Raw genomic sequence first — 59,248 nt, forward strand, 5'->3', positions numbered from 1 at the left:
CTAGTTGAGGATTCTCTAAAGGTAAACATGCAGGTTGAGTCTGTGATTAAGAAAGCGAATGCAATGTTGTCTCTTATCTCAAGAGGGTTGGAATATAAAAGCAGAGATGTACTACTAAGACTTTATAAAGCTCTGGTTAGGCCCCATTTGGAGTACTGTGTCCAGTTTTGGTCCCCACACCTCAGGAAGGACATACTGGCACTGGAACGTGTCCAGCGGAGATTCACACGGATGATCCCTGGAATGACAGGTCTAGCATATGAGGAACGGCTGAGGATACTGGGATTGTATTCGTTGGAGTTTAGAAGATTAAGGGGAGATCTAATAGAGACGTACAAAATAATACATGGCTTTGAAAAGGTGGATGCTAGGAAATTGTTTCTGTTAGGCGAGGAGACTAGGACCCGTGGACACAGCCTTAGAATTAAAGGGGGTAAATTCAGAACAGAAATGCGGAGACATTTCTTCAGCCAGAGAGTGGTGGGCCTGTGGAATTCATTGCCACGGAGTGCAGTGGAAGCCGGGACGCTAAATGTCTTCAAGGCCGAGATTGATAGGTTCTTGTTGTCTGGAGGAATTAAGGGCTACGGGGAGAATGCTGGCAAGTGGAGCTGAAATGCGCATCAGCCATGATTGAATGGCGGAGTGGACTCGATGGGCCGAATGGCCTTACTTCCACTCCTATGTCTTATGGTCTTATGGTCTTTTACATCTCAACAACTGACACAACACAGTCGGTATTTTCAATGGCACTCCTTACATGTGAATATCCTGCTGGATTCTTTGGATTACATGATGATGACGCAGACTGATCAGAAAGCTGAAATCAGAAATGAGAATAGGCTGACAGTTTTCTTTTTTAACCAATTTTGTCTTTTTAATGAATAGCTAAATGATTCAAAATTGTGCTTAAAATCATTTAGTTCTCTAAGAGAAAAATACAAAAAATTGTTCCGTAGCAATGAAGGAAGAATATATAGACAATAATATCTTTATCAAAGTTACTGCATTATTATGATTTCTGGTTTAGAAGTTATTAATAACTACAGCCCATGCTACAGCTTTTCAGTTTTGAGTTGTCTCTTTCTGTTCCACATGTTCCGAAATACAATTTCAGAAGGCAGTATAAATCCTAATGGGTGATTCAAACATTTCTTCCTACAACCTTGAGGATTAGTAATATCCAATGAATATGATTGGTGAGCCAAGTGAGCTCCAACAGTCACCACAGCAGTGAAGTAGGGTAATGTCTGTTCACTGTTTAGTCCTACCACTGTCAATCCTGTCTGCGTGTCCGTGCTCAATCCAATTAGCCACTGTTTGCTCTGTTCTTGAAACTTTAATGTGCTTGATTTCACTCCAACGAGAACATAATCTGTTTTAGCCTGATGTGCATAAATAGTATCATATATCAACATCGACATGATACCAGAAATATAAAGTAGTAGGCAGACTGACCAATCGCAGGAGCCCTTCACAGGAGAGTGTTCCCCAGTTGATTGCAAGACCTGGAATGAATTGAGGCCAATACATTAGTCTTTTCGTTAGTGAGTAAGTGACCACTAGTCCTGGTGATGCAGTTCCAAGCACAATGCTGTAATCACTTAAGCACAGGAGAACAGCAAGTGCAAACTCAGCTGACTGCCTAAAAAGACGAGGGCCTGTAAATGATTGACATCTGGAGCAGCTTTAAGCCGAGTTCCAGTTCTTTATCCCACATTACTGATTGTACATCCAGCTCCTTACATCAGAGATGCCCCTGTTCCAAAAAGTGCAAACATGGGCAGATCTGGAAGACATGTTTCTGTTACTAAACTGATACTCCAGTACATGGTAAATATGACAACCAGGTTCCAAAGGCTTTGTACATTTCATTAGTTTCACATGAGGCTGCAGGGTTAGGGCTGTCGATCCGACCAGGCCAGGTGCTGATAGGCTGCTGCTATCTCTGGTGTCCAACCAAGTTTCATTCTGGGACCAACAGATTGTATTCCAAATGCAGCAGTTTATTTACAGCAAACATACAGACGTTCAAATTAGGAGCAGAAGAAGACCATTCGGTCCCTCAAAACTGTACCAATATTTAATAAGATCACTGCTAATCTGATTTAATTTTAACTCTACATTTCTTCATGCCCTTGATTTCCTTGTCAATCAACAGTGCATCTAATTCAATCTTAAAACGATTCAAGGAACTTATCTGCACTGTTCTCTAGGGAAGAGACTTCCACAGAACATCAACTTTTTGACAGAATTACTATGTTAATTGGGAGAACCCTGATTTTTACTTTCTCCCATGAGCTAAGACTCACTAGTGGTTTATTTTCTGCTGTTTCTCAGGATGGTTGTTGGCAGGAAACTACCCAAGTTATTATGCAGCATAGTACGCAGGACTTCAGATGTGGTCTTAATAATGTCTAATATAACTGCAATAAAGCATCTTAACTTCATATCTATTCCCTTCATATTAAATTATAAAGTTCCATTTACCTTCCAAATTACTTGCTGTACCTGCAAACTAACATTTTGTGACTCAAATAGCAGGCTTGTCCCTCTACATCACAGAGTTTTGAAATCCCTATGATACGCTAATTTTCTATTTTTCCAACCAACCTGGACAAGTCTGTATTTTCCCTCAATGTGCTCTATTTGCCAATAATTTTCCTGCATATACAACCTATCAACATCACAATTTAATTTTAATTTTGCTTTTTTTTTCACATGGGAATTCATTTGACTTTTGGCTGAGAAGGTGCATTCTTAACATGTGTGTCTCTATACATTTTTATGCACACATATGAACATCTGCCTGAGTTCTTCCCTTCAGCCACTGGTTGTCTGAATAGAGCATGGAAGAAGAGAATGGTTGCCTAAAAGTAAAGGTGAGAAGCGAAGAAAATAAAAATCCAAGAAAGTTAGGATCGTATTAAAATGGGAAAAATCACATCTAAATTCTCAGGGTATGTTTCGACTCTGATGATCTGGGAGCAGAAACTGTACTACCAATGGAAGAATGAAGAAGATTTCTAGATACAGGTTACGCGCTACTAACGAAGAAACAATAAATGGCCTTGGTGTTGTAGCCTCCTAAAATCAGGAGTGAAATATTTTGTGATAGATGGTTATGAAACTTTTAACATTCTATTATAAATTATGGATGAAATTTACAAAGAAGAGGATCAGTTAACTGTTATGAAAAATTGGCAACTTTTGATAAATTTGAAAATATTTGGTGTTCCATCCAGGAATTATATTTAGAAAATGGAAAAATATAATTTGAGGTTTCATGAATCAGGCAAAGTGCTTAAATTATTAGATTTTGCTAAAGTATCTCATATGGTCAGATGACTTGTTGTAATTGAAGCTGGTCCTAGGAAAGGGTGACTGCATTTGGGGAGTCATTGCCTACAGTCTTACTGGGACAAAGGGAATATTCCATAGTACCACAAAGAATGGAGAAGGATAGCAGGTAAATAATTAGCTGAGCTGAAACGCAATGAATTTATGAAAGTAAAGGGGGAATTTTGCCAGTGAAATTTGAATGTCACTATTGAACTGGACTAGCCAATATGAATGCTGTGGCTACAAGAGCAGGTAGGAGACGAGAGCGTCTATGGTGAGTAACTTATCTCCAAACTCCCCAAATTTCACCATCTATAAGGTGTAAGACAGAAGTGTAATGGAACACTCTTCACTTGCCTGAATGTGTGCAGCTCAAATGATAATCAATAAACTTGATACCTTCCAGAAAAAGGAGCCCACTTGACTGGCATTACAACCTTAAACACTCACCCCCTCCACCACTAGTAAACAGTTCCAGCACAAGTGACCAAGACTTCTTCAACAGCACTTCCCAAAAATGTGATCTTTATTGCCTAGAACAAAGGGAGCATATCTATGGGACACCAGCATCTGCGTGTTCCCATTCAAGTCACACACTGTCCTAACTTGAAAGTATCGCCATTCCTTCTCCATCACTGGATTAAAATCCTGGAGACCCTTTTCTAACAGCCTTGTGGTATATCCAACCAACTTCACATCTATGGACTGCAGTAGAAGATGTCTCACCACCAGTGTGTCAAGGACAATTAAGAGTGGCCAATAAATGTTGACCGAGCCAATGGTACTAACAACCCCAGAATGAATAATAGTGGGTGGTGAGTTCTAATGCATTTGAAAACTTTATCCTTTCATTGTACCTTGGTACATGTCACAGTAATAAATCAAATGAAATCAAATCAAGCTGCTTATTGCCTTGGCAGCTTGTCAGATGTCAGAAGTAGCAAAATGACAAACAGGTTACATAGAGCTGAGAGTGTGTTGCTGGGAAAGCACAGCAGGTCAGGCAACATCCGAGGAGCAGGAGAAGTGACGTTTCAGGCATAAACCCTTTATCAGGACATTCCTGATGAAGGGATTATGCCCAAAATGTCGATTCTCCTGCTCCTCGGATGCTGCCTGACCTGCTTGCTGTCCTAACAACACATTCTGAACTCTGATCTCCAGTATCTGCAGTCTTCACTTTCTCCCAGGTAACATTATAGTTACTTCCTTTTACAAAAGAAAATCTTACAATTATGCATAGTGTTAAAAGCAGATAGAATTTCTAATACCTTTTTAATGTATAGAATCCTGGAATCAAAATATAAATGAAATATGAAAATAAAATAGAAGTTGAACATAAAGGCTAAATGTACTCAGTTTTTGTTTTTCTTTTGGAGGATTCTGGGTAATTCAAGATGGAGGACGGGAAAAATTTCTGGCTATTACAACTGCTCCTTCTTTGAGGCCTTTTAAGTACCGGAGGTGATTTCCTCGAATTCCAGGAGCAGCAATTACTGTTTTATATGCTGTTGCATTGTTTTGGAACTTTGGGAAAAAAAAAGTCAAAACAACAGCAGTTTTAAAAAGGGAGAGGTGCAGACAAAGGAAGCACATGGTGAGGTCAGTGCAGGCGGGGGCGGAAGAGAGAGAGAGAGAGAGAGAGAGAGAGAGAAAGAAAAAGAAATTGACACCACAGCGATCCTGCACAGTTACTGCCTTTGCTGTTGAATTCATGTATTGCTAGACATCAGAGTGTGTCTGGGAAAATTAACAACCAGTGAAATTCACAACTGATATTGGAGGAACTGTTTATGCGAAGTTCACAGCACAGAGTCAGATAAGTGAATAGTTTTACGTGTGGCCGACAGAAAGTCTGCAGTAGTGATTAGAGTGGATTCTTTCTTGATTAAATGTTTTTTTGAGATATGCCATTTGACTAAACTTAAAATATAAACCATAAGTATTAATTTGACCTGGAGCAGTGTTTTGTAGAGGAATAAGACAGTGTTATTTTCTGGGTCTGTAGATTGTGAAGGAGCAAAAGTGGTCTTCACTAGAGTGATATGTATTTCTTATCAGATGTGGGAGTTTAAGGAGAGTTTACGGGTTACTGTGGATTATACTTGCAATAAATACTGTTGCTTGCAAATACTATCAGATCGAATGGATCGGTTGGAGAGACAGTTAGAGGCAATGAGGAATTTGCAACAGCAATGCTATGTGATGGATGGCAGTTATAGGAAGGGGGTAAAGTCACAGATACAGGGAAATAGTGAGGAAAGAGATCAATCTGAGACTGGTACAGTTGAGAACAGAAGTGATTCAAACAGTCAGAGCAGACAGGAACAAGGTAGGACTAATAAATTAAACTGCATTTATTTCAATGCAAGGGGCCTAACAGGGAAGGCAGATGAACTCAGGGCATGGTTAGGAACATGGGACTGGGATATCATAGCAATTACAGAAACATGGCTCAGGGACAGACAGGACTAGAAGCTTAATGTTCCAGGATACAAATGCTACAGGAAGGTTAGAAAAGGAGGCAAGAGAAGAGGGGGAGTGGCATTTTTGATAAGGGATAGCATTATAGCTGTACTGAGGGAGGATATTCCCGGAAATACATCCAGGGAAGTTATTTGGGTGGAACTGAGAAATAAGAAATAGATGATCACCTTATTGGGATTGTATTATAGACCCCTAATTGTCAGAGGGAAATTTGTAAGGAGATCTCAGTTATCTGTAAAAATAATAGGGTGGTTATGGTAGGGGATTTTAACTTTTGAAACATAGACTGAGATTGCCATAGTGTTAAGTGTGTACAAGAAAATTTTCTGATTCAGTATGTAGATGTACATACTAGAGAAGGTGCAAAACTTGACCTACTCTTGGGAAATAAGGCAGGGCAGGTGACTGAGGTGTCAGTGGGGGAGCACTTTGGGGCCAGCAACCATAATTCTGTTAGATTTAAAATAGTGATGGAAAAAGATAGACCAGATCTAAAAGTTGAAGTTCAAAATTGGAGAAAGGCCAATTTTGACGGTATTAGGCAAGAACCATCAAAAGCTGATTGGGGGCAAATGTTCGCAGGTAAAGGGACGGCTGGAAAATGGGAAGCCTTCAGAAATAAGATAACGAGAATCCAGAGACAGTCTATTCCTGTCAGAGTGAAAAGGAAGGCTGGTAGGTATAGGGAATGCTGGATGACTAAAGCAATTGAGAGTTTGGTTAAGAAAAAGAAGGAAGCATATGTAAGGTATAGACAGGAGGGATTGAGTGAATCCTTAGAAGAGAATAAAGACAGTAGGAGTATACTTAAGAGGGAAGTCAGGAGGGCAAAAATGGAACATGAGATAGCTTTGGCAAATAGAACTAAGGAAAATCCAAAGGGTTTTTATAAATACATTAAGGACAAAAGGATAACTAGGGAGACAATGGGGCCCCTCAAAGATCAGCAAGGCGGCTTTTGTGTGGAGCCGCGGAAAATGGGGGAGATACTAAACAAGTATTTTGCATCAATATTTACTGCGGAAAATATAGAATATAGAATGTATGGAATAGATGGTGACATCTTGAAAAATGTCCATATTACAGAGAAGGAAGTGCTGGATGTCTTGAAATGCATAAAATTGGATAAATCCCTAGGACCTGATCAGGTGTACCCTAGAACTCTGTGGCAAGTTAGGGAAGTGATTGCTGGGCGTCTTGCTTGGATATTTGTATCATCAATAGTCACAGGTGAGGTGCTAGAACACGAACATGATGCCACTGTTTAAGAAAACGGGGAAGGACAAGCCAGGGAACTTTAGACCAGTGAGCCTGATGTCAGTATTGGGCAAGTTATTGGAGGGAATCCTGAGGGACAGGATGTACATGTATTTGGAAAGGCAAGAACAGATTAGGGATAGTCAATATGGCTTTGTGCATGGGAAATAATGTCTCACAAACTTGATTAAGTTTTTTGGAGCAGTAACAAAGAAGATTGATGAGGGCAGAGCGGTAGATGTGATCTACATAGGCTTCAGTAAGGCATTCGATCTGGTTCCCCATGGCAGACTGGTTAGCAAAGTTAGATCTCATGGAATACAAAGAGAACTAGCCATTTGGATACAGAACTGATACAGAGGATGGTGGTGGAGGGTTGTTTTTCAGACTGGAGTCCTGTGACCAGTGGAATGCCACAAGGATCAGTGCTGTGTGCACTATTTTTTGTCATTTATATAAATGATTTGGATATGACCATAAGAGGTATAGTTAGTAAGTTTGCAGATGACAGCAAAATAGGAGGTGCAGTGGACAGCGAAGAGGTTACCTCAGATTACGTTAGGATATAGAAATCATCACATAATATTAAAGCAGTATTGTTAATCTTCAAGCATTCCTAGTCAGGCTAATAAAGGGTATTATTTTAGGTTTTGTAATAGTTATGTAAAGAGTGAGAGATAGACAAATGTAGGAGTCATAACCTTACTGTATTTACTGTCCATGTTCCATGGCTTTACAGAAGTTATTACATGTGAACAAACCATTTCTGAGCCATCTTGAGGTGAATCAGCTCTCCATATTCATAAAATATTCATTTTAAGGGGAATTCACAGCCGTGTGAAGATTATTTGTGCGAAATGTAATAGTTGGCAGCCAAGTAATACTTATTTTCACTCATATTGTTACAGGACATTGAATATTCCACACCTGGCTTTGTCGAACTGCTGAAGTTTGAATGTGTTTAATATGTTTATCGCATTTATTTTTCCTTAAAGACTGATTCACAGAACCTGTTTAATTTGACTGACTCCAGAGATGAAGAGAGTATTCCAACAGAACTTTTAGAAATAATTGGTCAGTTTTGGAATAATCCAAGACTTTAAGCCTGCTTTGAGAGACTCTCCAGACTCAATGATTCTGCCTCCTAGTAAGTGACACTTACCCTCTTCAGTCAAGACACATCACAAGAAAATATACTCATATTGGTATCTCAATAAAGAACTATACAATTATGAGACACTCATTTGAAATCAGAACCTTTGAACATTTTGTTTGAAATTAACATATCTTCTATCTTCAGATTGCCAGTTTAAAGTAAATAACTTCAAACAAATAAATAATATAAATGCAGATTATTATTGCAGAACGAATCTGGTTTTACTTATTTTCATAAATTAACAGAATATCTTTATATGGTATTTGTGGCAGCATGGTGGCTCAGTGGTTAGCACTGTAGCCTCACAGTGCTAGGGACCCACGTTCAATTCCAACCTCGAGTGACTGTCCATGTGGAGTTTGCACATTCCCCCCATGTCTCCATGGGCTTTCTCTGGGTGCTCCGGTTTCCTCCCACAGTCCAAAGATATGCAGGTCAGGTGAATTGGCCATGCTCAATTGCTCATAGTGTTAGGTGCGTTAGTCAGGGGTAAATATTGGGTACGGGAATGGATGTGGGTGGTTTACTCTTCAGAGCATCAGTGTGGACTTGGGCTGAAGGGCCTATTTCCATACTGTAGGGAACCTAATCTAATCTATATAGTGCGTATATACTGTAGCCCAGTAATTTAAGGATATTTTTTTAACAGTTGCATAGCTTAGTGAGAAATATGTTAATTAAGAATAAACAGCATTCTTACTATTAGTCCATCTTTGTATCACAACACCTATCTTAATTCTTTGGAGAGATCCACTACATCCATGCTTGATCAGAACAAGGTGTCCTATGATCAAGAGTAAAGCCAAAAAGAATCATTGTGACTCAGTTTGCATTTAAAGATTTACAGTTCAAGTAATTCATCAATGTGATAAAGTGAATTACTTGGGCGATCCATTGCTAGATTGATCCAAGTTTTATATAACAGTATCTAGTTTAATTAGATGTATTCCAGGTTCCATGGATTTATGAAGTTGTTATCTATGTACAAATAATTTCTGAGCCATTTTGAGATGAAGCAACTTGCAATGTTGACAGACAGAAAGTATTCGTTTTCTGTGGAAACCACAGATGTGGATTGACTCAGCACTGAGTAGCTTGCAATCTGTTACCCACAAATGTTTTCTACCATAAGATGTCAGACTGATTGATGCAGATGTTGGAAGTGTCTTGAATAAAGGAAGAGCAGGGATTCTTCATTATTGTCAGTTTGATCTTAAAATAATTGTAGCTTTGCACTAACTATCACAATAGCTAGTCAATCACATCACAGCAATTGCTATTGACCTGAAACTCAGTTGTGCCTGAAATTTAGATTAGCCAAATAATGAAGAGGAGAAGGGATGGATTTCAAGTTGTTAACTGACTAACTCCCTGGAGATTTGCTTGAGAAAGGGGGTAAAGTAAGTCAACACTTCATTTATCAACCTTCTTTCACATGGCTTGGCTTAACTGAACAGAAAAACAGAACTGCTGCCATTAGCCACTGAAAATTCTGTAACCCATGCTGCAGGCAGCAAAGTAATGTGAGGATGCATAGGGATGAATGTCTGACATAGTGGAAAACTGAATTGTTAGAACAGACTATTACTGCAACACTGCATCTTGCCAATGCTTAAAAAAAACTTAACTGTGACAGAGGCCTTGAAAAATTCCATCTGGGAATTTTATATTTTAAAGATGTAGCAATATTTCATCCTCAACTTGAGCATATTGGTGCAGATGGTGACGTAATTGTGGATACTTTCCAGATTAACACTCTGGCATAAATCTGAGAGGATCAAATTGGTTGCCCCTTGAAAAGCAACACAAAGTAAAACACAAAGTAATCAATACTGATTACTTTCCCATTGTACAGTTTAGGTTAAAATGACTCCTTGATTCTAAGACCGAAGATTGTGAATGAAAATTCCTCTTAGGATCCTGGGCACGTGTGGAGTGAATTTCAATGGGGGGTTCTGATCCAATATATTGTTTGTCCAGCGTATGGACTAAATATCATCTGGGAGTGATGGCAGATGGTTGGATGAATCACAGAGAAAATTCTTCTCCACTTATTAGGCTAACATTTCAGTGTAATATTGAGAGAAATGTCAGACGTGTCAACTTTTTGATGAAGTGTGAAACTTATCCCTTCTCTGGTGGATAAAAAAAGATCTTATCACGTTCTTTGAAGAAAAGCAACTACTTTTTTTTGGTTTCCTATTCTACATTTCTCCTTCAACCGACGCCAAAATGCAACCGGTCATCTATGTCAATTGCTTTCCTTACCTGCCTCTTTGCTTGCACCTTATATAAACTGTCACAGATTCAAAATTCTCCCAAACACATTCTGGCCATCTCAAACTTCTTTTCCTGTCGCCTATCCCAACTCGACATGTGCAGGTTAAAAAATCCCCAAAAATCCTTTCAGAATTTCTTGACCTTATCCACAAAGTCTGCCACAATTCAGCTTCATTTGTGGGCATGCAGTCTTTGTTCTTCTATTATTCCTCCACCTGTGCAACAATATCGAAACTCGAGAACTGTCTGCCTAAATGTCTCTACCTCGTGACATTGCTCCCCTCCTTTCCAAAGCCTTATTCGAACATTGTCAGCATCTTTGATCACCTCAGTATAACTTGTCAACCCTCATTCGTCACTGGAGGCACCTTTTCTGTGATGAGCTTTTGATGTTGGTGAGATATTAGTTAACTATAATATTAGTGAATTTAAACATATTTGCCAGTTTGGAACAGTGGAAGGATGGGGGGGAGTTTTATAGTTTAAAATAGTGAGAAGAGGCCCAATCACTTGGTCCAATAACCAGGTTGTAGAACATCAGGGTGACATCAGTATTTTGCCTCTGATGTTCTACAATCAGAGTACAGTCAAGTAAACAGCTCAGTATTTTGCTTGTTTATCTGCCAAAAACATGTGTAATTTACTCGCAAATCACCCAAACATAAGCTTGATGCATAGCAGGGCAGCTTGGCTGAGTGGAAGATTCATCCTATGACATGTGAGGAGTTGTGAACACTTCACATGCCCTAAATAATCACATGTGCAAGAAATGACACCAACTGCGGCCTGGTGGCTCAGTGGTTAGCACTGCTGCCTCACAGTGCCAGGGACCTGGGTTTGAATCCAGCCTCAAGTGACAGTCTGTGTAGAGTTTGCACACTCTGCCTGTGTCTGCGTGGGTTTCCTCCGGGTGCTCCAGTTTGCTCCCACAATCCAAAGATGTGCAGGTTAGGTGAATTAGCCATGCTAAATTACCCATAGTGTAGGTTAGGTAAATGTACAGTAATGGGTTTGGGTAGGATACTCTTAGGAGGGTCGGTGTAGTCCTGGTGGGGTGATGGGCCTGTTTCCACACTGTAGGGATTCTATAAAACTGCAAAAAACCGAGTTCTGGGTTTCAAGGATCAAGTTATGTATGGAAATGTTGCAGTCTATCTGAGAAGCTGAGAATTATATTAGCAGTGTACTTAAGGAGGTGGTCACACAAAGGTTAGGAGAATACAGGCTGAGAGGGATGGTGGTTACCAAACATTCTCGGAATATCATGCAAGAGTCCCCTGAGTCTATCTCACTTACTAACTAGTTTTCCAACAAACAAGGGACAATCAAGCCTATCTCTCTCTGTAGGCATGATTCCAGGATAATATACTGCCTCCTTGGTGCCAAGGTCAAAGATGTTATTGAATGGCTGCAGGGCATTCTTATGTGAGAGAGTAAGCAGTCAGAGGTTCAACATAAGTTGAACGAGGGATGGCAAGCTAAAAGCAGAGCTTAGAGAGCTAGGAAAGAGAGTGAAAAGTAGGAGCCCCTAAAATAAGGATTGCTCCCACACCCATGAGCTTTGGAGTATAAGGAAAGAAAATTTGAGTGACCGCACATCAAAAACTCCAAGACTGTATCAATTCTGGAATGTGTACAAGATGGTTTTCCAGAACAGTGTGGAACGAACTGGGAGCAGGCTATTTTATATCTATTTTCAACCAGTGAGCACATAACAGATTCAGCTCATCACTTGTTCCAAACTACCTCCATGCTGGAAATCAGGCATCACCATCTCAGGACATGCTCCATTGACACCAGCCACAAGTCGCCCATGTACAAGGACCTTGGCATCCAATATATGCCAGCCTCTAAGAGCCCTCATGGCATATCTCAGTTCCATTTGTACCAAGCTTCTGCCCTTTAATGCTGTACCTTGGGCTGTACTGGCACCTAGCGTTGTAATGCTGCAGTGAGGACACTATGCACTCAGGAACACGCATGCAGCTCATTGACCAGACTAGGCTGCATTGCTGGAATCTTTGCTCACTTTCATAGCATTCACATTGCCTTACCTTACCTCTGTGTGCTGTGCCTCTCAGCCAGAGATACCAGGCTCATATTACAGCTGTCTTATTGTGTCATGTATCCCAGAGCCAAAGCCTGGATAAAACCAGGAAGCTCATCATGGTGGTCAGTAAACCTCAATCAAGTCAAGGGAATAGCCTTCACTCTGGGTGTCTTGGCATAGTAAGTCAAGAGCAGTCCTTAATACCAGTCCAAGTATGCCTTAAGCATACAAAACAAATTCCATGTAGAAGTTATCATTCATTTATTCTTTGAATCCTGTTCCTCAAAGCATAAAATAATTTGAAGGATGATCACAGTCAGGAAAATCTCCTCAACAGGAGTGGCAAGCTGTATAATGGACATACATACATCACCCATCTTGACTGTTTCTGCCCTAGTGTGGGCTGTTTTAGTGTGGGAAAAACAAAGATATTATGGAAGAAAAACTGGATGACAAAGTTATTATTGTTGGTGCAGGTGGTGAGGTCCCAGATGAGTGAACAGATAGCACAGAATATGCACTGGTGGGGTTAAGAGTGGGGAAGATGTTGCAGGTAGAAGTGAGTGTGGTAGTGCATGCTCCTTGGGAGGAGGAGAGTACAGTAGCAGAGATAGAGACAATCTGAGCTATCTGGGGCATTTAAGCTAACAGATTAGAAACGACCATTCACAGTTATTGCGACTGATCCAGGTGGCAACCTCAGAGCAGGTTGCCATGGACTGGTATCATGGCCTTCTCTGCTGATCCCAGGAAAGAGGAAGCCCCGAATACACCATCCCATCCACTTGGATCTCCAGATCTATGCCTGAAAAGCGGGGTGCCAATTTTCCCTACACTGCCATGTTTGGGGCAAATGCCAGGAACAGTGCAGGAGAGTTCTGTCCAACCATATTTGTTCAAGTGCATAAGAGCCTCTTAAAGATGGTGCAGCTCAAGGGAAGGCAGTGAATTCTGGGATATCTGCTAAATGTCAAACTGTTCCATACTCGGCATGTGGTAAGCTGAGGTGGAATTTGGATGTGTGAGTGGAGTAAGTAATTAATGAGGTGAGTTTGGTAAATTATGGTGAGAAAGATGCGTGATGAGAAATCTACCAAAAACTCCGTGTTACTTGGATTTAGTCAAAGAAAGTAAGATTCAGCCCAGTATCACTGGTCAGACTGTGCTTCCTAAAACCTGCTAATGGACTCTAATTCCACATGATGGCGCTGTTCAGCTCTGTAGAAAAAAACAAGTATGCCTTAAGCATACAAAACAAATTCCATGTAGAAGTTATCATACATTTATTCTTTGAACCCTGTTCCTCAAAGCATAAAATAATTTGAAGATTTGATTTATAGTCATGAATTGGATTGTTTCCTACACCTCATAGAGCAGTTGATATGTGAGACAGAATGCAAATGAAAATCAGTTCAAATTTCTTTTTGCAGAAAACAAGGAGCATTTTATTGCTCTGCATTAGAAGCCATAAGCCAAGTTTATTTTCATTCATTCATAGGCATAGATGCTTCTAGCTAGACCAGCATTTATTACCCATCTCGAATTGCCCTAGAGAAGAATTTTTTCTGGTTGAGTACCTTGCCTTTAAGAGAGGTTACCTTTGAGGGTTCCATGTGTGTGCAATGTTGCCAGTGTCTGCTTCATAAATTGTTGTGTGTTTTACTTGTCTTCATGAACTATTGCAGTCCTTACAGAGAATTTAGGATGCCATGTTTCTGGACATACTGGATTTCCAGTATTTTGACTCAGTGATGGTGAAGAAGCAGTGATATAATTCCAAGAGAGATGGTGTGTGGTTTGGAGATGAAATAGAGGTGGTGTTTCCACGTATCTGCTTCTATGGCTTCTAATGTATCTGCGGCTCTTGTCCTTGTTCAAGGTCCATGGATTTACACAATGAGATTGAAGGAAGTTTGGTGAATTGTTGCAGTGTACCTTTCAGAGAGGATACACTGCTGCCATTGTGCGTCATACGTCTCTTTCATGCCCACCCCAGTGCTGGGCAGGAGCAATGCACTCCTGAGTCTGCAGCCCTGTTTTCTGGCTGTTTATGATTATTATCATTGGAATGATTCAACATTGAAAAAGGCCATACACCCCATTGTACTGGCTACCCAACTAGCTCCACTCCCCTGTACAGCCCTGTAATTTTGTGCCTTTGAATTATTTATCCAATTCCTTTGTTGAAGCTGTTGAATTTGGTTCCACCAACATTAGCAGATGGCACGAGCTTATTGTGCAAATTATATTTTCCTCATGCCATTTCTGACTGATTTTTCAATGGCTTTAAATCTGTGTCCTCTGGTTACCAATACTTCTGTCACTTCCTTATTCTTCTTATTGTCTAACAAATGCAACCCCCCCCAAAGCCAGACGCACAACCTCCGCATCTGGTGAGTTGAAGTTGAGTTCTCCATTTAGAGTGGATACTCCCCAGTAATGTGCTGCATGTTTACATCTCTCCACAAGTTCATAAGGGATTTTATTGAGGCCTCAGTGGTGGAGGATCCTGGTTTGTCCTAAATCTATTTAGCAAGCATCACTCTCTTTGTGATGGATTGAAGCCTATCATTCAACAGACGGCGTTTGTTAGTGACTTCCCCTGTTTCCCATTCCTTGAGTCAGAGGACGGTTGCTAGGAGATCTTTCTCACAGTTGTTGCTCCATATGTGACGTCAAAGTATATGACGGGCAGTGGGTGGATTGAACAGGTCATCATGGAATGGTAAGTGAGGTCCAGCCCAAATGGTTTCTCCCAGGGCAAAGGTCTTCATAAATTGGTGCAGATATGTTTTGGTGGAGTGATTGTTGCAAGGACAGGAAGGCAAAGGCAAGGTGTTGAGCTGAAGCTTCCAGTAATGATGGAATTGTTGCATTCACCTTGTGTCAACAAGACAAATGTAAATGGTGCCCTATGCCAAACAGTATTTGGCTATAGAGTATGATCGGGTAAATGCTGAGGTCAGAATCTTGTCACAGAAGTGGCCCTCACAGATCAAACAAGATTGGAAAAACCCAGGCTGTGTCTAGTTTTGATTTTTGCTGCTAATTTCTATGGATGCTCCTGGAAGAAGAATATCCTAGTTAGAGACATTCCCAGATACCTAGGGTCAGGATCTGGCTTTAGTCTCTGACCGTGCAGATATATAATTCTTTTTTTTCGCACTGGTTTGTGGAAGTGGTATGAACTAGGAAATGACTTTACAGGGATTCACCATGTGAAACACCACAATGGCTTCCATTGGGGAACAATCTCCTGTCCAACATCTAGTTCCTCGATCAGGGAGTCTGCTCTCCTTTGCCAAGGGCAGCAGCCTGTCTGAACCATCTGATTTGTCCCAGCAGAAATAGGCCAGCTGTTTAAATGGCCCTCAGTTGGCAGTGGGGCAGGAATGCCGGACATGAAATTTCTTGCTGAGGACTTACTTCAGGAGGAGGTAAGAAGACAGCAAGTTTATGATTGTCACCACTGAGCCTAATTAAATGCCCTTCCTGCCTCTTAAATACACATCCAGCAGAAGCAGAAGATTCTGCCCAATACGTCTGTCCCTGACTCCACGACTAAAAGCTATTCAGTACCAATGAATGTAAATTGGAATATGATAAGTACTTTTGCTCCTGGAATTTGTTGCTAGTTATCAGCTCCACTGCACTGCACGGTTTCAATCATTCAATTGTCTGATAAGTGCTTAAACACTAAACGTCTTGAGAACGCAGAAGAGCAATTCTTGGCAGACATGTCTTCCCAAGCAGTTGCAAAAGTAAACTTGCTAATTTATTTATTAGTAGTTAACAATGAGCTTCTAATCACTGACAATTAATGTCTGTTTTTTTACCATAACATTCTCATCAGCAAAAGTTGAAAACACATTTCCTGTACATACTTACTTCCAAATTTTGACAAATGTTGACAAGTTCAAATTTCTGCAACAGAATCAGTAATATGCAAAGGAACTAATAAAAGGAAATCCCAGCTGAGAGTTACCATGTGAAACTTGAATGGCTGTTGTTCCCAGGAACGCACAGAAAGTGTTAATGAAGACATATCTGGTGTGAAGGCCCCTTCCTTTTATCCAGCCAATTTACATCTGGCAGCTAAAGTTTCAGCCTCAGTAACTATTTTCATCGAGTGTGTCTATAGTGATTGCTGGCAGTATTACTCCAAGGATAAGTCAAAGCTAGGTTAAAAGGGCAGCATTTTTAGAATAGCATCAATGTAAAATCGTATTTATGTACCATCTTTAATGTAGCAAAACACGCCAAAGTGCTTCCCAGAAGCATTATCAATCATAATTTGACACCCAGCCACATGAGAAGATACAGAGATACAGACCGAAAGCTTAATCAAAGAGGTAGCTTTAAGAGGTGTTAAAGGGGGAGATTAGTCAGAGAGATTTAGGAAGTAAACTTCAGAGATTCAAAAATAGTCAGCTAAAAGCATATTGTAACATGTAATTTTTCAAACATTGCAACAATCACTACACTTTAAAGCATCACCATCATCACTGAAACCCCTACTATCAACATCCCAGGGGTTACTATTGACCAGAAACTGAACTGGATTAGCCATATAAATACTATGATTATAAGAGCATGTCAGAGGGTGGGAATTCTTCAGTGAGTAATCATTTCCTCACTCCCAAATGCCTGTCAAACACAGACAAGCATGTGTCTAGAACGTGATTTAATACACTCCATTTGCATGAATGAGTGCAGCATCAACAACACTCAAGAAGCTCAACACCATCCAGGACAAAGCAAAGTGTTGATTGACACCTCAAGCAGCACATTTAACATTCACTCCCTTATCAAAGTGGTAGCAGGACATACCATCGACAAGATACACTGCAGCGATCTACCAAGGCTCCAGTGATAGCAACTTCCAAACCCATGACTTCTACCACCTAGAAGGATAAAGGCAGCAGATACTTATGAACACTGCCACCTGCAAGTTCCCTTTGGGTTACACACCATCCTGACTTGGAACCATATTGCTGTTCCTTTCACTGTTGCCAGGTCAAAAGCCAGGAGCTTTCTTCCTAGCAATTTTGTGGGCATACCAATGCCTTAATAAGGATTGCTGTAATTCAATGAAACAGCCTAGCACCACTATCTCTAGGGCAGTTAGGGATGGGTAATAAATATTAGCCTAGCCAGTGTTGACCACAACAATGAATGGATTAAAATAAGCTACTTAATTTACCCTAAAACTCATTGAGATATCATGAAATCATAGAAAGTGTCATATTAATGGAGACATACTTCCCACATTATTTCTCTTTTAGCTTGAGGTTAATATGAAGATAAAGTTGATCGTTGGCAATAGTAATGGGCATGTGTTCATGTGACATCCCTTCTATCTTGTTATTTTGTTAGGGCTATAAAATTGTTTAAACTATGCCCTATCATACAAATTGTAGCAATCCATGCATAGCCATAAATATTATTGCAAAATCTAGACAGATGGTTGCCATAGCATTATGCCAACACTTTGTCACATGGCAAAGAACAGGTATACACCGTAGTCCAGCCTGCTTCCAACCCTTAGATTTATCGAATGATTGTGCTTGGGCTGAATGTGAAAAGCAGTTTTTTGCTGATATGTTTTACACAGTCAATAGAAACTTTCAGGCTTATGTTGGTTCAAAGGGTGGGCAACAGAAGCTGAGACTATTTTCAGATTCTAGGCATCACTAACTTGTGATTTTCACAGAGGAATACTTCATTTCTCACAGACTTTCAACTATGTTACCGTGGAAGATTATATATAAATTCAAACATCATTATACATTAAACCCTATGTTCTGTCTTGGTGATAGTCTCCGTTTTTACCTTGCACTGATATTGTAATCTGTTGAGTTTTTACAAAGAAAAGGGATATAGACTGACATGCAAATTATATCTTATTACTTTCAGAGGATGGTCTTAGTCTCATGATAATCTTCAATTCCCTCTCATTTTACTTGTTTTCTCTCACCTTGCTCTCACAGCAAACACATATCTGATCTCAGTGCCTTCATGCAAGAGGGTTGAGGCTTTCAAATTGACTCACTGGTTAAATACAGTGGCACCTTTATCTTCCTCACATCTGCTTATAAGATGAAGCCTGAGTTCAACTTTGATAGTCCCAAATGGAGTTGGAAAGCAGCTTTACTACACAATCAACAAAAAAATGGAATTGGAAATATATTGCAAGTTAGCAGTGAGTTAAAATATATCAAATGAATATATTAATTCTGTTATTTCAAATGTTGAGGCAGGTAGTCTTCGATGTTAAGAGCATTTTTATATTTAATAAATCAATCTTTTGCATTAACCTTCAGAGTGGAGGACATTATAAGGGGACACTAATTTAAAACTGAATTGCAAAGAAATTCCTTCTCCCAGAGGGTAATCAATGTCTGGAATTCCCTACTGCGAAGAGTGGTGCAGTAATCTGTAAGTATTTAAAGTGGAGGGAAGAAGACTTCTGAAATATTAGCAAGTTGATGTTATGGCTGAGCTGGTGTGAATGTGCAGTTAGGACTGATGTAGATCAATCATGATCCTTTTAAATGTGAGACAAGTTTGAGGGGCTGATCGGTCTACTCTTGCTCTTAGTTCTTATGTTATAATAACCAGCTCTGATTTGCATTCAGCAAGTATTGATATTACCTGAAGCAATTGTCTTATTTCTTTAATACATTATTCTTTATTTACATTTTCTCCAAACAATCAATGTTGAAGGACAAAGGTCAGAGAAATAAAAAATGGATTCGCTGCTTAAAGGGGTGTGTATTCTATTTTGTGCTGCTTTGAGTGGATCCAATGGAGTGTTAGTTGACAATAAGGAAGTTGTGAATATTGGCTTAACATTGTTTGGACACTGTCTGAATTGTTTCCCTTGGACGCCTTCCCATTTTTAAGGATGTACAGGATGTGAGCTCCCTTGTCATGTAATATGGTCATTAAAGGGTACAAGAATAATGGTCAGACATTCTGCTAAATATTTGATAATATTTTATCTTTCTTATGTAATACAAAATGTGGTTATGTTTACCTTCATTCACTAATTTGGTGCCTGTGAAGCAAACTACAAAACAGGGAAATAAGGAGTTGTATTCATCTTTACTTTTACATACAATTAGTATAATATGTAGCATGAGCAAAAAGCAGAATAATCAATAATATTTATCATATATTTGTATATTTAGTAATAACAGCAACCAAATGGCTCACACAAGGAAAGAGTACAGATATACAATACAAAAAAGGAGAATGGATCTGAAGGAAAGAGATTCCACACAAGTTACAAATAGTCATAATATGCACTAAACATACATTTAAAAGCTAGAGTACTTCCAAAGATGAATATTTTATTAGTGATTGTGTTACATTTTAAACAGTCACCTGTCCTGAGAATTATATGAGTGACTGAATATTTGAAATATAAAGTGACTCTTTTCATTTGAGTCACTGTGAAATATTTATGTTGGATATTATCTACTGCTGAGTAAAGCTTACATGAATTAAAATTACAAAAATATGTGCTTAGATTACAACTGTTGACAGAAGCACATTCTGCAAAATATACAATTCTGTTTCTGCTGTATTCATTGTGCTGTGTGTTTTAAAACTCTCTTCTTACGTCATGTCAAAATAGGAGAAATAGTACAAACAAGGATCAATTCAAGTATAGAAAATGTACAGTGGAAGCAAAAAATGGTTATAAAAGTTAGGTAAGGCATAGTGACATAAATGAAACTAGAGTTACAGATAGAGGTAAACAAAGCAGTAGAGATTAGTTAGAGAAAGTAAATTCATTTAGAGATGAAAAGAAAAAGTTCCTCTATTGGAAAATGAAGGAATGGCAAAGACATTGGTTTTCACAGAAGACTAGAGAGGTGCAAGAGAAAGAGATAAAGACAAGACAACTGAACTGATCTGGAAAACTGGTGAAACTGAAAGTGGAAAATAAACTCTGGTTCTTGCTTGCAAGCATCCTAAAATGTTGAGAGATCATCAGGGAGGAAATATCATAGCTTTTATGATATTGAATTTTTCAATTATCTATGATATATGAATGTTTCAATTATGTTTTAGATATTGAAAGAATTACATCTTTTTTATTTTTGTGTCTTTAAAAATGGTGAGCTGCAAGGAGAAAAATCTGTTTGAAAAACAAGGATTTATCAGGATGGCTACACAATTTAACAGCAAGGAATTTGATACCCATTGTGAATTTTGTTTTTTTTTGTGGCTAAGGGCTCTTGCAATGTTTAGAAGTGAAGCTGTTTGATTTACAGCTAACTGAGCAATTGGGAATTGGAAACAACTTACAGAGACATAGACACACAGAGAGAGAAAGACACAAAAGGGTTATGCTCCCCGGCAGAAGCTGCCTGTTTTCTGCAGTAAAAAGCTTAATTTAAACTTGAAGCAAACCAATTATCTTTTAAGCAATAACTGCTGTGAGCTGCAAGTTTTGATTTGATAAATCAGAGACATTTTTTAAGTGAATCAATGGTCTATACTTTATTACAAGCCAGTGGAAGCTTCCAGAGAAACTGAAACTGAGCACCAAGTTCGAGGCTGTTCGATTTGGATCATCCAAATATCAAAACTGGGAGCATAGACCACTGAACTAACCTTCCAGTTTTTTCCACCACAGTTAATAATCTATTTTCCATGTGTGTGTATAAAGAAGGAGTTTATAAGTCTATGAGAGTTTTATTCACAATGTTATGTGTCAATGGCTTATATCCATTTACTTGTGTCAAAGACTTCATGATGAATATGATATCTTGAAGAAGAACAGAGGATACTGCAGATACAGAATTTGAAAAGGTGTTTCGATAGGGTGCCAGATATAGAACTAAGGTATGTGGCAACAAAATAGGATAGAAAAGGACAGAAAGCATAACAGTGGTCAATGGATATATTTTGGACTGGAAAATTGGTATGCCTTGAGTTTAGTCTTACCACTTTTTAATATATATGTAAATAATTTACAGGACACATGATAAACAATAAAAATATTGTTGCTGACAAAAATTAGGTATGTGAGATAAATGTGGAGATTGCGCTAAGAAGAATCAAATTAATAGATAGATACTAAATTAATTCTGGAATGGAGTGTAAATGAGGTAATCTACACAACGTATTTAAACATTGAAAGGAGCAGAAGAACAGAGATATTGATACACAAGTCTTTAAAAATGGGAAGACAAGATGATACAACTATTTTTAAACAGTAGAACATGGGATCTTTGTGTTTTTATAAATAGGAATAAAGTGTAGAAAAGCCAGCGAGTAATGTTAAATCTATGCTTAAAAAAATCTACTTTGGTGTATTTGTGCTCAGTTTTGAATGCCCTGCCAACGACTGGTGGACCTTCTCAATTCAATGTCTTCCTCTACAGCAAATGTACAGAAATTGCCATGCCAGAATGATACTGTTGAGCCACACCAGGCAACGTTTAACACAGAGCTGACCACGCTAGCACAAACCCATCATCTTCAGAGATTGAATACTGATTTATGCAATGAGCTTGGATAGTGGACATCAGGATTGGGATATTACAAAAACATTTCCTAAGCCTTACTGTGACGGTTGATCTGCTCCAAACATAGTTAAAACAAATTATTGTTTCTATTTGGCTAACCTTGATTAACAGCAGTCACAGATTGTGATTCTTTGTGGTGTAGTTTGCTTTTAGCAATGAGCTAATTTCCTCCTCTTGTAATCTAGTGTACTGAATATAAAAGTAACTTGAACACCCAGTAAATGGATATAAGAAAAATAGTCAAATGTTACTGTGGTAACCTTCCAGCTTCCTGCCTATGCATAAAATGAGAGGTACACATCATTGGAAATAAAACATCATGTCCTTCATAGGAAGGGCAGCTGCTCAACATGGCTGGTTTTATACACAGGCTGCTAGTTGAAAATTTACTCTAATTTGTTCAGAAAATAATTGAAATTGAGAAAGCAGCCTGTGAGCAGGGAAGACCCTGGTTAAAATCCAAACGTGGTTATAAATAGGCAGAATGACGTAGCTTCAGTTGCATAAATGATGTGAAGGCACAGTCCTAACTGGGGAGAAAGAGTGATAAATGAATCAGAAATGACGAAAGCCACTTTTTCCAGGAAGCCCTGTAGAGCCTTGTACAGTCTGTTAATTGTTTGCATACAGCCTCTCATACTACCAGTTTTGGACCAACGCAATCTGAATGTAAAACAATGCTAGGAGTGTGTGATACACGTGTACTTGCTAACTCTTGTTATTTATCTCCACAAATTAGATAGCTTGTCACTAGAACATAAAGCAGCTAAACATATTTACCAAAACGTACCTCATCCCTCATTGAAAGGAAGTTGCAAGACTGAGTGAGAACCACTAAAAAAATCACCTGTAAAGTTATTACTTCAAGGTCACTTATGTTGGCTACAGATGCAGTGGGCGTGACTTGCATGTCAGACAAATGACTTCCCAAAGTCTGTGAATAACAGGAAAAGGGACATTAGGGAGTCTGAGGGAATGTTTCAAGAATAACTTGAAGCAAACTTCTAAAACATGAAATTCATTCATAAAACTGGAATACTTATTCAGAGGTTATGCGATATGCTATGAAGTATGATGCTACACATTTCAAAGCAAACAGTATTAAGAGCAGTTGAAAGTCATCATTACAGAACCTTAAGTCAGCAACTGTTGACAAATGTAACATACATGGGCAACCAGTGCACTCCTGATATTGGTTTTCAGATCTATAATGCTTTCCAAACTTTTTACACCATTGCAATTTTCATTTAAAGTGAGTTCTGTATAACAATATTATATATTGCGTTAAATAATATTATGAACTTGGCCTTAGTTATTTATTGTTTTCTGTGTAAGTACATCCTGTTTTGAAACATGGTAAGAAAATTGTTAAATTACGGGACTAGCAATTGAAAGGGCTGGTCCAATTGTCAAGAGGCAGCTGGACAATTTAAATTCAATTAGTCAAAATTAATCTTTTAATCGAGGTTGCCCAAATGGAAACAATGATTTGTTTTAATAATATTTCGAGCAGATCATCCATCACAGTAAGACTTAGGAAATGGAATTGGACCAGCCATAAAAACATTGTGGCTACAAGAGCATGTCAGATGCTAGGAAGTCTGTGGTGAGTAATTCACCACGTCTCCCCAGTGCCTGTCTACCAGCTGTGAGGCATAGGTCAAGAGTGTGATAGATTACCTTGCACTTGCCTGGATGAATGCAGCTCTAATAATACTCAAGAAAAACAACAACAACTAGGACAAAGCAGCTTGCTTGATTGGCACCCCATTTACCAATTTCAGCATTCACTCCCTCCACCACTAGTGCACAGTGGCAGTGGTGTAAACCATCCATAAGGGTAACTCACCAAGGGGAACTTGCAGTCCATGGTGTTCCTATGCATCTGTACCATAGCCATTCTGATGGTACACAGTGTGGATTTGAATGGTGCTATCAGAGATGGTGGAGAAGCTTTGGAAAGACAGAAGGTGAGTTACGTTCTACAGGATTCTTAGCCTTTGATTCCGTCTTGTAGCCACAGTATTTATATAGTTAGTCCAGTTTCAATTCAGGCCCATGCTAAACACCAGGATGCTGATTTTATGGAGTTATCATTCTTCTGTCAGGTGAGCTGCTTCTGGAGGTAAGGTTAATGCTGGCCTTTATCTCACAGTATATTGAAGAGGTCCATGGAATAATTTATGTCAATCATCAACCCTCAAGTTTGAAGTGCATGTTAATTACACAACACAAAACATAGGCCTACTATAAGAGCGGCAGGTTTTGACCTGCATATAATTTAGGACTCTCCCAAGTTTGAACTGAATGTGCAAGAAAGGTAAGATAAATCAAGAGGTAGTGGTGAAATTTTGTTTGCAATATATTGTGTTATTCGGAAGTCAAGGAAGAAAACCAAATAGACAAACTCAGTAATTGTCTTTATTCTATCATACAGGTTTGCAAATACTGCTGGACCTGCAAAGGAGATGTTTTAGAACAAACAGAATTAGGGGAAACATTTCCCAATGTTTGAAAGGATTGAATATTGAGAAACTATTTCCAACTGCTGAGCCATCTGGAATAAAGACGTACAGGTAAAATGTTAAATGTAAGAGATTCAGAGAGTATGAGAAACCTTAAAGAATTTCAAAAGATTAGATGCTTTTCAAAAAGCTCAATGGGAATCAAGTTATTTTCAGTGAATTTAAGATGTGACAGCTGAATTGAGGGTATTTTTTTACCTTGACAGAAAATTACAGAAAACACCCTGACAGAAGTGATTTTATTTCATTCCATAATACTAACAGCATGGGTTCAATTTCCACACTTGTTGAGGTTATCATGAAGGACTCTTCTTCTCAACCTTTCCCCTCACCTGATGCATGGTGACCCTCAGGTTAAACCACCCCCAACTGTTTCTCTCCAATGAGATAGCAGCGTTATGGTCTGGTAGGACTGTGTTTATTTTACCATGGCGAGTTTGTACAAATGAAAAGCACTGTTACAAAGAGAACTGTAAGTTTAACATAGGCTGTTAAAGTTCAGATCCTGAGCTGAAATGGAAGCGTGTTATTGTGTTGTAACAATGATGAGCATGGTCCAGCTCAGCTGCACTTTTTTCTTTCAGAGGTAGTATGATGCAAATCTGTAAGTGACCTGTCGGTCTCTAAATGTGTGCAGAGTGCCCTTTGTGCCCTAAGGTTTATGGGAAATCACAACTCAGCATTTGTGATAATACTGAAAACTCTCTGGATAATAGGAACTATTGGCCCTTTCCAACATAATATCCTCTTTACTTTTGTCCCATATTTTGAAAAGATAAACATTATTTATATAAAGACTGTAGAAAAATCTTTTCATTTTACTTTAATTTTGATTGTGGACTGAATTGGGAAAAGGGCTGCTTTACAAAAAAGGATGAGGATTGTTGAACTTTTGAGAAGCAAGTTATTGAAAGACATTGCCTTTGGTGTTTAAACTTATGCTTTATTCAAGCAGTGAGGGAAGATATTTGTAAATAACCAAGCTCTGTTGAAAAGTGAGATTCCGCTGGCTGTTTGTGAAGTCATGACCAGTTGTGGATGTCAAAGACCATCAGGCTGATAATAACTGTCTGCTTGGTTCCTAGGTAGCCAAATAGTTTGTGAACAATACTGGCAGAAGACTTTGGACAGCTAAAAGTGTTGATGGTGTGTACCTTTCTCCAGTAAAATACCTAAAACCTGAAGAAAGACAGTTTATTTTCTCTCACCACTGTTGTCAGCTCTTTCTTTAACCAATAAGTCAGAGACATTAAAGTTCAAGAAGCAGTAGCACCATGTCTCCTGTGAAGTAGTGAGAGAATTTGAAGAGAAAGATTAGATAATTGAAGGGCTCAGGAAATAAGAAGAAAACTCCATAAACTTTGGGAACTGGTACTACTGAAACATTTCCCCGATTTCATGCTTCCTCCACCCATAACACCAATGTTTTTTTAAACTGTCTGTATGTGTGTAGGGCTCAGGGAGGGGTGATGGTTTAGAAGGGGATGTAGTTTTAATTTTTATAGTTATATGTTGACAGTTCATAGTTTACCCGAGTTAAGAATGTAATTGTTCGCTATTTTTCAACTAAAAATTCATACACTGCGTGCATCACTAGCTGGGTGATCATTTATTGCCCATCTCTAATTGAAAAGGTGGTAGTGAGCTGTCTTCTTGAATCGTTGATATCCATCTAATGTAGTTTTATCCACATGCTGTTAGGAACAGAGCTCCAGGATTTTGACCTAGTGATACTGAAGAAACAATTATATATTTCCAAGTCAGGATGGTGTGTGTATTGGAGGGGAAATTGCAGGGATGGTCTTTGCATTTCTTTGATGCCCTTGTCTTTCTCAATGGTGGCAGTCATGTGTTTGGAAGGTGCTGTCTAAAAAATCTTGGTAAATTTCTGCAGTGAATATTTTAGGTGGTGCAGATTGTTGCTACTAAGCATCGGTGATGGAGGAAGTGAATATTTATGAATGCCAATCAATCCGGTTGCTTTGTTTTGGGTCGTGTCAAGCTTTTTGAGTGTAGTTGGAGCTGCACCCATTCTATCAAACGTCCATGTAGATGATGGACTGGCTTTGGGAGTCAGGAGGTGAGTTAATCACTGCAGAATTCCTATCCTCTGACCTGCTCCTATAATTACATATGGCTAGTTTAGTTCAGTTTCTGTTTAGTGCTAACTCCAGAACATTGATACTTGGGAATTCAATTATGATAATACCATGGAACACCAAAGGGCAATGACTAGGTTCAGAGATGGCCAGTGCTTGGCACTTGTGTGAATCTCACCTATCACTTTTAAGCCCAATCTGAATATTGTCCTAGTCTGCCTGCATTTGAACATGGAACTGCTTCAGTGTCTGACTTAATTTATTTGCAGCTGTTCCCATTGTCTGTCTACCAATATACATCTTCCCAAGTCATGTAACTAGTTTATTTGTCTTGAGTTATGATGCAGCACAGAATCTGTTCAGTTTTGAAAGCAGTTAAAAACATTTCCCACCACAGTCACAGCTTTCCATCACTTCTCCTGTCTGATACAAACATTTACTTCCAACTTTGTTAACCTTAGACGATTCATTTTTTGTTTAGAGTCAGCCATGATCTTACACTGTCCAGCAACATTTTCTACTGACTTGTCAGTAACATCGAGAGATTTATCTTTCCCAGGTCTTTGAATAATTTGTGAAATTCAATTCTGAATTTATTGTTTAGTTCTTGTCATTGATTTTGTCCACTTTGTAAATTAATTTCAGATCCATATATGGTATTTTGCATAATAAAACAAATTCTTAATTCTGATAATATATTGCGTCTCAAAGATTTCTCTGTCTTTGTATTTCAGCAGTTCACTCCCTTTTTATCTTCAATTTGATCCTTTCTGTAGCATGGAATTGAATTGATGAAGCTTGCAAAGTTATTTGATTGAGACTCAATGGTATTTTCAGAGTTTGCCAATTGTACTGCTTTATTCAACATTAGGTCTTGGCTAGACTTGAGGGCGTCTGAAAGACTTTCCTCTAAAATTCTGATACAACAACAGAATAACCTCGATTAACTGAACAAAATGGGTAGGGAGTATTTTGTTCGGATAACTGATTGTTTGGATAAGGTAGAGATAGAGGACAGAGAAAGGTCAAGAAAAGACAGGTACACGTTGTACACAGATCAGGATAATTAATGTCAGGAAGCAAAACCAAAAGCAGACACCAGGCAGGATTCACACACGAGGACTCCTTAAATCGTGCGAGGACCAAAAGGTGATCAGAGAGTATTGCGCAGTCGCAGTGCTGTGTGTAATGACGCTGACGGCCTGCTTCCTGCCATCAGGCAATTGGAGGGCTCACAGATGGAGTGAGGGAGTGAGGATGTGCCCGCACGAGTGGGCGTGAGTGGCGGCTTCAGTTATAGCAACTGTTGCCTTGTGACTAAAGTGCCATATTCCTGACAACTGCTACCCACCAACAACAGCAACTGAAGTGAACATCATTAGTATTATTATATATCTGTCATTCCTCTCAGCCCCAACCTGCCCTTACCGCCTGCTTCATACTACTCCATGAAAAGTCGCAAACCGTTGATAACCTTTGTTAACGGGGACTGGAGGAGGTGTCAATATCACCAGTGTCAGTAACACCTCTTTGATGTAACGTTTTCATGGGATCTTGAGATCATGTTCAGATAATCTGAAATTCGGATAATTGATTTTTGGATAACTGAGGTTGTCTGTATATCCCTGATCAAGGTTGAAAGATGTAGGAGCAGCATTAAACTATTCAGCTTATTGAATCTGCTCCACCATTCATAGTTAATCCTCAACTCCACTTGCCTGCCTTATCCCCATGATACCTTCATGAATGAAAAAATAAGTCATCCTTTAATGGTCTGTAACTACAGCTGTCTGCCAAAGAAGCAAAGGAGCCAATGCCTTCACCAGGCTTTTGCTTACTTCAATTAAATTTGTCTCACTCAATTGAATTCACTTCCTAACATCACTATAGATGCTCTTCCATCCCAGGAACTGCAGCAATTCAAAAGGGCAGCTCCTTATCACACTTCTCCAGGGCAATTAGGGATGGGCAATTAATATTGTGATCAAATAAAAGAAACAAATAACTAATTCCTCTTGTGATGACAAGGCGAGGAGTTGGGTTAAAGCATGATGACAGGCAGAAGGGAGTTTACAGAAGATTGTAAATTCCACATGAGGAACATTTGAGAAATCTGCAAATAATATCAGAGTTCTGCTGCATAAATTTACAGAAATCCTATGAACCACAGGAATAATGTATAATAAAACTATTTCCTTTCAATCACCCAGTTCAGAATTTCCAAAGACTCAACATCAACACTTGCAATTTCCGCAAAGGGAGATTGTAATCCTTGCTCCAATGGCCTGGATGAATCAGTCACTGACAATTTATTACTTTTCTCTGCATTTTATGCTATCAGGAATGATCACAAGGCTATTAGCTAAGAGAGAAGCTTTCAAAGATCATAAACTACATGAGTTACACTTAGTCTATAACTGTCACCTAAACCCTCAGATCAATTCACTGCTCTAAATTCACTCCACAGTTAATGTTTGTCATTTCTATTTACAACATTAACTATTTAAAGTTTATCAGGAAGATCATTGTCTTTGTACGAGCAAGTTGTTTTTAATGTTTTAACTGTACTTCTTTCTTTCTGTTCACATTAAATTATGAAATTTTGAACCTGGAATCCAAGATACTGCCATGCGATCATTGTGACAAATATAAAGTGCACAGAAAAATAGGAGATAACTGTCCTTAATTAAACTGGCAAAAAGAGATAGCAAATGGAGCAGAGAATATTTTATTATACCCTTCCTTAACTGTTATATGAAAATTGATTATTTTGCATTGGTAAGTGGGTTAGTTAGTTAGAGGTACATTTGGTCAGATTGCATGTTAGGTCAGGTCAGAGGTAATTGGGCAGTGGGGCGTAGTCAGGTCTTGTTGGAGTGATAGTCAGATCATGGGGGTTAGTCAAGACTGATTAGGGAGGAAGTCGGGTGGTGGAATAGACAGATCTCTGTAGAAGAGTAATTGTGTTTTCAGGGTTTAATATAATCAGGAAAGTAATCAGGTCAGGGGCATTGGTTGGGTGTCAGGTGGGCATTTAGGGAGGGTCTTCAGGTCAGGTTGGTAGTTTGGTCATGGTATCAGCATGGTGAAGGGGTATCCAGGACGTCAGGAGAGTGCCAGAGATGGTTAACCTAGAAGGGAAGAGTGATTGGGGCAGGTCAAGTCAAAGTCTTGGTTAGGGGTGGGGTTGAAAGAGGTACTTGAGGAGATCAGGGAGTTTACCTGGGGAGTCAGGAATGTAGTCTGTGGGGGAGGTGAGATTGGGTTCCGTGGAAGTGACTGTAACTACCCAGGAATTAGGTTAGATTTAAAACTGTCTAAACTGTCAGACAGTTATTCTGGGTAAATATCTGGAATAGCACCAGAGAACTATTGGAAATCTACAACTGTAGCTCAGAGTTAGAGAATGTAGCAAAATGCCCCAGGGAATGGGAATTTGCCCATTGGTAGTTCAAATTGACCAGAAAAATGCCAATGGAGATCAGCATGTCAGGATCATCTGTCTCAGGTCTCTGACCAGAGTTACTGGGCCAATATTGGTATTATTCTGATCTCTGAAGGGTTTTTTTGTTTTGCAAGATTACACTCAAGATACAAGCCTGCAGCAAGCTTGAATCTGAGACAAATGTCAAATAATGTTGGAATAAATAAACCTTCTTTACCGCTGCTCAGTGTGACAGGATGTCTCCTTTGTGTCTGTTTGTCTTTTTCACCAGGCTCCAACACATTTGTAGATGTCACAAGTTACTCTAAGACTCAATTCCTGGGTTTCAACCTGCATCAAGAGATGGTAGAGATTTATTTACATATGACTTGTGCCACAAATACCCAGAATATTAAGTATGCATTTGATATAATGATCAAAGAAATCAGAAAGACTGGTCTAGCCTGATTGCTTTTATTTCTGCTTGCCATTAAGTTTCCTTTAATTAATATTAATAATCATAAAATGGAGAAATTGCAAAAACTTAACACTATGTACTTATAACTTTAGAGTGAATTATTGAAAGTTTATATATATTGCGTATTATAATATGGGCTTTTAAAACAAATTATAAATAATTTTAGACTCATGAGACCATAAGACATAGGAGCAGAAATTAGGCCATCCAGCCCATTGAGTCTGCTCCACCATTTTTAATCATGGCTGAGAAGTTTCTCAATGCCATTCTCTCACTTTCTCCCCATAACCCTTGATACTCAAGAACCTATCTGTCTCAGTTTTAAATATACTCAATTACCTTCGGTGGCAATGAATTCCATGGATTTACCATTCTCTAGCTAAAGAAGTTTCTCCTTATCTCCATTCCAAAAAGTTTTCCCTTTACTCTAAGGCTATGCCTGCGGATCCTAGTCTCTCCTAACAATGGAAACATCTTCCCAACATCTACTCTGTCCAGCCCATTCAGTATCCTGAATACTTCAACTAGATCCACCCTCATCCTTCTAAGCTTCATTGAGTAGAAACCCAAAGTCCTCAAACGTTCCTCATATGTTAAGCTTTTCTTTCCTGGGACCATTCTCGTGAACCTCCTCTGAACACACTCCAGGGCCAGTACATCCTTCCTGAGACATGGGGCCAAAAACAGTGCACAATACTCCAAATGTGGTCTGACCAGCGCCTTACTGAGCCTCAGAAGTACATCCCTACATTTATATTCAAGTCTTCCCCTCTCAAAATAAACAATATCACTGCATTTGTCTTTCTTATTATTGACTCAACCTGCAAGTTTACCTTGAGAGAATCCTGGACTAGAACGCCCCAGTCTCTTTACACTTCAGACTTCAATTTTCTCGACATTTAGAAAATAGTCCTACCAAAATGCATGACCTCACACTTATCCACGTTGTACTCCATCTGCCATTTATTTGCCCACTCTCCTAATCTGTCCAAATCCTTCTGCAGCCTCCCTGCCTCCTCAAAACTACTTGTCCCACTACCTATCTTTGTATCATCTGCAAACTTAGCCAGAATGCCCTCAGTTTCTTCATCTAGACAGTTAATGTATAAAGTAAAAGGTTGTGGTCTCAACACTGAGCCTTACAGATCACCACTTGCCACCAGCTACCATCCTGAGAAGGACCCTTTTATCCTCATTCTCTGCCAGACAGCTTCTATTCATGCTAGCACCATGCTTTTGACACCATGGGCCCTTACCTTACTCAGTAGCTTCCTGTGCGGCACCTTGTCAAAGGCCTTCTTGAAGTCCAAGTAGATAACATACAAGGCAGGCAATTTGGAAGCTTTTTCTTTCATGATTGACTGTCACTTTTGTAGATAAGATTGATCTGCGCTTATAAGTTATCACTTGCCATGAGGGACCTCAGACCATATCCTGCATTTTGACTACATCCCCTTCTACCTGTAGTGATTAGGTGGACCTCATAGAATATAACTTCCATGATTGGGGCTGTTAACTTGGTCTAATCAGGGAGTCCTAGCTGACAGATGTAACAAGAGGTGTCAGGGGTTCTGTTCACTCTAGGAGCCAGTTCTGAGCTAGCTGGGTCAGTGCCATGAACTATGTACGTGTAAAAATAAAGGATGACTTGGTGACAGAATACCAGCTTACGTGGAGTTATTTCATCCCCAGGTCTTGTTTGGATGCATTTGCTCTAAGTAGGACTGACCTATTTTCTACTACTAACACCTCCTATTATCATCCATTCTTCATCTCACTCATTTCTCTACTATCATAAGCAGTTCCTTTGAAGTTTACTCTGGGCAGCTCCACCTACTCCTCCTCACACTTTGTTAAAAGTATAAAAACTATCAATTTTTCAACCTTCTTCGGTTCCAAAGATGTCATATTGAACTTGAAATGTAACTCTGTCTCTCTCACCACAGACCTGCTGAGTTTACCCAGCATTTTCAGTTTGGATTTATTTCAATCTTTATATATTTAATTGTTTCTCAATTTGACAATTACAGGAGATCTTTTTTCTCTAATATGTGAAACTTATCATACAGGCTTAAGTCCAAATGGATTCTTTACATCTGACCATGTTGACTGTTTTTGATAAAATGTTAACTATCCTTCAGGTTGTTTCAGTTTATCGCATATTGGTTTCATCAGCCAACCTGTGGTCAGTGATTGCAATTTTAAGTCAGTGGTTTCCTTTTTAAAATCATGTCAATCCATCAGCCTCCCAGGTTTGAAAATCATATGGTGAAATTTGAAAATCAATAGCCCATACTTACCACTATTGTAAAAACACAGAGCTGCTTGACTGAATCCACAATGGACATCTATTCATGCAAAGGGTACACCAACAAGGTTAAAAAGAAAACATTTCCATGAAAACCAAACAACAACATCTACAGACTTCAGAACTGACCTGTTGACAGAATGGGACAAACTTTAAACAGTTGGCAAATTTCAAACCAGAAATTCCAGGTTTAAATCTCTTCTCACTATCTTCAATTGAATAGACTTAATTCATTTGCTTCATTATTTTCTGAGTGGCAGCCAGTGAACAATTGGGAACTGCAGTGATTAGTGCGTGGAACCCAGCTATTCATATTAATGCTTTAGATGAAGGAACTAAAAGTAATAACTTTTAGCAAGGTGTCATCTGCAAACTTGGAGGGATGGTGAACTGTGAGGAGAATGCAGAGAAGCTGCAATGCAATTTGAACAAGTTGAGTGAGTGACAAATGCATGGCAGATGAAGTATAATGTGGATAAATCTGAGGTCATCCACTTTGGTAGCAAAAATTGGAAGGTGGATCGTTATCTGAATGGTGATAGATTGGGAAAAGCGGAGATACAACAGAGGACATGGTAGGCCATTTAGCACCGAGATAACGAGAAATTTCCATACCCAGAAAGTGGTGAGCCTGTGGAATTTTTTTCCACAGAAAGCAGTAAAGGCTAAAACATAGTATGTTTTCAAGAAGTAGATAGATACCATTCTTAGGGCTAAAGGGATCAAAGGGTATGGGACAAAAGCAGGAATTGAGACAGAATGATCAACCATGATCATATTGAATGGTGGAGCAGGCTTGAAGGGTTTAACAGCTTATTCCTGTTTCTATTTCCTATGTTTCTATGTAGATATTCATTTATAGGAGCAAAGATACATATTTCCAAAACCAAAACAGACAAAGGTATTTAAACATAAATGTTTTATTTTATGCAATAACAGTTACTAAATTCACAGATGAAGACATTTTATTTGCAAGGAGACAATGAGGTCTGCAGATGCAGGACATTAGAGTTGAGAGTGTGTTGCTGAAAAAGCATAGCAGGTCAGGCAGCATCCGAGGAATCCTGATGAAGGGCTCCGGCCCGAAAAGTCAATTTTCCTGCTCCTCGGATGCTGCCTGACTTGCTGTGCTTTTCCAGTAATACACTCTCAACTCTATTTTATTTGCAGTATATAGTAAGTCACTGATCCAAATAAATTGCTGTTCGACCTGTTTAAAATTGTGTCATTCTATTGCATTTCTCATTGCTACACCCATCTTTAGTTTATGCCAATGCCATTGATACCTTAAGTATCATCTTAACTTTATAAGTCATTTTCAATGAAAAATAGATTAACATTGAAACTTGTTATTAACCAGCTGGTGACAAAAAAAATCATGTAGCAAACACTTTTTTAATCTAAATATCAGTTGAATAAAATGCTTTAAACATAAATGTAAATAAGATAATTTTAAACTCTTCCTTCACTTTTGCCTGGCAAAGTTTCAGTCATTAAAGAAAGATGCACTTTTAAGAGGTATATGCTTTCCTCATATACCTAATCTACTACCTTCCATGAAGAAGATCAGGTAGGCTGTATAACTGATAGCTGATTCGATACTGCACAGTTAATAACCCCCTTAGAGATTGAATGTTCTGACTGTAGTTATGATTTGCTGCAGAGATGGAAAAAAGTATCATTCGTCACTTCTGTCACTCCAACATCATGCATGAACACACAATAATGCTTTTGTGAGGCAGTGACAAGTTATAACACAAATTGGATTATCAGGTAATGACATACTTGTCAATAAAGGAATTATCTCTTTAATCAGATAATGAGCTCTACTTTTCTAAAAGCCATTTACATTGCAGAGTATCAAAGGAAAGAAATTCTCCGATTGAGTGTAAAATCTAATTTATACCTAGCCAGTGCCAACTTGTCATAACAAGAAGAAAATTCAGTTTTTCCCCTTCCTTAAAGGAACTGATTTAATATGATCTCCGTTGTAGGTCGATTTATCTTCAGCTCACAGGATTCTTATTACTGTTGTGATACAACTGCATTACCAACCATTTCATGAAGCCTGTGGGTTTTATGTTTCAGAAATTGATTAAATTATGGTGAATGTTAAGATTGTGATAACAGACATGAAACACATTCTATTCATAGATTTTTACCGTTTGGAAGCACTGCTGGCCATCCTAAACTCTGGTGGAGCAACCACAGCACACAATATAATTGTAGAAATTATAGCTGAGACAAAGGACACTTTATGCAGTTATTCTCCTGGAAATATTCATTTAAACATACTCCCCACCCATTCAACATCAATTCTTTGTTTTCAAACCATTTACCCAATTCTTAGTTAGATATTAAACAAAAAACACAGCACTAAGACAGGCCATTCAACCCTCCTTGCTGGTGTTTATGCTCCATTCCAATTTATTTATAGAACATAACGTTACTTGGGATCATTTACTCTGTTACAGGATCTACTTTAAAAGCTAACAGTGACATAGCATTGCATGTTTTGAAAAGCTGCTAGGTGAAAGATTCTTTTAACTTTCATCCGTTTCCCTCTAATGCAATTATACTTTATGTTGATGATTGGGACACAGGTTATATTAAAGTTTTGCTATTTAAATTTTGAAAACCTATATTAAACCTCACTTTCATTTTCTCTACTCAGTTGAAAAATGCCATAATTTTAGCTTTATTTTCATGTTATAAGCTATAATTTCTGGCACATTCTGGCACAAGGATTTGTGGCTTTAACTCTTGTTTTCTTTCTATTATAAGGTGCCTGGAATAGTATGTAATATTCCAGCTGCAGTCTAACCAATGTTTTGCACAGACCTAATGTCACATCTCATGTTCAATTTAAATGGACCATTCAAAAGAAAAGATAAAAGCAAACTGTTTACAATTTATCTTCTCTTTGAAAGAAGGTACAGATGTTTTTCATAAATCAAATTCTAGGAGGATAGTTAGTGACCAGGGTGGGGAAAATGGAAGGCAATGGATTCACCTCTATCAACAGAGGAGCTTCAGCGAAAGGTGAAATCATAAGTCTTCCATGTGCATACAGGTCTCAGGCAAGCAACAATCAAGAATAGTAAAACATCTGAGTGGATTTTCCCATTTGAAGTCAAAGTGTTTTATTGAATGAGTTCCAAGCACCTGGTCTGCCATGGCTGACCGTGACTTTTCACAAGGTGATAGTCTGCTGTCTTCACTAAGAGCATGAACAGGAAAGGAAGTTGGCATACTACTTGGCTGGTAGAGGCCTGGACGTCTATATGAACAAGATGGGTCATATGGCCCTCTTCTATCATTTCTATGGATCCAGGGCTTGTAGGGAAGGGGGCATTAGTTTAATCTGCTGATGACCAAAGGAATCTATGACAGCAGACCCAGCCAACATGGGTTGAGATGGTAGCCCAGATCAGTGCTGTGTCTTGTGTAAAACACAGTGCACAACAGTGCAGAATGGCTAATGATCTATGCTCCGCTGGAATATGTGCCACCATTTATCCTCACATTCACAGGCCACTACTGACTCTAACACTGCCAATGCATATACTTTCCACCAAGCCTCATGGATTACACACTCACCATTGCATGCAGTATGTTCACTGAATGGGTCTCACCCACTTCATCCTCCTACACTCCTAACTCTTCATTCCATCCTGTTCCCACTTTGTCGTCACACTCCTGATCCCTTTAGACCTAAGAACTATATCTAAACTCTCCTTGAAAGCATTAGATGATTTGGCTTCAACCGCTTTCTGTGTCAGCAAAATTCATAAGTTCACCACTCTCTTGGTGAAGAAATTTCTCCTAATCTCAATTCTTAATGCTCTATTCATTTAGGGTGTAGGTTTGCTCGCTGAGCTGTGGGTTTGATATCCAGATGTTTCATTATCTGGCTAGGTAACATCATCAGTGGCGACCTCCAAGTGAAGTGAAGCTGTTGTCTCCTGCTTTCTATTTATATGTTAAATATCTGGATATCAAACCCACAGCTCAGCAAGCAAACCTACACCCTAAACCTCAACTTGAGCTACAAACCTTCACAAACCTTGCTCTATTCATTATCCTTAAATTGTGACTCCTGAGTTGGGACTCCCTGGTCATCAGGAACATCCTGATTCTGATTTGGAATCTTTCATTCTTGCTGTTTTTTTTCTCAAATTTCACACAATTGCTCACACCACACCAGGGTGGGGAAAATTCTGCCAGAAGGGACACAGGTTTATGTCACAAATCCATTAATAGTTGTGTGTCAATCTTCTACGATAGTTCTAGCATAATGAAGAACTAAAGAATAACACTGTTAGTGCTGCTGTGAGCAAGAAATGAGTAATAAAAAACATGTTGGATGCATTTTTAAAAATGGCAGAATAGAGAAGGTTTTTCACTGAAAATCTTTATTTATTAATGACAAAATATCACAGGTAGGGAAATATGCTAGTTGTGGGTGGTTGGAGGTGGGCGAGCATGTAACCAAACCTCCATTCAAATACTTTTGACAAACCCAATTTCAAAATAAACCCAAAAAAAGGCAGGTGCTGACATTTTAATGCTGAGCTTCTGTGGAAAGAATGGGTAAACGTATACTATTTCTTTTTGATAGTTTAGTGGTGAGCAGCAACAGAGATCATCAAAATACATAATTTTGCAGCAATAACTTGTAGCCAATTTCACTATGATATTAATTAGTAGGAGCTATTTTTGTTTAAATGCTACATTTGTTTGAGGTGGATGATAAATTTCATTTTTGAGTCACAAAACCCAAAGTCTTGACCAGCCGGAAGATAAAAATAAGACACATTTTAGTGTTCAACTAAAAATAGATTTGACAAATCTGCTTGCTTGCTCTGCAAGCTTAAAATATACAAGTGATGCTTTCAGATATATTTAGCACCAAAGCAGCACAAAAATGTAAACTGTGCGAATGAAATTTCTTACCATGACTGTTCACCAACCACTCCATTAGTTTTAACACCATACAGAGTGATACCACTTTATCATAAGTACATTTTGTACTAAGATAATATTTAATACATAAATTTATGTAATTTTTGATATTGCCAGTAATATTACTCAATTATACGACAAAAATATACTCCAGTAAAAGTTATAGATATAACTTTTACTGGAGTATATTTTTGTCGTATAATTGTTGTATCACTTGAAAAATGAGATATCATTAACCAAAGACAATACCATTCTGATAAAATGTGTGATAACGCGAATTTAGTTATTAGCTCTATGCCACCCTCTCACAAACCCATTTCCCAGAATTCCATCTATATGCTTCACAAACCAATGGTTTGTAAGTTAGAGGAAAGAAATGGAAAATGTTGCCTGATATGATAGAAATTATCTCTTTGTCTATAATTGCACGGAGTGATTGACTATGCAGAAAACATTTAAAAGGAATTTCTCAATCATACCGATTTCGATAGGAGAATTACGACTTTCTACCCACTGAGAGATTACATCTCGTCTATGGCTATATGAAGGATGGAGTTTGAAGTCAGCGTCTCCACTCAAAAGAGGAATAAGAAAGATTTATTGACAGGCAAAAAAAAAAGAGGGTGTGCTATGTAAAAAGGATGCAAAAGAGGGTAAAAAGAATACACTAGGTTCAGGCTTTGGAAGGGATAAGGAATTTACAGAAACAGAGAATGTGTGAGACTAAGTTCAGTACAGAAGAAGAGTTGAAAGTTCTATAGAGAGGGAAATATAAAGGTAGATAGGTTGCCAAAACAGAAGAATAAACAGGATGAATTAGAGGAAAGAATTAGACCTCTGGGAATAAGTAGCGAGAAGTAGGAGAGGGACATAAATTTATTTCTTTTTTTACATGAGCATTTCCCTGATATATTAATGAGTTTCAGTTTTTTTGAAAGAAAGAAAGCATCATATCAATGAATTGTGACAATAATGTGATCTTTAACATGGCTTCTTGCTTGAGGCAATGGACTTTTGCGTCTTGAAGATGTTCGTTATTCATTTTTGCTGACATCCTGTTTCTGGCTTTCTTTTTTTTAACAGTATTCACAGCTGAGTTTATGCCAAGCAGGTACCTCATTAATGTAATCTACTCCTGGGCTTTGGGGATGTAATACTGCTAAACAAGTGCCCCAGGAGCCTCTGACAGCAGCCTGTTTATTAATCCTCATGATCTTAGCAAGCATTTTGTCACTGCTGAGGAAGTACAGATTAGCAAATGTCATTGCTCTAGAGAACTGTGTATTCAAACAACAGCTCCTTAATATAATATTCATTGTTAAGGATCTGAAGATCAGTCACACACTAAGCACACACTGCAGCAGTCTATTTATTTTCAAGGAGTTTAACTCCACAAGTATCAATACTTAAAACAATAGTCTATAATTCTATCACATTGCTGCCTATACTAGATAGAAGAGGAGGCCATTTGACCATCCAAGCCTCCTCTGCCATTCAATATGATCATGACCATTGCCACCAAATTATTTTTAAAATGAAGTAAGTTTTTATCTTCACCACAGAGACAGAAAAATCCTCAACATTTGTCCTGTTCGTTCATCATCACATTGGTATTAATGGGAAGGAAGTTAAAGGTGAAAAGTCTAGAAAACAGCCAATTTAATGGCAGGGCTGCAAAGAAGAAATTTGCCCCCAACAATTCTACAAGAAGGATTCTGGGTAATCCAAGAAGGAGGATGGGAAAATTGTGGCTGTAGGAGCTGCTCCTTTTTTAGGGTATTTTCAGAGTTGGGGCTGATTTCCTCAAATTCTAGGAACAAAGTAATTACTGTTTAATGAGCTGTTGCATTATTTTGGAAAAGGCACCTGAAGAGATATCTGAATACAAAGGGTTTATGGGTCAAGTGCTGGAAAATGGGACTAGATTTATTTATGATATCTGGTCGGCATGGACGAATTGGGCAGAACGGTCTGTTTCCATGCTACTACATCTCTATAAATTGTCTTTTACAAGGTGGTGAATAGAACAAACAACTTTGACGACTACTGAGGAAAGAGCTAGGATTTAAAAAAGACAACTGCCACACATGACTGACACAATAGGATGGGAACTATTATTAGCAGGTCTTTTTGCATGATAAAAGAATGTGTACCATTCCTACAGAGGATAATGATAAGATCAACTTCGTTTGAAACAGGAATGATTTGTCCTTTTGTACAAATTCAAAGATGTCATACATTTGACAACAAGAATTCAGGTAAGGTTTGTGAAGGTTTGTAGCTCAGGTTGAGGTTTAGGGTGGAGGTTTGCTCGCTGAGCTGTAGGTTTGATATCCAGACATTTCATTACCTGGCTAGGTAACATCATCAGTGGCGACCTCAAAGTGAAGCGAAGCTGTTGTCTCCTGCTTTCCATTTATATATTTGTCCTGGATGAGGTTCATGGTATCTAGATCTATGTGTTTGTTTATGACGTTGTGGTTGGAGTGCCAGAATCGAGGAATCCTCTGGCATGTCTTTGCTTAGCCTGTCCCAGGATAGATGAAATGATGGGTTTTTTCACCCGTGTGTAGGGCTACGAGGGAGAGAGGGTCGTGTCTTTTTGCGGCTAGCTGGTGTTGATGTATCCTGGTGGCTAACATTCTTCCTGTTTGTCCTACGTAGTGTTTGTGGCAGTCCTTGCATGGAATTTTGTAGATGACTTTGGTTTTGTCTATGGGTTGTACTGGGTCTTTTAAGTTTGTTAGTTTTTGTTTGAGAGTTTTGGTGGGTTTGTGTGCTACTAGGATTCCGAGTGGTCTTAGTAGTCTGGCTGTCATTTCTGAAACTTCTTTGATGTATGGTAAGGTGGTTAGGGTTTCTGGCTGTGTTTGGTCTGCTTGTCATGGTTTGTTCTTGAGGAATCTGCGCACTGTATTTTTTGAGTATCTGTTCTTCTTGAATACGTTGTATAGGTGGTTCTCCTCTGTTTTCCGAAGTTCATCTGTGCTGCAGTGTGTGATGGCTCGTTGGAATAGTGTTCTGATACAGCTTCGTTTGTGTGTGTTGGGATGGTTGCTGGTGTAGTTAAGCATTTGGTCCAGTGTTTGTCGGTTTTCTGTATACATAGGTTTGTAGGTCTCCGTTGTCCGTTCTTTCGACTGTGACATACAGGAATGCAGGTTTGTTTTCGGTTTCTTTCTCCTTAGTGAACATTATGCCTGTGAGGGTGTTGTTGATGATGTTAAATGTCTCTTCTATCTTGTTTCGTTTTGTGATGACAAAGATGTTTGGTTGGTAGGGCTGTTTGTTCTAGTCTTTGCATTACCGCTTCTGCTATGAATCCTGAGATCCCATGGGTGTGCTGTTGGTTTGTTTGTAGATTATGTTGTTGAAGGTGAAGTGGGTGGTGAGGCACAGGTCCACTAGCTTCATGACGTTTTCATTGGTAATGTGATTGATGGTGATTGGTGTGTGTGTGATGGTCTCTTCTAAAAGTGTGGTAAGTGTTTCCTTTGCCAGGTCGATGTTGATGGAGGTGAACAGTGCTGTTACGTCGAATGAGATCATTGTTTTGTCTTCCTCTATTTTGGTGTATTTAATGATTCTTAGGAATTCCTGGGTGGAGTGGATGGAGTGCTGTGACTCTTCTCCTAAGTATTTGAGTCTTGCATGTAGTTCTTTGGCCAGTCTGTAAGTTGGTGTTCCGGGTAGTGAGACTATGGGTCTGAGGGGGGCTCCTGTTTTATGGATTTTTGGTAGTCCATAGAATCATGGGGTGTTGGTCCCATCTGGTTGCATTTTCTGGAATTCCGTCTTATTTAATTGTCCGTAATTGTGTAATTTTCTTAGGAGATATGTAATTTTGTTTCCTAGTTGTGGGGTCGGGTCTAGCACCACCCCAGTGTTGGTGTCATGTGAGTAGTGTTGGTGTCATGTGAGTAGTGCATTGGCTTTCTCTATGTAGTCCCTTCTGTTCAGGATGACTGTGAGCTGACCTTTGTCTGCAGGTAATATAACGATGTTTTTGTCTTTTTTGAGGTTTTCTAGGGCTTTCTTTTCTTGTGTGTTCAGTTTGTTTCCTTCCCTCTTTTGGCTCAGAGTAGGTGCAACTGTCTGTCTGATCGTTTGTTGTGTTTCTTCCATGAGTTTGTTGTCCTTCAATGTGGTTTCTAATGCCACTAGGAAATCCTTCTTGTCATCACAAAACGAAACAAGATAGAAGAGACATTTAACATCATCAACAACACCCTCACAGGCATAAAGTTCACCAAGAAGGAAGAAACCGACAACAAACTCGCATTCCTGGACGTCACAGTCTAAAGAAAGGACAACGGAGAACTACAAACCTGCATATACAGAAAACCGACAAACACTGACCAAATACTTAACTACACCAGCAACCATCCCAACACACACAAACGAAGCTGTATCAGAACACTATTCCAACGAGCTACCACACACTGCAGCACAGATGAACTTCGGAAAATAGAGGCGAACCACCTATACAACGTATTCAAGAAGAACGGATACTCAAAAAATACAGTCCGCAGATTCCTCAAGGACAAACCATGACAAGCAGACCAAACACAGCCAGAACACCTAACCACCTTACCATACATCAAAGAAGTTTCAGAAATGACAGCCAGACTACTAAGAACACTCGGAATCCTAATAGCACACAAACTCACCAACACTCTCAAACAAAAACTAACAAACTTAAAAGACCCAATACAACCCATGGACAAAACCAAAGTCATCTACAAAATTCCATGCAAGGACTGCCACAAACACTACGTAGGACAAACAGGAAGAAAGTTAGCCACCAGAATACACGAACACCAGCTAGCCACAAAAAGACACGACCCTCTCTCCCTCGTAGCCCTACACACGGATGAAAACAACCACCATTTTGACTGGGACAACACATCTATCCTGGGACAGGCTAAGCAAAGACATGCCAGAGAATTCCTAGAGGCCTGGCACTCCAACCACAACACCATAAACAAACACATAGATCTAGATACCATCTATCAACCCCTCAGAAAACGAACAGGAAATGATATCACCACAAACCCCAGGAACCCCATCCAGGACAAACATATAAATAGAAAGCAGGAGACAACAGCTTCGCTTCACTTGGAGGTTACCACTGATGATGTTACCTAGCCAGGTAATGAAATGTCTGGATATCAAACCTACAGCTCAGCGAGCAAACCTACACCCTAAAGAATTCAGGTGATATGTGTACATTATCCCATGCGTTTGTCCAGAGCCAGTCTAGTTTATTCATTGTGAAAGAGCGCTTGGTACATATGTCTTTATCGAGAGGTCACTGTGGCTCATATCCTGTTTCAGAATTTATCACCTTAAGTAGCTGAATTGAGCAGATATCCTGATTTTTCTTTCTTAAATATTGGAAGTCATCAAGCTGCTATAAAAGAATTTTGCTCAGTACTAACAATGACCACCTTTCAATCCAATATACTAAAAATGTAGGGCATTTACAACTTTATCCAACTTAAGCTGTCCCAGAATGTTTTCAGATCTTACCACAGACGCCCACAAGACAATGAAGCAGCCTTTAACTTCCACCCATAACAAGAAGCATTACTTCTCTCAATCTAATCTGCATTCAAACCAACAGAAATGTTTTGTAAAAAGATTGAAGCAATGCCCTACTGCTTTATTGAGTTAGATGTAGGAGACAAAGAATACACCCAACAGCTGAAAGCAGTCACTCTTCAGAACTTGCTCTCATATGCTTCATTAACAGCTAACCTCGCTCTCAAAGGAATGCCAAATAGAGAATTACTGACAGAGCTCTCTAAAACGCACTAGCTGAAATATTCGAGAACAAACAAGGTAAACAAGCCAAAAACATAACATGCATCATATTGACATTTGAGTATTTTTGTCACTGACCATTTTTACTGTTATTGCTCGACAACACATCCAATAACAGTAATGACAAGAGATGGACTTCAGACACTAACTATCCTACACGGAGTAAGGTGCTCTCCAAATCTGAAGAACCAGTGAGAATAGGGTGTCAGACATTGTTAAATAGGGGGTTTACATCTAAATAGAATTCACTAACAACTTTTGCTGCTTCTCCTTCTATCCTATTCTCTAACTCATCACCATCAATGAAACATATAAGTAATTCATTTACCCTGGTATAACTGAGGCATACACATGGGATGAAGGCAGAAGCATTCTGAAAAAAGCTTTATTTAAACAAAAGAAAACTTTAAATTTTAAAAAGCCTACTAGTTAATCAAATTGAGTCACTAAACAAGACCCAGCAAACATATTATATATATGGCCAATTGTACTGTTCAGCAAATCTTAATACCCACATTGCTGTTTAAATTTCATTTGTTCCTGATTGAGCAATGTTGATTTCGTTTTTACTTGAAGGCCGGCAGTTGATTTAACAGCAAGGGTGGGGGGTTGTGGAGGTGGGGTTGGGGGTGCGGGAGCAGAAAAGGAAATGTTCTACAAGTTTCAATGATTGTTGGGTCTGCAGAAGGCTGTAGGAGCACAAGCACTCAGTGACGAATAACAACTTCAGAATTTCTGCACTAATCTGAGTACTTAGCTTGGGATTGTGATGTTGCAACCGCTTTAAAATCTATTTATCTCAGCCTTTAATATATTCAATGATAGCTTATCCATACCCTTCCAAAGTGGAGAATTCCATAGGTTAATATCTATTTGAGTAAAGAAATCTTTCCTCATCTCGGTCTAAATTATCAACTCTTTATTCTGAGATATGTGCTCCCATATGTTGGATTCATGAGTCAATGTCTACTCTGTCAATCTCCTTCAGAATTTTGACTATTAAATGAAATCTCCTCTCATTCTGATAAATTCCAGAGAATATAGACCAGATTTACTTAGTTGCTCATCATGGGATAGCCCTTTCATTCCAGGAACTAATCTAGCAGTCCTTTGTTGCACTGCCTACAATGTAAGTATTTCCTACCTGGAGGTCAAATCTGCACATATTATTCTAGCTGTGGTCTAACCAAGTCTCACCAAGAATATACGAAACTATACGTACACTGCTTAAGAGTAGAAGTAGAGTATTTGAATCCTTGATCCTGTTCTACCATTAGATAAGATCCTGATTGAGGCCTCAAATTCACTTTCCTGCTTTCCACCCATTAACTCATTTGTAAATCAAGTATCTATTTCACTCAGCACTGAATATATTCAATGACCCTGCCCCCACTGCTCTCTGAGGAAGCGAATTCCACAAGGTAATAACCCTCGAATGTTTTTCTATTTAATCTGCATCCCCTAGGTCTAGTCTAACCTATAGTGGAAACATCCTCTCAACTTCTATTCTGTTAAATCCCCTCAATTTTTATATGTTTAAAAAAGACCACTTCTCATTCCTGTAAAATTGCAGTGAGTGTAGGCCTAACCTTTTCAGCCTTTCCTCATAAGAAAACTTCTTTGTACAAAGAGTTAAGTTAGTGGAATTTACCTGATGTAATTTTATCCTTTTTTGTAAGTAAAGAGACCAACACTATACAGAGTGCTCAAGATATGGCCCTGTACAACTTTAGCAAAAAAACTTCCCTACTTTTATGTTGAATTCTCCTTGTATTAAACACCAACATTGCATTTGAATTCTTAATCACTTGCTGTACTTCAATGCTAATGTTTTGTGGCACATGCTTCAGGATCTCCAAGTGCTTCTCTAGCACCAAGTTTTGCAAATTCTGGTTGTGTAAGTACTTTTCTTTTCTACCCACTGAAGTGCATAAGTTCACATTTTCTCAAATTACACACAATCTGCCAAATTGTGTCCACTCACTTACCCTACCTATAATCCATCAGTAAGCTCTTTATGTCTTCTTGACAATTTACTTTCCCAGCTCTTTCTGAGTCATCTGCAAATTTAACCACCAAAGATTTCGTCACTTCATCGTGGGTCGTAAATGTTGAGGCCACAGCACTGTTCCCTGTGGCACTCCACCAGTCACATCTTACCAACCTAAACATGAACCTACTAGCCCGCCTCTCTGCTTTCTGTTAGTTCATTAACCTTGTATCCATGCTAATATGTTTCACTCTATACATGAACGCTCAGTATATGAATTAATCTTTCATGTGGCATCTTATCTAATGTCTTTTGGAAATCCAAGCATACCAGATCTACCGATTCCCCTCTTTCCACAACGCTTGTATCTTTACCAGAGTACACTTATAAATCAGTCAAATGTGACTTCCTTTTCACAAAACCCTGTTAACTCTGCTGGATCACATTATGATTTTCTAAATGTCCTGCTATACCCTCCTTAAATGCCGAAATCTTTTAATTTTGGGAGAGGCTTCTAACTAAACTAGGGCCACTAGATCCTTGGTACTTTGAGAAAGCCCTGACATCAGCACATCCACAGAGCTAAATTGGAGGGGTCCTGCACATTTCAGAACCATCCAGTCTCAGGACGATAAGGAAACAAACTGTGACATTGTCAGGTTCACAGTGATAACAAATAACCCAGAGCTACTGAGAACGTGAAATGGGACACCAGCAGAGCATGAGCTCTGATTATTTATAAGGATGTGAGATGTAGGAGTTAAGATAGTCAGTAACAAGTGAAAACACTAATAAAATGAAAGAATTAAAACTATAAATTGCTATTCTGATTGTGTTTTGGGGAAAGGCATTGGTGCATTTTTACAAATTGAATGTCTAGCATATGATTGTAAGTAAAGTCTGTAATAGCTATACCCAAGACATGAACTGGTTTTTAGATTGCCACAACAAACCCCTCCAGTCCCTGATAGTTCTCGTCTCTTCCTTAATGATGGACAGTGTTCACACCCAACCTCTTTTCAGGTAGTGCTCAACACCCACACCACAACAGCTCCATGTTCCAGGTTTACTTTGAGCACTGCCATTAGTGATCCTCTTAGTATATTCCAAAGCTGATGTATAGTTCATTAGTTTGATCATGGACAGCACAGCATGTAAATTATGCATCAATTAATGCCACTGGAGACAATTCTCATCTTTTAAATAGGGAAGAATTAGTAATCATCCCAATAGGGCGATAACATCCCATAGCCAGAGGACATGAGAGTGAAGCCAATTTGGGTCCAGCATTGGAGATATATGTGTGATTTTGGTTTGGGCTAATTCTCTCTCTCTCTCTCTTTCTCTCTCCTTGTCTGAAGAACCTACTGTGTACCTACCCTAGATACATCAGTCATTATTGAGAACCTGGCATTGGAGCAAAAAAGTCAAGATAGGTTGTCAAGCAGTCAATTTCAGGTTTCCCTTTGTGAAGGTATCAAGCAATAGGCCCATTGTCTAGTGTATCAAATTAGAGTCTATTTCAGAGCTTCCCAAATGTTTTCCCTCTGCAGCCCGCATTTTGAAGGTTAAAAATTGTTACATTATATGTGAGGGCAGTGCAAAGGGGGGGGGGGCGGGGGGTGCAGTTGCGAGGGCAAGGGAGCAGATATCCACAGTAGCCATTATTGCCTTGGAACTCACAATACCAAAATTTCAGCTTGGAACAGTACTTGAGGTTCTGCCCTATTTTAAGAAGCTCTGATCTAATTTATACCAACATTGCACTCTTACCAAGTAGACAAGTAATGTCCTTGGCTAACCTTCAGATGGTCAGGAAAAGAACAGACACAATATGACCCACAATCTATCTATCTGTCAGTATACAGAGAAGATGAACAGATGTGGAAAACTAATTTTGTCTTTCATTTTGGAAGCCTCAGTTTTTCAGTTTTATTACAAACTGGCAACTCAGATAAATCTTTCCTGTGGATATGCTTTGGATGCAGAGCCCGAAAGTGGTAAAGGAAACATGTCTTTATCCATTTTGTCTGATTATAAGAAGGTAGATTGCTAGCAACTAATTACAAGCTGCCTAAAAATAGATTAGCATTTTACTATAATTTTCTTATGACAGTCCCACTTAGGTCATATGCAGCTGTGTTCTGTAAAGATGTTTGTATTTATGCACAAAATCAACATAAAAAGCAATGATCCAACACCTAATTTATTCAGACACACTTCAATGAATAAATATTCTGATGTTATTTGGATTTTTCTAATTGTTCAGCATGACTTACAGATTCAATATTCATTAATCACAATTTTAGGCTTATTAAAGTGAATGGCTGAACAGTAAGGGAGTGCATGCCAAATATCTGACTTGCTTTCCCATGCGTGGTGGCCCAGCACAACAACTTTAAAGTTCTACTCCTGTTTTCAAATCCTTCCCTTGTCTTACAAAACTGAATTACTGACTTTCGTTCAATCCCACAATCCACCCTCCCACACTCTCTTTCTCAAAGCCAGGCCTCTTACATTCTTCTGTTACCATGTTCTATTGCTGGCTTCCAGAGGTCTGGCTGGCTTTGTTGCAGATGTCGAATTGTCTCCCTTAATCGTTCTGTCTCTCCATCTCCCTTTCTATCTTCAAGTTCCTTCTTTAAAGTCCACCAACTTAATTAAGCTTATCATTATCAATTCTACAGCTCATCTTTGGCTCAGCATCAATTTCTTTCCTTGATCTTTAGTAAGGTCCTACAAGAGTTTTTTTTAATGCTAAGTATGCCATAGGAATACAATTTACTGATGGTAATGGTGTTACTGTACAGTGGGACTCTCATATAGAGGCTGCCATAATTCCATAGAATTGTTAGTTTAAAGGACAATTCATAAAATAGGGTAAAAGCCAGAAAGGTTCAGACCACCCTGCAGCATGAAGGACATGTTAAATTCTTTCTAAACAATCTGCTCAGTGATGTTATTAAGTATGTCTGAAGCAGGTGGGACTTGAATCTGGCCCTCCTGGTGCAGAGTAGGGACACTACCATTATGTCTCAAGAACTCTCTGGACCCATGTGAACGTCTGTGATTTTGATTAAGTTAACAGTTTTTTTTCTAACAAGGCATTGGTCCAAATTATTTTTATGTCACAGCTAGTGTTCAATGCAGTTTGGCTCTCTCCAACAGTTTAATACATAACAAGGGCTTGTTTGAAGGAAATCAATGAAACTGTCGCCAAGTTGAAATACAGTTCAGTGTTAATTGGCAAAGCTGACAATTACATGACTTGTAACAAGGTATAAACTGAAAACAGAAATGAATGTATAATTTCATTCACAGTTGCCATGATATAACTATAGGAGGAAGTGGGCCAGATCTTCTGATCCATAGTGATGCTACACACATCAATTCTGACAGCAGAGACCATTGTGGCCTACTGTTTTTTGCATTTGGGACTTTGGATTTTGACTGGAATAATGAAGTCTTGGTGCAGCCATCCAGGGAAAATACTGGCAAAGTGAAGCAGCAGAGAAGCTATACCCCAACAAACACCTCCCCTTTTACAGCATCAACTGCCTTATTCAGGTAAGATTTCAAAGATCCCATGCCTTCCACTCAGTTACTTAACTGGTACCACATCCACCATCTTCAACATTCATTCCTTTCATCACTTACGCACAGTTGCAGCAGTGTGTACCAACTATAAGAAGTAATGTGGTAATTCATCTGACAGCATCTTCCGAAGCTGTGACCTTCACCATGTAGAAGGACAAGGGCGACAGCATCTGCAAGTTCCCCTCCAAGCCACACACCATCCTGACTTGGAACTTTTATTTTTATTTATTCATGGGCTGTAGGCTTTGCTGGCTGGGCCAGCGCTTACTGCCCAATCCTAGTTGCCCTTGTGGATGTGGTCATGAGCTGCATTCTGGAACTATTGCAATCTATTTGGTGTAGGTGTACATACAGTGCTGTTAGGGAGGGAGTTTCAGCATCTTGACACCAAACAGTGGTTATACTTCTAAGTCAGGATGGTGAGTGGCTTGTAAGGTAACTTGCAGGTAATGGTGTTTCCATGATAACTTGTAGCATTCAGAGTAATAGAGAATCCTTATCATAACACAGATTTGAGAAGGGAATAGTTCTTTGACCATGCTTTTCACATATAAATGCTTGAGGGCTGATATGTAAAAAAAATTCAGTCTGTTCAGAGAATTGCCTGCTCAATCACAGCAGGCCACCCCTGCAAATTATGTTCCAAACTACAGACACATTTTGGGCATTTCCCTTTAAAGAATATACAAAGATAGGGGCTAAAATGCCAATTTCAATTAAACTGGAGTATGCTAGTGGGTCTATTCTCTGACAGACTGAATATTTTTGTGCACATCAGCCTTTAAGCATTTATATGTGTTTTATTCTCCATGTGATTAGCAATGAATAACACATTTTTTTAAGTCAAGAAAGCATGGTTAAATTGGCTCAGTTTTAAACATAAGTTAATTTGGGTCTGGGAGAAAGGTATTTACAGGGAAAGCATTTATTTTAAATTAACCTTGTTGCAGCCAGCTGGCAGGGTGGTTGAATAAAAGGAAGGGAGCCAATTTATCCCTCTTTATCCAGGAGCATAAGAGTGCAGAGGTGTAACAAATTGGAGAAGCTTGTCTGGAATCTTGACAACATGTTAAAACTCCATTTTGTTCAGCCTCACTTCTATCACTGCAAGGGCATCACACTCTTGACTGTTAACTTGTGAAATAAATCACTGAAAAAGGTCAAATCAAAGTTGAGCTATGATGGTTTCAGTCACAGCTTCGAATGCACTGTGATGACACAGCCAAGGACATCCAAATTAAGCTAAAACCTGTGCCTTTCCTAAGTATCCAACATTCTATATTTGCATCCTACTTTTACTTTCAAATATTTCTTATTTACATAACTTATTCAGCTGTGGAAATGGGAATGTTTTTCCTGTCCTACTTTATAAACAGGACTAACACAGTTGATGCTTTCAAATGGCATATTTTAATAATTTGTCACGAGACTAATTTAAATTTCAATCGGCGTTGAGAAATTGGAAGGACATAAATAAATATTTAAACTATGAAGTCAGGGATATTTTTGCATTCAATGCTAATCAGGCTGTGGTATTTAAACAAATATTAGCTTCACAATTGTAATAGTGAGACTGATGCACTGTACATTGGAAACCACCATATAGAGTCATAGAGTCACAGAGACATACAGAATGGAAACAGACCCTTCGGCCCAACTCGTTAATCCCAACCAGATATCCTAGATTAATCTAGTCCTATTTTCCAGTATTTAGCTCATATCCCTCTAAACACTTCCTATTCATATACTCTCCAGATGCCTTTTAAATGTTGTAATTGTACTAGCCCCCACACTTCCTCTGGCAGCTCATTCCATACACGCACCACTGTGTGTGTGAACTTTAGAAATGGTCACAAGTTTAAGTCTCCTTTGCTTCACCTCAGATAATTTCTAATTTCAGGTGTGGGAGCTGCTGAGCAATAGGAATGTGGGGGAGCAGAGATGGTGATAATCTTGTCTTTCAGAGGTCTGACAATAGAGAATCCAATGACTCTGGTGTCTGCAGTACTTAATCTGCTGCCACAAAAATGAAACACAAAGAAAATAGTAGAATATAAATGCCACCAATCCCCTCCCCCTCACCACCCCCCACATTGGGGTAAATTAAAAGGTATGATTTTAAAATAAACTACTGTTTAAGTGTAATGTATAAGGTGGAACACTGACATAGAGACCTGGAGCATCCCATGGGCTCAATGGGTTTAACTTTCATGGATATTAAAGGAATCAATGGATATAAGGATAGAGTGGAAAAGTGAAGTTGAAGTAAAAGATTAACCATGATTTTACTACGTGACAGGGTTTACTCATTTCTTTTCTCACATGTTTGGATGTTAATCGCTACACTTGTAGAATCTGAGCTTATGACGGACTGTAATGATGACCATGCAATCAGCCTCCACATCCTTGAATCAGGCAAAGATAGATCATTCACAGCCCTGGGTTTTGATTACTATTTGTTGATTCTGGCTGGCAACTGTGAGGGATCTGGTGTAGACAGGATTCAACTTTGCTAAAATGGTTTTCCCCCATACAGAATCCCATTCCCAGAATCACTCACAAAGAATGATCAATTGGAGAGGTATCACATGGGAACTGACACATGTGTTACCCTAGTGAAAGTTTTGAGCAAAGGAGATGAAAAATTGGAGGAAACAAGCACAGTAAATGAAGTTGTAACGATTTATAATTTCATAGAATAGAATACTGTTGTTGATCAACCTCGCTGCAAAGCTTCACTTCACTGCTGATAAGCTCCCCGTTGAAGTGGAGCTAACTTACAGAGCAAGCAGAAGTTATTCAACCTCCGCTGCCTACAAGCCAAAACCAAAGTCATCCCAACCAGTGTTATCGGGCCGCAGTACACAGATGATGCTTGTGTGTGTACAATTTCAGAGGATGTTTCAGACCATCATCATCACTATTATAAAGGCATATGAGTGCATGGGTCTCACCCAGAACCTTCCCAAGACAAAGATCCTCCACCAATCTGATCCGGCATTGTGGAACGAATCCCTGATCATCACAGGGAGGCCTGAGAGAATGTTAGCCACCTCCAATACCTCAGAGTGTTTTGTTAACAACAGCAGTTATTGGTGAAGAGATCCAGCAGCATTTCCATTGAGTAAGTGCAGCTTTGCCTGAGGAAAAGGGTCTTCAATGACAACAACATCAGATCCCACACTAAGGCTTACAGAGCTGTGCTGGTTCCCACCCTCCAAATGGCTCTGAGATGTGGACTGTCTACAGCAGACACCTCAAGGCACTAGAGCAGTACCACCAATGCTGCTTGCACAAGATCCTGGGAATCCACTGAGAAGACAGACGCACCAACACCAGTGTTCTCAACCAGGCCAACATTCCCAGCATCAAAGCATTGACCCCTCTTGATCGCCTGCGATGGACTGGGCATGTCATCTGCACGGCTGACCTGAGACTTCCTGAGGAGGTGCTCTACTCCCAGCTTTGAAATGGCAGGCGTGCCCCACCTGGACAGAGGAAATGTTTCAGTGATACCCTCAAGTTCTCAGTCGCAAAGTACAGGCATTCTCATAGACACCTGGGAATCACTGGGCCAAGACCATCCAAAGTAAAGGAGGAGCTTCCAGGAGGGTGTTGAGTACCTTGAGACTTGCCGACAGGAAAAAAAAACAGAAACCAGGAAAACGCAGGAGTGCGCTGCTGCACCATTGCCCCAACCATTTCTTCCCATGACCCCTTCTGCTCCAAGTGTGGCAGAGCCTGTGGAAGCTGTGTCGGTCTGTGTAGCCTCCTACAGCCTTGCCCTGAGAGTAGAAGAGTCATCCTCGTATGCGAGGGATCTCCAATGATAATGAGAATAGAATAAAGCAGAATAGTAATTTATTATCACTCGTATTTATTACAAAAACAATAGTGAAAAGTGCTTAAGCTGCCATTCTCCAGCACTACTTTAATGACCAATTATATACATTAACAAATAGGAAAAAAAGAAAAAAATTAAGACAAAATCCATCTTAGTTAAATTCAGAGTGGAGCATAAAATTCTTTGAGGGTTAAACACACTAAATGAAAAAAAGAAACATAATAAATTAATATGTACACTAATAGCCCTCCTGAAATAAAACTACAACTAAATCAAATCTTCCCCAAGCAACATGTCCTTATCACTTGTGATAACAACACAGGAATTTGTTATTCAGGTGCATTTTGGGCTAAATTTGTTCTAAGTACCTTGTCATTAAATTTGTATAGTATATTTATAATTTGAGGAAAACAAGATCATAATCTAAATGGACCCAGCAGCATTTCAGGACCTAATTATGATAAGGTATTCTGATGCTTAGAGGATACATGGTGGCTAGCAGTGCCAAGGACCTGGGTTAAATTCCAACCTTGGGTGATTATCTGGGTGGAGTTTGCATGTTCTACCTATGTCCGTGTGGGTTTCCTTTCACATGCCAAACATGTGCAAGTTAGATGGATTGTTATACAGAATCTTATTGATATACAGATAAGCAAAACAGTGGGGTTTCTACATCGGCAGCTTACCATTGGCAGGACCAATACCGATCCAAACTAGAGACCAGACAGATACCCGACAACTACGGCAAGGATTGAATTACATCACAGGTTCTAAAAAGAGACAGTGCAAGATAGCAGACGATGACACATCCCTCCCAGATCATCTCAATCCCTTCTATGCTCGCTTTGAGCAGAATTTCGGCGGAGGTAATACCTATTCCGACAAGTCCTGGCAAACCTATCCCAACAGTCACTCTATCAAAGGTCAGATCAGTTTTTCTTCGTGTGAATCCAAGGAAAGCAATGGGACCAGATGGAGTACCAGGCCGTGCACTCAGAGCATGCACAGATCAACTGGCAGAGGTCTTCTCGGACATCTTCAACCTCTCCTTGCAGCAGGCCACTGTCTCTGCCTGCTTCAAGAGGGCCAACATTATCCCTGTGCCTAAGAAGGTTCGTGCAGCATGTCTCAATGACTACCGCCCAGTGGCCCTAACTTCGATGGTCATGAAGTGATTTGAAAGGCTGGTCATGACATTAATCAACCCCAGCCTCCTCACTACACTAGAACCACTCCAATTTGCCTATCAGACCAACAGATCCACATCAGATGCCATATCAATTGCCCTTCACTCCTCCCAAGAACATCTTGACACCAAGAACAGCTATATGAGAATCCTATTCAGTGACTACAGTTCAGCCTTCAACACTATTATCTCCTCCAGACTGATTACCAAACTTAATGATCCCAGACTAAGCCCCACTCTCTGCAACTGGATTCTGTTTCCTGACCCACAGGCCATAATCAGTGAAGACTGGGCACAATATTTCACCCTCACTAACACTCAACACTGGAGCTTCCAGCGATGCGTACTCAGCCCCCTGCTGTGCTCACTCTATACCCATGACTGCATTACCAAATACCAGACTAATGCCATTTACAAGTTCGCTGATGACACCACCATAGTCGGTTGAATCTCAGATGGCGACGAAACAGACTACAGATGGGAGCTGAAAGACTATGAAAATGGTGCACTGAGAACAACCTAGCTCTTAATGCCAGCAAAACCATGGAACTCATTATTGACTTCCGGTGGGGTGATATCATGCCCCCCTACACATTAACAGCACAACAGTGGAATGAATGCAGAGTGTCAAGCTCCTTGGAGTGGTCATCCACAACAAGCTTTCTTAGATGCAATGGCTACAAAGGCCCAACAAAGTCTCTTCTTCCTCAGGTAGCTGAGGAAATTTGGCATGACAGCAAATAACCTTGCCAATTTTTATAAGTGCGCCATCGAGAGCATTTTGTCTGGATGTATCACTACCTGGTATGGCAGCTGTACCATTCAAGATCAGAGCTGGTTACAGAGAGTGGTGAACTCAGCCCGGACAGTCACAAAGGCCAACCTCCCATCTATAGAATCCATCCACCAGGCCCGCTGTTTAGGAAATGCCACCAGCATTCTCAAAGATCCATCCCACCCTAGCAATGTTTTTCTACAACCTCTACCATCGGGGAGAAGGTACAGAAGCCTCCACACACACATCAACTGGTTTCGTAACAGTTTCTACCCTACTGTTGTTAGAATGCTGAATGGACTCACAAACTCTTAACATTCGCCTGTACCTGTGTTTTTGTTTTTGCCGCTGTTTACCTATTGTTTACTGTCAATGCTATTTAACTCTGTGATCTGCCTGTAATGCTTGCAAGACAAAGCTCTTCACTGTGCCTTGGTACAGGTGACAATAAATTCAACTCAACACTAAGTATAGCCTTCAGCTATTCTGAACATAAATCTAGAGGCACCTTGGCTGATGTGGTATGCAGGCTTTTCCAAATAGCTGCGGTAAGATCTGCTAAATGGTTCTACCCCAACAAGCTGCTTGGTGGTGATTTTGTCACTGTTGAATACCCAGCTTCTTAGAAAAATGCTCTCTTTCATTTACTGCTGTCAGGCATCACCCTAAGCTTTGATTAGATCTCAGCAAACGCATGAGAACATGCAGCAGTTAATCATCAAGTTCATTAATGTTTTACTCATTTATGTTCAATTCTAGTTTTATCACAAAGATCCTAAGGTTTTTGTGAGCAATGAAATAATTTAATTCCCCAGTTGCCCTGCAATATAAATCTGCAAAGTGGAAAAGTAACAGAATGTTCCATTGCTATTTAAATATAAGTACCATTCTGTAAAGAAATGCAAATGTAAAATTATCAGCCATAGTCCATAAACGACCATAAGTATCTCTCTCCAACTGATTAAATAGCTTAAGGGTTCCGATGCACATCAAATGTAAATCAAAACAGATCCTTAAGGTTGTTACAGTTAAATCTATTCTAAAATGAAACTTGTTTTAAATCAAATGTACTCAGCATTAACAAGGTAATTTATTTCTTGTCCAAAATTTATCATCCCAATTTTAAATCAAAAAAGGATAAACAACTTTGAGCTCAGAGATATTATTATTCAGATGCTTAATGCCTCCAATGTTCCGATTCATTATTTTGCACAGCTATGGATCAGAGTTCAGAGTGGAAACTACAGTCATCTACCATGATTGGGTCACAAGTGAACTAAATTACTATTATTGTACGCTGTCCCTAACCTGAGGGGCCCTGTTTGCCACAATTATATTAGTTCCAACCAGGTTAGCACTCAAAAAATTGGGAACAGCAGAAAACAATGTAAATTAACTACAGAATACACAGTTGGCATTACAGCTAATTACAAAGTTATGAAAGTCAAGCTCACACAACACATTCTGTTAAAATAACTGCTGACTCCTTATTAAAAGAGCATAATGAATAATCTTCCAAATAAGTGAAATTAGAAAGGCAGTCCTTAAAATTTCAGTCCTTTTTACAGGGTTAATTTTGATAAATTAATTACATACATCGAATTTACAACATAAGAACTAGCCTTTTGGCTGAAATGGTTGTTTACTAGCCAATGAATGCAGTTAAAGTATTAATGTTTTACCTCCTGGAATTTCCACAAATGCATGGTCAGATGGAGAATCCATTTATTCAACCAAAAAGCAGTCTCTTGGGCCAGAGAATTAGCTTTTGCCAACATTATGTCTAATAGAGAACAACTTTTACTTCTGCTGTTCACATCAATTGTAGCTTACTTCTCTCTCTCTTTTGTGCAATATCCAAGTGACACACTATTAAACAATGCTATCAAGATGGCAGCAGGTGAGTGACAAGTGTTTGGACTCCTGCCCTAGCCTCTGTTTCTATCACCAGTCTTGCAGTATCCTTTTTTTATCATGTTGGTTCCAACATCAAGTTTACCTTACATTCTTTTGTGGCTTCAGGTAAGGAAGGAGGCTCTGAGAGGCTGCTCCAGTGGAGAATGTGGTTTGAATCTGGCCATTCCTAACGGTTGGGTCCTTTGGTGGGTCATTTGACTGGGCTGCTTTGGCAACAGCTTTGAAGCCAAAGTGGTTTGGTCTGGGGATTCCAATGACTGGCCTAGGACTCCTTTTCAGCAGCTTGAGAGATAGTTTTTGTCAGTGTCCAACCTGGATCTCATTGGGGCAGTCACAGTGTCATTCTATGATTCCATGCAACTTTTCTTCATCATCATCCAGCCCAGGAATCCAACAGGGAGAGTCGGGTTGGGTCAAAGCCCAGAGCATTGAAAGTGACTAATTTATCTTATTTTTAAAATGTCTTTTTTTAATTATACTATTGCAGAAAGACTGTTATTCAAAATATTTCTTTTCTAATTTATTACTGTGATTTTGTACTTTTGAAGGTCTGTAATGCAGGACTTTTCTTTATCTTTCTAGTTTTTTCCTAAGAATTTGTATTCAAGAATCTATACCTAGGTAACTTTGTACCTAAGATGGTGCTGTAAGTGGTGACGGTAAACCTTTCCCTGTACTCATGTGAGTACATGTGGCAATAAACTAATTCAATTCAATTCAATGATTAAATATAGTAATTAAGTAAGTTTGTAGTGCCTTTGTTTACATGTCTAAATGTGTACTTCTCTTTGTAAAGGACAACGAAGATTGAGGATAATTTTGAAAGTTTCTACATATTATCAGAAGATTACTTAAAAGGGGACCCATGTGAAGCAGTGGTAGTGTCCCTATCTATGAGACAGGAGGCCTGAGTTCATCTTACAACTGTTTCAGAGAGGTGTAATAACACTGCTGAGCAGGTTAATTAGAAAATAGTTTTCGAAGAGTTAGTTAATAAAATCTTCAATGCCCTACTTCAAAATGTCATATCTAGAGCTAAACTATTATATATATTTCTGATCTTTTTCTATCTATCAAAATCTTGAATTGTGTAGAATACAAATAATTTGTGTTGGTTTCGTACTGCATTTAACTTAGATTGTGATGTGAAAGTGGGAATCTCCATGGTTCCGGAGGACCCTCGCAGCAAGACGATTGGTGCTGAATTAAATCTAAGGTTCACCATGTCTTAGGCAAGGCCACAAAGGCGGGACCTTCATGTTGACCTCTCAGCCAGTTGGAGATTGAACCTGTGCTGTTGATGTCATGCCAGATTGCAAATATAGAATAGTCAAATCCAGGAGCCATCTGGAAACTAATTTGCTTTCTCACCTATGGTCTGTGGATTATTTTCTAAAGGATTGAAGCACTCTATTTCTTTCCAAAATCCTTTCTAAAATTGTAAACACCACAAAGCATAATTAGTTGACTGCCAATAATTCCAATATTAATCAAACATCTTCTGTGTATGATATATCTTATAAGCCAGGTAATAGACTCCGCAAAAATTTCACATTTGAGATACTAACGAGAAATTAAATAACATTATCAAATAAATGTGTAATGAACTCATATCAAATGTCTTTTTATATTATTATAACAGTGTAACACCTCTAACAACATCATCAAACAAGTTTAGTTCTCTAGTGCCATTAACATTGTAAGATGCTTGATAGAAGCATTATGTCATTATAGCAATAAAAAATATGGCCGTTACATTTTTGAATACCATCACAAGATTTTTATACCTGAAACGTTTGTTGAATTAAATGGCTTTTAAAAAGGCAAACATTGACTGAACAGCCACAGCATTCATCTGACCACTGATTGGCCAAGCCATGAAACAAGCTTGAGATAAGCAAAGACAACCTGAACAAAAATTAACATTTTATAAAAGGCTCTGAAACCAATCCAGCCAGTCAGGTATGAAGAAACCCTCATTTGTTATTTTGATTTACATCTGTACGCAAATGTTCACATATTGAAGGTGGCAACGCACCTACAGTTAGCAAACCTAAAGAAACAATTTCTGCTGACGTAATACACAAAGCAGGCTTGTAATTCATGCAAGTGCTTTGGGCAGAGCAGGGGAATTGGACTTGTGACTGCAGAACTAGAGAAAGCTCTCTGTCTTTCAGCCTCTCAAGGTGGAAATGTG

At 39.1% G+C, this 59,248-nt stretch overlaps 1 pseudogene; it reads right to left on the minus strand.

The window, feature by feature from the left end:
* Window positions 1–1,055: 1,055 nt before the first annotated feature.
* On the minus strand, window positions 1,056–52,741 carry LOC140466609 (4-hydroxybenzoate polyprenyltransferase, mitochondrial-like; annotated as a pseudogene).
* Window positions 52,742–59,248: the final 6,507 nt, after the last annotated feature.

Source organism: Chiloscyllium punctatum, chromosome 44 (assembly GCF_047496795.1).
Source record: "Chiloscyllium punctatum isolate Juve2018m chromosome 44, sChiPun1.3, whole genome shotgun sequence".
NCBI lineage: Eukaryota > Metazoa > Chordata > Chondrichthyes > Orectolobiformes > Hemiscylliidae > Chiloscyllium > Chiloscyllium punctatum.